Genomic DNA, 72,089 nt, shown 5'->3' on the forward strand with positions numbered 1-72,089 from the left:
GGTTTGCATGTGTATGGGTGCACTGGTATACATTCATGTCTATATAAGTAGAGGCATGAGGTTATGGTCCAGAGTTACCCTTAATATTTCTTCAATCTCTAGTTGGATTAGGGTTTCTCAGAGATCACTGGCATGGCTAGTGTTGTGAGCCAGCTTTTTCAGAGGATCTCTACTCTTTTAAAGCTGGAATACCAGGTGGCTGACATGGCCACCAAACTGACATGGGTTCTGCTGATCCGAGCTCCAGTCTTCATACGTACACAGCAGCCATGTGAACTGCTGGGCCATCCAAGCCTTCAGTGATTAGTTTTCTGTAACTGATGATATGTTGTTATTTTCTCTGAACTGAAACACTCTCTCATAGGGTGAGAATCAGAAGATTCTGCATGCCAACTAACTAAACCTAGAAGGCGCAGGAAGCTACAAAGCTCCTCCACGAGACTCCATAAACAGCAAACATCTGCTGCAAATCATAGTGAGCTCTAGGGGTGCCCACTCTGTCAATGGGTGCCCATTCTGTTGGTGGGTACCTACTCTGTCAATGGGTACCCATTCTGTTGGTGGGTACCTACTCTGTCAATGGGTGCCCACTCTGTCAATGGGTGCCCACTCTGTCAATGGGTACCCACTCTGTCAATGAGTTTCCTGCAGGAATTCATATATGTTCTGACTTTGAGATAGAATTGTCCATGTGATGTCCCAAAGACAGAATTCCACAACACACTCTACCTTCAGAACAAGACTGGACTTGGAAATGAAGCTGTCAGGGTGGGACCTAGTTCAACATAACTGATAGCCTTCAAAGTTTGTTTGCAGGTTCTAGCTTGGGAGCACAGCAGCTGCTCATATGCCCTTGACCTAAATATGGCCTTCCTCTATTGGGTAAGGTGTCTTTTTTCTACCAAGAGCATTGTTTTGATCTGAATACACATGGAGTTACCAGAATGGAGGAAATGGATAATAAAGTACCAAACTGGATCAGCCAAATAGATACTGTGATCAATGGAATGACAGATGTCATAGCTAAATTGCCTATATTCCCAAATTATGTCCTTATAAAAGAGGAATTTGGGGTGTGTGTGAACAGAAGAAAAACCATGTGAAAATATGACAAGAAGCTGTCCATCTTGCATGAAGCTTAAGAAGAGACCAACACTGTCAGTCTTTGGTCTTGGGCTTCTAGCCCAAGAACTATGAGAAAAATTACTTTCTGTTGTTTAAGTCCACGGTGTTCACTTATGGCAATCTGAGCAGAGTTTTGTAATTATACAATACATTAATACATGCACACATTCATGCAAACAGGCACACACAGCTCTCAAAAGCTGATAGAGTCAATAAAATGCTTTTCTGAAATTGCTTTTTTCCTTGTAAATATGTGTCAGTGAAGAACACAGGGAATATTATTAGAACATTGATGTAACTCCCTTGCCTCATGTTAAGGCATTTGATGTTTGACCCAACATTGCTTTTGCTCCGTCTGTGCAAATGTCAACATGGTGAGAGAAGAAACACTGTTTTGGCATTATGAAAATAGATCTGATTCTCATGGGTTCTCTGAGCAGGTCTTGGGGACCTGAGGCTTTCGACAGAGCCATATTTTGAAAAGCTTGCTCTAATTCTCTGTTGTTTGTGCTGTCAAAGCTGCAACAGCAGCAGGAGACTCCAGCTTTTCTCTACCGTTTCACCACACTGCCTGGTCACTAGAGGTTGTGGATTAGTCACAGCATGGATTTTGACAAATCAATGGTCAGAGACCATTTTGAGTGACAGCTTTCTATGTTTGTAGATGGAGTAGATTTGACCTGAACATGTTGGATGGGATCTCTAGAGTGAAGTACCATGAATCTTTATGTTGCGTTCTATTACTTTCTTCTTTCTGGTAGTACTCTGGAGATCAGATGCTGGGTCCACAGTGACTGTTTGGTAACACAGGAGGTCTCAGAATCTGACCACATTATATTCAATATACATCCTATGTTCATTAAATGTAAGTATCCACTTACTTAAGTGACAACTTTGTTGACATAGGAAGAAGGTTCAACAACTATCCAAGAGTTTGACTGCCTATCATTGATATACATAATGCATTTCTTGGGCAATAATTCAGTATTTTCATTAAAATAAGTGTTCATTTATTTACATAGTTGATACTTGGAATTGATAATGCAGTTGTGAAAAACCATGAAGGGGAAGGATGGACTGCCATGGCTTGTAGGGTCAGTTGGTCAATTTAGCAACTAGACAGGAATAAAAACAAACCAGGCCTTTGGACTGAGACTCATCTGTGGCCCTAAAATGTTTAAATTTTCCTGTCTTAGTTACTCGTATTGTTTATATGACAAAATAGCTGACTGGAGTGGGTTGAGAAAAGAAACAATAAGATTTTAAAATGGACACATAATTATTAATGACTTTCTTAGCTATTTGATATTTATATATCAAATATACAAATATATAGACAGGATTAATTGTTATGTGAGATATGCATTATGATTTTGTTTAACCTTCATCTGGGCATGGCATGGCCATTGTCATCTTGAATTGTTACTATTTGGAGGAGACCTGTACATTATTGGGGACATGGACTTGCCCTCATGGTGGACTTGCTCATGAAGCCACATAGCTCTCTAAGAGTGTACAGGTAGCTAACAGTTGCAAGGGGAAGGTCTCATGAGGTTCTGTCCATTCTCATGGATATGTAGATAGTTAACAGTTGTTGGAGAGACATTTTCTTTAGTGGTATAGTTGCCCATAACTTGCTAGTGGTCCCGTATTCAGTTGGTATCTTTGGCCTTGGTTAGTACCCTATAAATGGTAAATAGAAACTTATTCACTTTCAAAGGAAAAGTGAATTCACTAACACAGCATATTATGAGTACAAAGTCTTAATTGGTTCTGATCCCTATAGATTCAAGTAGAATTCCAAAAGAAATATGTGAATTTTCAAAACAACATCACATTTAACATATTTATTTGTGTAAATCTGCTGTAGATTTGTTGATCAATTTAAAAAAGACATCCTATTAAAAGTTTTTGAATATTCCAAAGAAGACAAGGAGAGAGCATCACAGATGTGTCACCTAGTCTTAGCAAGTATTAACACTGACTATATTTTCTACTACTTTTGTTCAAAAATTAAAAAAAAATCACAAGTGTGACAGACCATTACTGCATACTTCAACATACATTAACTTTCTTCATGTGGCTTTTTGAGATAAGGATTTATTCTGTAGCACAGACTGACATGGAATTTACTATGTAGGTTACTTTTATTTTTCAAAATGGCAGCAATCTGGGCAACTCGTCCTCTTCAGTTCAGGATTATGGGTGGAGCCATTTTCATTGTCTTTATTATAACATTAACCAAGAAGAATGTTTTTCTACACTATCACCATCCCATTCCCATCTACCAAAGTCAATAATAATTTCCTCAAATCATTTAATAACATCTCTGGTCAGATTTGTTCAATCCCCCCCCCCCCCTTTAACAGATTAAAAAGATGAAGATCTATTTAGAGGCACTATAGTTCACGTGGTCAAAGTGGTTATAGTTTCTATGTCCCATCTACCCCCTTTAAGTCCTGTGACAGACCTCACCCACAGTTTCCCTTTCCTGTGCCTTTCCCCTCCCCTTCCTCACACCATCCGTGGGAGTGAGTGGGCCTGCTCTTCCCCAGAATATCTCACCGTAGCAGTCCATTCTCCTTTACTTCAATGAAATACTCAGGCTGAGTACTTTGTAAAGTGAGAGGTTTATTTACTTACATCTTTGGAATCAAGAAGTTCAAATAGTAGTATACTGAGTCTATGGGTTCCCCATGTCACACCACAGCGAACACCATCAGGCAGCATCAGTAAACAGACCAGGCTCAGGAGACCCCAGGGGGACCTTGTTCTTTTGCAGGCTTAGTTCTCTTTCAGTGTCTATCAGTGCTTGCTGCTCTTGCAGAGGACACAGGTTTGGGTCCCAACACCCATATGAAAGCTCACAATCATCCCACAAGGTCAGTTCCAGGGATCTAACGTCCTCCTCTGGCCTCTATGGGCACCATCATGTATATACACAGTGCATAAATTGCAGGCATAAAATAAATAGAATAAAAACAAGTCTTTTTTTTAATTTTTATTTTTATTTTTATTTATTTATTTCTTTTTGGATTTGGTTTTTTCGAGACAGGGTTTCTCTGTGTAGCCCTGGCTGTCCTGGAACTCAGTCTGTAGACCAGACTGGCCTCGAACTCAGAAATCCGCCTGCCTCTGCCTCCCAGAGTGCTGGGATTACAGGCATGCGCCACCACCGCCTGCAAAGTCTTTTTTTTTTTTTTTTTAAACCAAACAATTCCTTCCAAGCGAAAGTGCTTCAGCAGCTTTCTTAACTTCCCTCTAGGCTCCACTTTTTGTAGACTCCACCCTGATTCTGAATAGCATGAATACCTGAGCCTTTAGGGATACACTCAGATCCAACCCAAACCATAACACTCACTATCTGGGTTTCCTTTGTGAAATCGTGTAGCTGGTTCCTTGTTTCTCATTAGAATGGAAGATTAGCTTGAACTTAACTTTTTAATTTCCATCAAGAACACTGTGAATTGTGCACTGGGTTTGGAATCATGCCAAGAGGGACATAGTGGCTTGATTGGGAGAACCCAGATAGCAGAGTAACAGGCAGATCTGCTATTCTATAAGGCTAACCATTCCCATTATAACCAGCAAGAGTCCTGAGACTGTCAATGTTTTGAACCTTCTATTTCTGCATGCCATATGCTTTCTGGCGCGGTTTGTCTGGGTGAGACAGAAAGCTGATCACATTTCTTTCTCTAACCATGAATGTCTACGGTCTGCTATAAGAAAGCAATTACAGACCATTACTGTCTTCAAAAGTTAATATCTATGAGTTTGCACTTTTATCAAGTAAGCAATCTATTTCTGTGTGAAAAAAATGATAATTTCATTATAAGTGTTATGACCGCGAATTGCTCATATTCCCCGACAATGAGCTTCTTTGATTTTGTTTTGATTGAGTTGCTATTTCTATCGCTGGAACCATACACCCTGTTATTTTCAACAGGAAAGAAAGGAGCCCTTGGCATAGTTTTCCCTTGTGCATAGAATTAGCTTTCCTAGATTGAAAAACTAGGAAACCAACATGGCATTCTAATTGGAGATTGTTGTCTTGTGATGAAGAGATTCATATTTGTGCCTCTGGACCTACTCATGCAGAATCAGGAAAAGGATGGAGAAGAGAGTCTAAGACTGGAAAACTCTCACATCTGTGGTCTTAACATTGGTGATTTTGAAGCGAACAGAAATATTGCTTAGTTCCCAGGAAGCATCTCACAAAAACCTAAGTTCAAGCGTGTGGAGAGGAATTGTGTCTTTACTATGCAAGGAGGGAAGTCTGCTGAATTCCTGAGAGGGGGAGATTTGACTTTGAAATCCTCAGTGATGCTGGGTCATGCTGTCTGCAAGGACCAATTAAGGTTCATCTTCAAAAGCTCCTCTAGCTGTCTTGACCCAACACAATATCCTTTCCATCACACGTTTCCTTATTTCCCAGTGACTCAGGTTTTCCCTAGGCAAGGTCTACATTTTTCATCATACAGGGCATTGGTTCTGTGCAACCTTCTTGCTCCATTATTTCTTCATTTGGCAGTTTCCTCATCAGAATGAGGCACATGCCTTGTTAGGATCTGGGAATTCAGTATGAGAATTTCTCTCAAGAGATTCATATGCAGTCCTGGGATTTGGAAATATATCATTGTAAAAAGCTGGGATTTAGCAAACATGCCTTACTCCAGTATAGAAATAATTTCACAACTGCTTTTCTGAGCTCTTGCTTTGTTATACACAAGGCTTGAGCTCTAGGGAAGAAGAAATTATGTAAATTATGTAGATTTGGATTCAGCCTTTTGGTTTCTTATATACACCATGTGACTTAGTCTACTGGGACTCAGTTACTGTCAGTCCGCTTGATAAATATTGAGGAATGTGGTTAGGATTTTTATCACTGAAGACTTTGGTGATATTCTTTTCTATTCTGAACTTCTTGCAGTAACAATACAGACTAAATACACAACAAAAAAAAAGAATCAAGGCAAGGGAACAATAAAGCTTAGATATTTCCCCATAGCATTCAATGGACTCTTTGCAGTGCTGAGACTTATACAGGGAGTCACAGCTGAGTGTTTCTGAACAGAGGTTTAATACAGTCCAACCTGCATGATATTTCAGTACAGTGAAACATAGCAGTACAAAACACCCTTTATTTCTTTCCTTGGCATTTTGCCATCAACACCCTCTGTCATCCCCACTGGCTTAGAATCTTCCTCCAAAGCGGTTGCAGTTTAGTTTCTTAAAACTCAGGTGTACAAAGTCATTACACTTGTAAGTTAAGTACTGAAAGCTTAAAAAGGGGGATGGACAGTAGAAAAATTATCAAAGTTACTTACTTGTTATCAAACTTGGGAAAATATTGTAGCCCGCTAGCAACGAACAAGTAAATAAGTCATTAACCAATCAGTGCTTTAGACTGAAAATTAACCAATGCTTTTTCTGGAAAAGGTGCTGCCTTTACATGTTAGGAAGATGCTGATGACAACATAAACTGTTCTGTTTTTTACTGGAAGGCAGCTATCAAAATTCGAAGAAGGAACTGCTTATATTTGATTCCTTCAAAGATAGCAAAACCAATAATACAATGTGTATACTCAATTTTTGTTCTTTCAACAGCGAAATAGAATTGGGTGTAGACATCTTAACAGTCAGTGCTTGTTCTTTGATGCTCATGGCCGCCAGCTGAGGGAGTTAGTAAAAAAAGGACACTAATGTACAAATTATTTGGTGTTTGATACTGCTTAAGTAAGTCTTTAAAAATGTTTTATTGTGGAGATCATGAATATTTGCTCATATGATCAATCTAAAAACAACAATGTTAATGTTATGGGGATAGTTATAAAGATAGGTATTGTCAATGAAGCTTTCTTCAGCTACAAAGGAACAAAATTATTCCATTTTCAGGGAGACGAATGGAACTGGAGATAATCATGTCAAGCAAAGCAAACCAGTTTTAGGAAGACATCTTTTGTCTCATATGTGGAATTTAGATTAAGGAACAGACAATGAGGAAGGGACAGGGGCATGGCTTCGTGTTCAACATTGTACACTGCTTTTGCAGAGGACCTGAGTCCAGTTCCCACCACCCTTCTCACCAACGCCTCTAACTCTAGCTCAGGGATCTGCTGCCCTCTTCTGGCCTCTGAGGTCACCTGCATCTACATGTTCATACTCCATCCCATATAGTTTAAAAAAAAGGCACTGGAATGGAAGGGGACTGTTTGGGAAGAGGAAGGGGACAACTGAGAGAGGGAAGGAAGGTCAGGCAAGGTAGATTTTATGAAGCACTTTAGGGAGGTAAAGAGCTCAGCCATTGAGTTTGGCTTTCAGCAAAGGGTGAGTGATACTTCCTGTGTGACCATTTATGGATCTCATAGACAAGGATGCTGCCCCGCTGGACGGTTACAGACTATTCCTGCTCCTGAAATGGAGTCTTTTCCTGGCACCTGTTTGCCTTCCCCGTTGACTCCAACTCTGCTCTCTGCTCCTTTGCTCCCCCCCCTTTGGTCAAGTCAGTTCTACATCTTTGGCTCGGTGCTCAATCTGGTCTTTTCTTGGACATAGGAAAGGAAGTCCACCCTCCTTTTTTTTTTACACAGAGACTCCAAAGACTGCAGTCTTCTGTCTTTCTTTTGGGGCAGTATTTCTCAGTCTGAAAATACTACCGGTTGTTCCAGTCTTTAGTTTATAAGCTCTTTTAAAATGAAATAGTTCCTTATTTCCCCACAAGTGTTAGAAAAGTTAAAACCTTTCTTTATTAAAAATTATTTATTTTTATGTGTATGAGTTTGTCTACGTAGATGTATATGTATGGGCAGTGCCTGCTGAAGCCAGAAGAGGAATCAAATTATCTAGAACTGGAGTTATAGTTTTAAGTTGCCTTTAGCTTCTGGGAACTGAACCCACATCCTTTGCAAGAGCAGCAAGCGTTCTTAATCATTGAGATGCGTTTCTACTCACTCACGATAATTTTTTCTTTGTTTTTATTAGTCAAGTATTAGTGTAAATCAGTTTTCAGACCCTTCTTGAAGTTGGATTTTAATGTGAATAAATTAAAAATACACAAGGGATATGGTGGGGGTGGGGGGAGGCCCAGGAAGAGGACACTGTTAAGGAAACCACAGGTGACAAGCTTTATCGCTCACAGGCACCAGCCCCGGCTAGCCTCTCCTAGCCAGTGCTAATCCTTTAGATTGTTTATATTACAACTAAGCATTCCACTCCATTACAGTTATTCTCTCCCTCTCTTCTCTCTTTCTTTCCTGCCTTCATTGGAGAGTAGTAGCACTCTTGGAAGTCTATATGGTTTTTTTTTCATAGCCCATAAGAAAATATACATTGTAATATGAACCTTGACATTTTCTGGGGAAGTCAGACTGTTGTTAACTCGAATGATAAATACTCTGAACAATAGCATTTCCTGGCATTAATATTTTTGTTTCTCCCTTTCTACCTTGTCCCTTTCCTCTTTATTGTCTTCATTTTTTCCTAAGTAGAATGTGCAATGAAGACTATTTTGGGGGTGGATGGGGGAGAAAGATATATTTTAAAAGACATACTGACCACCAGGGTATAGTTTCTTATAGACAACTGGAAGTCAAGGACACCCTTATAGACCTGGCACATGCAGAAGATATTACTTTGATCACCAGAATCCTTATCTTCATTGTACTGTATTCAGAGGGACAAAAACCTGGTGCTCATGGCTTTAAAGGTTCATCTAGTACATGGCCACTATATGGGACTCAAAAATTGAGGGGGCAATATCGGTGACATAGGGTAAATTTGCAGATTTCTAAGAAGTTCAAGTAAAAGTATAGTACCAACTTTCCAGTAACTTCCTCACCTCTGTCTAAGCCTTCTTAAGTCTCTGAAATATTTCAAGCGTCTTAATTCCCAACAGAATGAATTAAACATCAGGAGAAAGTCTACCAGGCACCCGTCTCTCTCTCTGAGCATGTATTAAATGATTGAAGGGACTATAATTATGAGAATTTCTGGGACGCTGATTCTCACGCCTGTCTCTGTGGACGCTTCTTGGGTAGTTGGTGGTTATGGCTCACATCTGCTGCTGATTGGCTTGATGCCAGCAGCTCTGGTTCTCTGAACTGGAAAGGAACTCAAATGTGGGCTTTTAGGGGTATGGGGAACCACAGGATGTGAGCATCCCAGGCCTCTAGTGCCTCGTAAGGAAGCTGTGTCTGCTGGATTAAGGAACTGGAGAGAAGACCAAGTCAGCAGCTGTTTCCCAGCACCAGGGCCCATGTGTCCCAGCACCTTCCACTTCTCCTGGAACATAGGCTTTCCCAGGTCTGTTAGCCAAGCTGCAGAGTCAGGTCTGACTAGTGGATTTAGGGTGATGACATTCACAATGCTGAACAAGGAGGTCCTTCTTCTAGATGTGATGGAGACCAGATGGCTTGGGGTGTGGAGGTTAAGGACTATAGAAGAACTATCCTCAATCCTGCTGGCAAGCAGCCTTGAGAGAAAGTAAGAGTAGGAAAAAAAAGCTTTTTTTTTTCCTTCAAGTTTTCCTTATCATGGTTTTAGTGTCCTTTGTTCTCAAAGCATTTCCCCTCTGTGTCAATCTATACTGACAGATGAGTTGATTAGACCATGGAGAAGAGAATCTCAGTTTTCATCACCATCTTGCAGAAATAATGTACAGGAACTGCAATAAATATATCTAGGTGGAAATATAGGGTGTTTAAAGATCTGCTTTGTATAGTATTCTTGGACTCTCTATATTAGAAAGAAATATTTTTCTCTGTGTCAGATTCACTTATTTTATACTGGGTCTGCATATCAACACAAGCTGGTGCTGACTTATTATACTAGGTTATTATCAACTACCTACTATCAATAAGTTTTAGAGGACCAGTGGTGTTAGAAAAGCAAACATGGAGTAAGGAGTTGGAGCTGTCTAAAGTATTAGTGTTTCTTCTGTCATTGAAGACCTGTGATCTGCCAGTCTTCCTAAAGTCCATAGAACAAGTACAGTAACTCTTTGCTCTGGAGTGTGGCAGAAACCATACAAGTTAAGATTCAACCATGATCCTTACAGTAGAGTTAGCTCAATGATGCAACTTTCCCTAAAGATACATTATAGTGATGGTAGCCAGACCTGTGAATTGTTAGAAGCTCTTGAATTTTTCTGAATCAGCATTTCCAAGGATTATAAGGTTGATGGAGTTCAAGCCAGTGCTGTGCTGTGGTCAGGTCAATGATGTGAAAAGATGGATGTTAACTTTCAGCTTATGAGATGGCTGAAAGATATCTCCCTTGAACCTCAGAGCAATGTGCCTTCAGCCAAAGCAAAGCAAACTAAAAACCCCACAAGAAGAAACTGTTTTGCAAATAATCTGAGATGATCATTGTTGGAAGACTGGGAGGCAGAACTGAGATGTGGAAATGTGGAGTATTGGCATCTCTGAGTAGAGTTTACTCAAGGGCTTAAATGTGAAAGGTAAAGGCATGGATCTCTCTCTCTCTCTCTCTCTCTCTCTCTCTCTCTCTCTCTCTCTCACACACACACACACACACACACACAGAGAGAGAGAGAGAGAGAGAGAGAGAGAGAGAGAGAGAGAGAATGTTGAAGGAGATACCAAAGAATGAGAATTTTTACTGTCATGGGTGGTTTTTGGTTGCCTAGAATGATAACAGAAAAATGAAAGAAGAAATCTCCCCACAGAGATTTCTGAAGAGCTTGTAAAAGTTGACTTATAATGGAATGGCCTTATAATGGAACTGAGAATGCATAAGAAGGTCCTGATGGGAGTTATCTTCAGAAGGAAAGTCCTGAGAAATACAAATAAGTCATAGCATTTGCAGAACTTAATATTGTTAGGGATGTGTAAATTAGCACTGGAATATTAGTGAGTTCTCTGTTCCATTGAAAAGCTGGGTCTGGATGCCTGTGTGTTCAATCAGGAGACATGGGATGATACATCCGGTGTCCTGTGTTTTCAGGGGAGATCACAGCAGCATACATCATCGGCACTCCCTGGGGGTGCACACAGGCTCCATCTGGTCCACAGACACAATCTGCGGCAAGGCCTCAGGCTGAAGCCCTCAGCTCTACTCCCTCCACTTCCGGATCCAGATCAGCCTGGGCGGCAGCACCACATCTCCAAGTCCTGCAAGTGGCTAGCTGGGCTTCCGGGAGGCCAGCTGGGAGAAGTCAGTGTGCTCCAGTGAATCCAGCGGGCCCCAGCGGGAGCCTTCGGGTGCCTGCTTTGGGATCTAAACAGCCTGGGCAGCAGCACCCTGTCTACAAGCAGTGCAGGAGGTAAGCTGTGCACCAGAGGCCAACTGGGAAGGGGCAGCTTACACTGGTGAGTCCAGCACTGACAAGACAAACCAACATCAGTGAGAACTAGATGGCAAAAGGCAAACACAGGAACGTCACTAACAGAAATCAAGGCAATATGGCAACATCTGAACCCAATTCTCCTCTACCAACATGTCCTGGATACCCCATCACACCAGTAAAACAAGATTTGGATTTAAAATCACTGGTCATGATGCTGGTACAGGAACACATGAAGGACATACTTAAAGAAATTCAGGAGAAAATGGATCAAAAGTTAGAAGCCCTTGCAAGGGAAACACAAAAATCGTTGAAAGAAATCCAGGAGAATACAAAAGCCAACAAGGAGGAAATGCAAAAAACACTTAAAGAAATACAGGAGAACTTTGGTCAACAGGCTGAGGTCATGAAAAACGAAACACAAAAATCTCTTAAAGAAATACAGGAGAACTTTGGTCAACAGGCTGAGGTCATGAAAAAGGAAACACAAAAATCTCTTAAAGAATTCCAGGAAAACACAAACATGCAAGTGAAGGAGCTAAGCAAAACCATCCAGGATCTAAAATCAGAAGTAGAAACAACTAAGAAAACTCAAAGGGAGACAACTTTGGAGATAGAAAGCCTTGGGAAGAAATCGGGGGACAGAGATGCAAATTTCAACAACAGAATACAAGAGATAGAAGAAAGAATCTCAGATGCTGAAGATTCCATAGAAACCATGGACTCAACAGTTAAAGAAAATGCAAAATGCAAAAAGCTTGTAACCCAAAATATCCAGGAAATCCAGGACACAATGAGAAGACCAAACCTAAGGATTATAGGCATAGATGAGAGTGAAGATTTACAACTTAAAGGGCCAGCAAATATCTTCAATAAAATTATGGAAGAAAACTTCCCTAACCTAAAGAGAGAGATGCCCATGAATATACAAGAAGCCTACAGAACTCCAAACAGACTGGACCAGAACAGAAATACTTCCCGTCACATAATAATCAAAACACCAAATGTTCTAAACAAAGAAAGAATACTAAAGGCAGTAAGAGAAAAAGGCCAAGTAACATATAAAGGAAGACCTATCAGAATCACAGCAGACTTTTCACCTGAGACTATGAAGGCTAGAAGGTCCTGGGCAGATCTCATGCAGACTCTAAGAGAACACAAATGCCAACCAAAACTATTATATCCAGCAAAACTCTCAATCACCATAGATGGAGAAACTAAGATATTTCATGACAAAACCAAGTTTACCCAATATCTATCCACAAACCCGGCCCTGAAAAGGATAATAGGAGGACAACACCAATACAAGGAGGGAAACTTCACCCTGGAAAAAGCAAGATAGTAACCTTTCATCAAACCCAAAAGAAGATAAGCATTCAAATTTAAAAAATAACGGCAAAAATGATAGGAAGTAACAATCACTATTCCTTAATATCTCTTAACATCAATGGACTTAATGCCCCAATAAAAAGACACAGACTAACTGACTGGATACGTAAACAGGACCCTACATTTTGCTGCTTACAGGAAACACACCTCAGGGTCAAAGACAAACACTACCTTAGAGTAAAAGGCTGGAAGACAATTTTACAAGCAAATGGTCTCAGGAAACAAGCTGGAGTAGCCATTTTAATATCAGATAAAATTGACTTTCAACCCAAAGTCATCAAAAGGGACCCTGAGGGACACTTCTTGCTGGTCAAAGGAAAAATACAAAAAGAAGAACTGTCAATCCTGAACATCTATGCCCCAAATGCAAGGGCACCCTCTTTCGTAAAAGAAACTTTATTAAAACTAAAAGCATACATTGCACCTAACACAATAATTGTGGGTGACTTCAACACTGCACTTTCCTCAATGGACCGATCAGGAAAACAGAAACTAAACAGGGACACAATGAAACTAATTGAAGCTTTGGACCAATTAGATTTAACAGATATATATAGAACATTCTATCCTAAAACAAAAGAATATACCTTTTTCTCAGCACCTCATGGTACCTTCTCCAAAATCGACCATATAATTGGTCACAAGACAGACCTCAACAAATATAAGAAGATAGAACTAATCCCATGCCTCCTATCTGATCACTATGGAGTAAAAGTGGTCTTCAATAGCAACAGAAACAACAGAAAACCCACATACACGTGGAAACTGAACAATACTCTACTCAATGATACCTTGGTCAAGGAAGAAATAAAGAAAGAAATTAAAGATTTTTTAGAACATAATGAAAATGAAAACACAACATACCCAAATCTATGGGACACAATGAAAGCAGTCTCAGACTTAATATCAGTACCTCAAGTGGTTTATAAGATTGAATTATAAGGTCCTAATATCTGAATATACGCTTTCTGGTTTTACTTACTATTCTCAAATATAACCAGATAATGCTTTGTCTGGTTACTTGGCTGCCAGCTGTGTATTGCATCCTTTCAGAGGCATTGCTAAAAGTCTCCTTTAGAAGACTCAGGAAAAGGTAAGACTAAAGACAAAGCACAGCCTGGAGCTCCAGCTGCTGATTGGGCAGAGAAGGGGAATAACAGCTGAGAAATATGAGGTCTTTGGCCCCTTTCCCAGAATTGCCAGGCTAAGACCTTGGCAGAGACTCAACAGGAAACTGAACTCTATTTGCATATCCTTTTATACTTGGGAGATTAAAAGCTTCAACCTTGAGTGATCACAGTTTTTGAGAATCATGACAAGGCATTAAAGAAGAGGTGGGGTGTCCCGAGGGAGATGAGCAGGAGGCCGCTGCGCGGAAGGTAGGTGCGAGGCTGGCAATGACTTTCAATTGCATTTGATTAATGAAGAGTGTGTTTCATTTAGTTCTTTTTAAAAAATATTCTTATTGGGTCACACAAAGGAATCAGCAGGGCAGGGATCTTTGCTTCCCAAAATCGTGGGACTCTGTCAAAAATCAACCCCGTTGTCCCATAAGCTAAATCTTGTTTCTGTGCAGATGCTGACATAGATTATCGCTGAAGGAGTCCTAGAGATAATCAACTATCAACTCAACTGGGTAGATGCCATCAGAGGCTCGAAGAGCTCAACTGACTTATTCAAAGTCACACAGAAAGTTCAAAGTGAATTCTGACTCCCCCAGGAGCTTTTAGCTGTCCTTTAGCAGGTGGAAATTTCCTCAGGTCTCAAGTGACTTCTCTCAGAGCCATGATTTGGCATAACGACTCTTCACTATTGTCTCCCATCAGAGCATGCATTTTTCTCTGGCAAGACAGTGACTCTAATTCCCTGGCTCTTTCCCCAGTTCTCCTGGACCAGTTCCCTGTGGTTCTTTAATGGAAGAATGAACATATTTATCCTTGAGATTCATTTAGGGGAACTTGGCTTTCTTGGCAAAGTAGTAGTATAAAAACTAACCTTCTGTAGGCAACATAGACAATACGAGGATGAGTACATGCCACCCTTCATATTAGTAATTAACTTAATAGATTTCAAGGACAGGAAAAGCTCTATTCTTAAAAAGGCACATTAACTAAAACCTGGGATGGTGGGGGGTGTCTCTGCAGGTGTCACAGGAACAGGGAAACGATCCTTAAGGAGAAGAGAATGAAAACTCAGTTCACCCTTACCTAGGCTAGATCAAACTTCTAGTTTAATATCAGGCAGTTATTGCCAGCATATTTAAACACAGTATAATTTGGGATAAATTTTCAAGAACACAATCATTCCCCTTCTAGAGATTACCAGGCAGCAATCATTCCAATTCCAGAAAAAAACTTAAGGTGTGACTACACAGAAATTTCCTTTCAAAGTCCATGTGACCATGAAGGTGGGTTTTATAGCTCAAAGACTAGAATCTAGCATGGTCTCTGACCTTCATAGCATAAAGGCCAGGAGGCCATAAGTAGAAGCAACATCCTCCTCCCCTCCCAGGATAGGTTTTTATTAACTGGGAGCTAAAGACAAAGGTCTTGGGAGGAGAGTCTGGGATAATCATTCTGGGGGTTTGGGTGAGGTCTGGTTCCACAGATAGCAAAAGGTCATCAGTTCATTAACAAATCCCACTCTCATTCTGGATGGAATGCAGGTATTTGATGTTATCTCCTCCACTGAGGAGACACCCTGCGAGTTAACATTCCTGGTTTCCCTAGCCACCTGTGGGTACAAAGACTTGTGCTAACTTCATTCCTAAAGCTGGGCAAGGCCGACCTTCGTAAAAATGTGGATTCTTTATGTTGCTTTTGTCCAGATGCCTGATCAACCTCTGCTGGAAGTTGCTTTCCATGAAAAATCTGTTGTTTCTGCTATTCTAGTAATCTAGAGACGTGTTCACTTGGCACAGACAAGGGACCTTAAGGAACATTGTTTATTAAGGTGACGTACTCACCCCTCCAGTGGTGGCATGGCTTTTAGAACTTCTACCCTAAATAGCACATGGAATTAAGTTAGATTAGTCTTTGGAAAGAAGATTCTTTTTTTTTTTATTCTTTTACTTATTCATTCTTTTTTTTTTATTAGAATTTGCTTTATTTACATTTCAAATGTTATCCCCTTTCCTTGTTACCTCTCCAAAAACCCCCATCCCATCTCCCCTCGCCTGGTTTACTAACCCCCTCCCCACTTTCCTGACCTGGCGTTCACATACACTGGGGCATCGATCCTTCACATGAACAATGGCCTCTTTTCTTGTTGATGTCTGAAAAGGCCATCCTCTACTACATATGTAGCCGGAGCCATGGGTTTTCTTTGGTTGGTGGTTTAGTTCCTGGGAGCTCTGGGGGCGCTGGTTCTGGGAAGAAGATTTTTGATACATCATCTTTATGAAAAAGAACGATGACAATACATTTGGAGTTGGAAAATGCTAATAGTTATTAGCAATGAGGCCCCTCCCAGGCTGGATCCTTTGGTGTTTTCTGTGTAAGATCTCCTTTACTGTGGGATGCTAATGTCGTTGAGCACCTCCGGGATGTGCATCACAGATGCTCCTTGTAATAATCCTGTGAACTTATTCTTCCTATTTTATGGGCAAAGGATAGAGTAAAGGCTTAGAGAATATGAACAATCTACTCTAAGATCCTGGAACTAGTGAGTAAGGAGTTGTGTTTATCACTTTTTAGACACACATGCAACTTATGAGCCAAATTCTTAAATATATTCATTTAAGATAAATAAAACAATTTTTCCAGTAATATTAATATTATGAAAAATTAATTTCAAGACATGGTAATATTTTTTGTGGATGTTTAACACATTTGTTTTTATATACACTTAGTTATCTGTACTATATTGGCATGTATTAGAAAACATGCTTTTTAAATTGTGACATGAGACTTTTTGTTAGGACAATAAAGAACTTTCATGGATATGCAAATATGGGAAGGCCCAGAGGTAATTGTCTGGGACTCAGGGAGAAACTTGTGTCTTTTGTCTTGACCTGATCACACCTTTGGCTCTTATTGATTTCTTCCAGTATCCTATAAGACTAGGGAAGACAATTGTAATGGGAAGTCAGCTCCATCCAAGAGGGAGGTATCAGACCTTCTGTCTACTGAGCAGTCATGGCCTTCTGCCAACAGAACTTCTGAAGGGGTAGAACCTTTATGTCTCATCCTGCTGCTCTTTCGCCTTTGGCCCAGGCAGCTTTGGAGACAGTTGTGAATAGGAGAAAAGACAAGAAAACTCAAAGGAGTAAAGTGGGCAGGTTGTGTCCTCAGAGAATAAGGAAGTTGTCTAAGTATATATGTAAGGGTCCAAAAATTGCTGAAGGGGGACTCCAACCTCAGATAGTATTAAAAAACAAAGATGGTTTATTCTGCAGAAGCAACCAGCAGGTGAGGGTCAACCATTCTTTGAAATGGAGAAAAAGGCATGCAGGCCTTCTTATAGGCAACCGGGGAACTCCCTAGAAGGATTAGGTAATCTAAAATTTCATTGGTGGGTGCTAGGTGGTCATAAGTGATCAGTGGTCTACAATCCTATGTCATGAACATTCAATCATGTGATGAAATAGGTCTGTCCAGTGCAGATGGCCCATTCTGAGATACGATATTTCTCCATTTTTGTGGTTATTTCCAGAGTGTTCTTTGGGAGAGGGTTTTATGATACTGTTCTGGATTTTATGCTCTGTTCCTAGAACTAGTGTATTATGACTAGTTTATAGGACTTATGGTCTATTACTGAAGCTTGTGCCTTATGGCCTTTTTTTCAAAAATCAGGCTTGGTCCTCAAAATGGAGACAAATGGGGTCCTTAAATGGGGACAAATGGGGTTTATATTGTCCTTTAATAGCCACGACAGAGATAGACTGAGGAGGAGGAGGTATCTCTGAATGTACTTGCAGATTTTACTTTGCTCTGCCTATTGGGGGAACTTCAACTCATATAGTTTCCCTGGATTCCCAGACATAAGAGTACATTACAGAGCTGAGTCTTCCTGTTCAGTTCCCTGATTTGTAAATACAAGAGATTGTCAACATTCTATAGGTGATAACAAATAACATCTCATCCTTTCATGAAAGATGTTCGGTGACTACTCCCAGTTTCTGTTAATTTTTCAATGTTGTGACAAAACACCATGACCAAGGCAACTTACAAAAGAAAGTATTTAATTTTGGGTTCACTGTTCCCAGAACACACACACACAGAATGATAAGTGTCTTTTGGAACCTCAAAGACTATCACTAGTGACACATCTCTTCTAACATGGCCACACCTCCTAATCCTTCCCAAACAGTTTTACCAACTGGGGACTAAACATTAAAATATATGCGCCTGTGAGGTCATTTTTAATCAAACTACCATACTTCCCAAAGGACTACATTTGCAAATGTGTTCATATAGACTTTCTAGAGATTGGTAACACTAGCTTATTCAGAAGAATCCAAAATTAAACCCATAAGAGCTTCCACTATTTCTCATGGTTACACCCCGAGAGATTTACTGAACATCTGGACAACCTCATGCCAATCATCTCAAGATGGCGACTACTGCATCACCACAGAGAAAAACCATAAAGCAGTAGGTTCAGGAAAATGCTAAGTGTTGGAGGCTGAGGGCACGAACATGCTACAGATACACAGGAGGCTGCCAGCATCACAGGGGCTAAACAGGAGGCATGTCTATCTTCCAAGCACAAGTTCCTTTGATAGAGTCTACTGAGTCCAAGAGGACTCTGGGAAAGTACCGAGTTCATATTAACAAGCCATATTTTGCTTCAAACCAAGAAAAGAAGACCTTTGGTTGTGTGGCACAGCAGTGTAGAGGGATACCAGTGGTCCTGGTTCAGCTGCTTTCAGGGGTGTGGCCTTTGGCATTCCCCAAACCTCCTCCTGCTTTGGTTTCTTCATCTGTGAAATAGAAATAACAACAGCAGCCGATTGCTGGGAGGACTTGTCAAATGGAGCACACAATGACTTCGTGCAGAAGTTTTCCAAGACTGCAGGCCAGCATTATTAACCTCATTACTGGCAACTCTGGAGTGACTAATGAATTTCCACTTCACAGGCCTTTTTATTTTTAGCTTCATACGGCTGAAAGTCAAAAAAATTTTTCCTTTTTCCAACTAATAGGAAATGAGGTTGACTGATCATAGACGGTGAGAACTGGGAGAGACCTTGGAGGTATCAGGTTCAGCTTCCTCATCTTACAAATGAGTGTGAGAGCAGAAGTGACAGGTTCAAGTTCTCATGGGAGAGAAGTAGGTCTGGAATAAGTCAAGTCATGGGTGGTTTCTTTCCTATCCTGCAACAACTCTTCCGGTGCAGCAGTTAAATCCTGTCTAATTCTTTGTCTCTCATTTGAGATAACTCAGAAATTGGCCAGGACTGTGTAGTTAGGGCAGGCTGACCAGCGCTGGGGAAAACGAACCATCATTCTTCTTAAAAATACTTTTAATAACCTGGCTTTTTCTTTACTGTATTGTCATCTGAGCAACGTTCTGGCTAGTGTGCTTGTGTCAACTTGACATAAACTAAAGTCATCTGAAATGAGGGAACCTTGATTGAGAAAAAAGCCTCCATAAGATCCAGCTGCCCAGCATTTTCTTAATTAGGGATTGATGGGGGAGGACCCAGCCCATTGCAAGTGGTACCATGCCTCAGCTGGGTCCTGGGTCCTATTAGAAAGCAAGCAAGCAAGCCATTAAGCAACACCCCTCAGTGGCCTTTATATCAGCTCCTGCCTCGGGTTCCTGCCCTGTTTGAGATCCTGTCCTGACCTCCTTCAGACCTCCTTCAATGATGTGGAAATATAAACCAAAGAAACCCTCTCCTCCCCAACTTGCTTTTGGGTCATAACGTTTCATGGCGGCGATAGAAACTAAGACAAGACATTTGCTTTTATTTTGAAAAAAGACAGAAATGGGAAATTCTTTGTCTCTAAGTGAAAGTGAGGGAAAAGCTACCTGGTAGGCTCTGGCCATTGATCTGTTTATTTCTCAGCAGAAGGAGTGAGAGGCCCTGCGGGGAGGGGCAGGGGTTACCCAGGTTGAGATGAGGAGCCAGGCTTTCTTCTTTCACCTTTGTGCTCAGTGTGATACTATCTAGTGCAGAGGAATTGGAGGGGGGATTAGGGCTTTGAGGTTCTTCAGAAAGAGTCAGAAGCCATAGACTGAGCTTACACAAGCAGTCTGACTTCATTGAGAGCTTTGTACTCTCACTACGGAGAGTAGAAGAAACTTCTCACTCTCCAAGCCTCGAAGGAGCTAGTTGTGGAGTTCAGCCGGGCTGGGTGAAGAATGGCTTTCTAGCTGACTGGCAAGGGGTTCCTCAGCAGGGATGTGGGTCAGAAGCATGGAGGGGGTCGGGGGTAACAGAGACTTTCTTGTGGTTCTCAGATGGCAGATCTGGTGGAGGAAGCTCTGAGCCAGAGCTTGGTCCTATTAGCGGATAGGAGGGAACAGGGAGGTCACTGGATTCTTCATTTTCCACTTTCTACAAGCTTAGTGAGGTAGGCTGGGCTAGGTGGTGATTAAACTTTCTTCACTTCTAACATTCTGTTTGGAGTCTAGGATGCTGAACTTGAGGGCTTTGGTTGACTCTTCCTTGACCCCGCCTGGGCTACCTCTTTGATTTCAGTGATACTCTGGCTGCCTTGTGGAGCATGGTGTCCTTACATATGATAACACTACATGAAGCCTCATTTACATTTATTTTAGAAGACTCAGACAGTTAACCCTTTACCAACTACTCAGGGTGAAACCCCAGATGTGATTTAAATATAGCTGAAGTCGTTATGCCAGGGGGATACCTTTGATGTGACAGAGCTGTGACCACATGCCAGGCCATGTGTCCTTGGCACTTCCCCTGTGGATGCTGACTTACCTGTGAGTGGTGCTTTGACAGATGACAGACAGATGGGAACAAATTCTGGGTTTTTCTCTGGGCCTGTGGTTTGAGAAGCGCTGGCATTTTAGGCTGGCTGGGGAGCATACAGGCATTGGAGCTTTCTCAGAGTTGTCCATTCCCCTGGTTCCTCTGTGCCTGGCTAAGGAGGAGGAAAAGTTAAGAGCTTCCCTGGGGTCAGCATGTTTGATTTCAGCTTCACTGTTTATTGAGGCAGTTGGGAAGGACACTGATCTGCAAATGAAGAAAATGAGGAGGCTGTGTCCCAGGGAGACTAGAGTCTGCTTGGGACTAGGGAGGGAAATACGTCATAGTCTCTGCTCTCTCCCCTTCTGTGGTGGGCAGGGTAAGCTAATTAGATCATAGAATATGGTCATGCAAGGAGGACGGGAGGAAGGAAGGGCTCTTGGCACACACCCCATGTACGTCCCACTTGTTAGCAGTGTAATTCTTCCTTCTCATGTCCTCACTTTTGACCTCTTCTGGACCGCTTCCATGCTGCCCCTCACACTTGTCCCCTGACGGTTTGCACCAATTAATCAGATCTTACCATCCTGTCTTACAGAGATGACAATGACTATGAAGGGATGCTTAGCAAGAAAAGGGAGAGCAGCCTTGCTCCCAGGACTTACAGGAAAGTGACTGTTTCAGCTTAAAACCTGACAAAAGGTTGTTGTTGACAGAGGCATTCAGAAAACAGACAAATGTCAGGCTGTCTGTGTGACTATGTGTAGGTGACCCTGCTGAGGGGTCATTGCTCTGTTACAGCCTTTTTGAGAAGTGGAAGAAAACTTCAGCCTTACCAGCCTGTTGGAGCATCTTCTCTGAGTCCCCCAGTCTTCTCTCTCTCTCTCTCTCTCTCTCTCTCTCTCTCTCTCTCTCTCTCTCTCTCTCCTTCCATTTGTCTTCTTTTTTCTTCCTGTCTGTCTGTCTTCCTTTCTTTCTGTCTGTCTCCCTTTCTTTCTTCCTTCCTTCCTTCCTTTTCTTTTCCTTCTCTCTGTCTCACTTTATTCTTCTGTATGGGCATTATCATCCTGTGACATACACTTTTAAATGTAATTCACCATTCATATCCATGAAAATATAAACTCCCTGAGAGTCTAAAAGCCATATGACCAGCACCTTTAAAGACATACTCAGCACACAGTAGGCACTTAATAAACTTTTACTGAATGAACCAATGAATGTTTGACCCGTCCAGCAGGTCCAGTTATTCCTGGGTCCCGAAGAGGCACTACCTGAGGGTCAAAAATGGGGGGGAGAGAAAAGGGAAGCCAAGCATGCTAAGAAAGACAGAGTCAGTCTGGGTTATGTCAAGGCTTCCTTTAATGTCGGGGAGGTAAGTGGGTTTTAAGGCTTACAGAGAAGGAAATAACCTTCACACCAGACAAAGGAGGGAAGGGCAGAGACACCCCTAGGGGTCGAAGCAAGTGAGGAGGTCATCTGGTCATCTGGAGAGGACACCCAGAGTTAACGCCAGCAGGTACATTCCGCGGTTAGGGCAGGAACATCTTGTGGTATTCTCGGGATCTTCTCACACTGGGCAGGAACATCTTGTGGTATTCTCGGGATCTTCTCACACGGATAGCTCAAGGAGAAGGCTCTAGTTAATTGTTCTTATATTTTAGCAGCCACCACCTTAGGGCCATGAGTAAGCATTAGTCCGAATAGCTCAGGATGGCTTCCCACATCTCCTCCTTTTTTCTTTCTTAAGTTGAGGGGTGGCTATGGAAAGAGGGTCGGTGGAGAGCCTGTTTTAGGCTATGTGGTTTTGCCCCCACGTCCAGCACCGCAGTAACTAGGCCTTTTTAGATCCTAGTAGGGCAGGGCCTCTGCCTTAGGCTATGTAAGTTGCATCCACTCCTGGCATCACATCCTACTCCAATGGCTTAATCAGGCCCTTGGTGGGTGTGATGGGCATCCAGGTAGAGGACTCACAATAATCCCGTCATGGAGTCACCCTGCAGCCAAGAGGCGGTGTGCATCTGGCTCGTGGCACCACAATATTTCCCGTCATTGGCTACTCCACAGCTTATGGCCCTCAGCCACTATTAGGAGCCGGAGGTCACCCTCCCTGGCATTTCTACTGCTTAGGGAACCAAGAAAGTTCTGTGCCTGCAGTAAGGGTGGAAAACTGAAGGCCGAAGGTTGCTACCTCCATGTCTGTCAAGGCAGAATCAATCTGTGATTTAACAAAACTGGTCAATCTGTTAAAAGCCCAGGGGCCAAATGACAAAAACAACAAAAGACCCAGGAGGGGCCCCAAAAGGCTGGAGAGCAAGGTGGAAAGCCAGGGTGAAATCTCAGCATCAGCATACTCTGGCAGCTAGCATGTTCCTTCAGCATCCTGTAGAAAGAACACAAACATGCCTCTTCTCTACACTTAGAGTTCCCTGGCATTAAAATTTTTAAATTTTTGTGGTATATAGAGATGTAATTCTCCCTTCTTTTATTATAAATATATTGTTGTAAAGTTCTATGGGCTTGTTCCATAATATCTTGCCTCTACGAATTATGAGGAATCTCAGTAATATGACTAATATTAAATTATTAATATAACATTTCAAATGACTGACTATAATAATCAGTTATAATATTTGTCTTAATTTGATTTGGAACATTCAGTATAAAAAATAACATGTAAAAACAGTTATAACTAGAAAGCTTGAAAAGCTGTCAATGGTCATATGCATATTTTGATTAATTTTTTTGAATTGCATTTGTATTGTAAAAGTTAAGAATTAGTAGCATTAAAAAAGAAACAATTTCAAGCAATAGTAAGCCATGAGTTATATATATTATTAATAAATAAATCAAAAGTTTGATTTTTAACATTTTAAGAAGAACAGCTACAGCACCCAATTCAATTATCTGTGCTGAAGCAAGGGGACACTCAAAAGAATAAACATGTGATCTAATTATATGAGCTTTACTCCCATAGTAGATGCATTTTTATAGGATGCATGTATAAATCTATAACAATAAAAATATGTATAGAGGTATATTTTTAACAATTTATCTTTTAGATAACAATTATTAATTTTGCCTAAAAATGGCTTGCCATGTAATAAATCAACCATCAATGTTTTGTAATAACCAATTTGATTGCTGTTTGTAACAAGGAACAAACGATTTTTACCTTGAAAACAGAGGTTTAGCTCTTCCACGGGCAAGCTTAAGATGAGGTTAATATAAGATAAAGCCAATTAATATATCCTAAATTCTTTAAAAATCATTTATGTAAAAATTCTAAAAGTTAGGAGAAAAGGCCTGTAATGAACATTCCATGAACATTATACACTGAAGAATTTAAGATCCTAGCTTCTTGAATTGAGATAGAGACAAAATATCTTTTCTCACTGAAGGTAAGGCTACTCGCCATTCCTTAAAGAAAAAACCTTCTAATGAAAGTGTTTTATTGCTTCTTTAAAGTTAGAAGCAAATGCTTTTATAATTGTCAGAATGTAAAGCAAAAAACACTCTATACATTTTGTATGGAGTAGACAGGCCAAATGTTAATGCCTTATTGAACTTTTATAGATTTTAACTGTATTTTAAACCACACCTGGATAAGGATGTAAGGAATGTCCTTTTAGCCAAACTTTCCCTAGTTGAGGCCTGTAAGGCAAAAATAGTTTTTCACAAGCTTCCACTGAGGCAGCCCCAAGCCTTGCATTAACTCAAATGTAAATTCCTCTTTTTTTTTTTTTTTCCAAGGACCCTCCTTGGGTCCTAGGCTAGGACATTACATGCGCTTCCTCAAACTTAACCACCTTCTAATCTGAGCTTTTTATCTAAGACCAGACCCAAACCCGCCTGTCCAGTCCAGCAAGGACACCTTGAGGATTGAATAACCAAAGGAACCTGCAATTCCAGGATTCCGGGAAAGATCCTAGTTTCATAGTAGTCAAAGGAGCCTGTTTGATATCAAATAAATTTCCACTGAGATCTCCCTTTTAATTTTGGAGGGTTAAATTTTGCTTCTACCATTGTAGCCTATAAACTTGTGGAAAAGTAGCAATGGGCCTAAAAATGGCCACAGCAGTATCATTCTTAAAATTATCTTAATTACAAAATATGTTAAGAATCATGAGCCTTTAGCCAGGCGCAAACTGCAGCCAATGGCACAGTGGCAATTTTTATTGTAACTCAATTTTTCCTTGCAATATTAGAGCACAACTGCAACTTTGGAAGCAAGTCCCAATTTTAAACAATCTATTTCCTTTAAAATCAATGGCAAACGTATTGTCTTTACAGTACATGGTTTGTCTGCCTGTTCTTATGTTCAAATGTATGACGGTGTAACTTATTAAAGAGGCATTATTTTAAATCATATTTCTTATAAGTCCAATCTCCAGGCCAAGATTCACACGAAACACCATGCCAATTTAGAAGCATCTTAGAGGCCTGTATTTCCTGGTTACGTCATGCCGCGTGTAGCTAGTTAAGATGGCTCTGACACTGAATCGCCAGTTTTAAACTAACCTTTTCTTAATAACACTATACCTTTTAAATCATAGCCAATTAATTTATAGCTCTATAGCCAAGATATGTAAAACATTTATACCTTTAAGACCTATTAAAAACAAGAATAAAGCGATTACACAAATTTTATGAGTTAAACCAGAGTTTTCCCAAACTGGAGGTTATTGGTTCTCTAAGAGAATTGTCCGCTGCTGCATATATATATATATTTTTTCTTTAGCTGTGTTTTACTCCTACTTATGAATGTGAGGCACCTCAAATTAGCCTCCTCTGTGTAAACTAGGCTGATAGGACTGCCAGCAAGATAAAGCTTTTTTACCATTTTTTTCTTTTTAACACAAAACATAAAAACGACCAATCATTCAGCCAAACAAAACAATAGACAACACAAATTGACACACATATAGACAAGTTTTGGTGCACCAAAAGACAAACAACAGACAACGAGGGGACTTGATGTCCCAAAAAGGTCCAAATATCTTAACCTGAACTAAAGAGATCTCCAGTAGGTTTCAGAGAGAAAACAGTACGTCTCCCGTTTTCCTGTCCTCAACAGGAGAGTTTTGAAATAGCTTCCAACCATTTTTTTTTTATACCGAGTCCTACACATGGAAGAACTGCTTTTCTGAAACCTGCTTTTTCTCTTGTTTAAGATTTAACAAGGGGGAAGGAGGATGCCTAGTCGAACACACACACCTGTGGAGAGGGAAGAAGAACCTAGGAATTTCTCTGCAGTCCAGGTCTCTGCTGCCCGTGAGAGGTTTTTCTCTGGTCGCCTCAGCAGCAGTCTCTGACTTCTACCTGCATGGGTCTCCCCTGTCCATTTCTGCCTAGTCCCTGTCCAGGGAGATAGCTCTGGGAGAGCATTTGTTGAGCAATAACCTCATTGAGACTACACATAAGGACTTTCATTTGAGAGAGAATGTCTCTTCCCCAGAGGTTAACAGGCAGACCAGGGACCACGAAGGGCTGAGTAGAGCCAGTATTTCCCTCACTATCCTCCCAAGTCAGCAACTGTGAGCTCTGGAGAGTATTTTTAGATTGTCCAATCCCCTGCAGATGGGTCAGAGAGGCTTGCAATGGCCAAGCAGGGAGCCAAGCACATTGCGAGATCACAGTAGAATCTAGGCATTTGACTTTGAAATAAATCTTGAAGTTAGAGTGACCATTTGTCCCTCGTAGCTCCTTTAAGAGGGCTACTTGCTCTCTGCAGCTTTTCTCCTCCAAGTTGGCTTTCTCCCCGAGGGGGTGGGGTGGGGGGTGTCTCTTAACTTAATGGCATATCAGCAAGGGATGGGTCCCTCGGGAGCGGAGGATAAAGAGAAGTTACAGGAGCAGATGGCGGGCACTCAGACCTGTCTATAACGACTGAGGAAGGTTTTGGAGAGTTCTTTTTAGAGGAAAGCAAGGTCACAGAAGCTGCCCGCGACAAAGGGCAGAGGCAATATTCAGCAGGGTCCTCATTCACACTCTGAATGAGCCCCCAGTAACTAAAGAATGTATCAGACATTGGTTCACCTGTACCTGTTTTCAAAATCTTATTAATTTCTTTACCAACCCTATTCCACGCTGGCGGGTAAATATCAGGTCCACTTAAAACCAACCAAGGACATTTATCATGACAAAACAAAAAGAACTTAATTAAATCTTTTTTCTTAACTCTTACTCCTCTCTCCCTGAATGATTGCTTGATTTCTCCTATAAATCAAGCCTCTTTAGCCTCTTTTCATAATTGTTTCCCCATGACAATCGGACGACAATTGTTCGGCCACTTATCTGCCCCTCCAGCGACGCACGAGCGATACGGTCTGTGGGGTCCTTCATTCCTTTTCCCGGGATTTCTCCTCCGTCGTCCAGTAGTTGACCGTACTTCGGGTCCCTGTTCGGGCGCCATTATGACCCGTCCAGCAGGTCCAGTTATTCCTGGGTCCCGAAGAGGCACTACCTGAGGGTCAAAAATGGGGGGGAGAGAAAAGGGAAGCCAAGCATGCTAAGAAAGACAGAGTCAGTCTGGGTTATGTCAAGGCTTCCTTTAATGTCGGGGAGGTAAGTGGGTTTTAAGGCTTACAGAGAAGGAAATAACCTTCACACCAGACAAAGGAGGGAAGGGCAGAGACACCCCTAGGGGTCGAAGCAAGTGAGGAGGTCATCTGGTCATCTGGAGAGGACACCCAGAGTTAACGCCAGCAGGTACATTCCGCGGTTAGGGCAGGAACATCTTGTGGTATTCTCGGGATCTTCTCACACTGGGCAGGAACATCTTGTGGTATTCTCGGGATCTTCTCACACGGATAGCTCAAGGAGAAGGCTCTAGTTAATTGTTCTTATATTTTAGCAGCCACCACCTTAGGGCCATGAGTAAGCATTAGTCCGAATAGCTCAGGATGGCTTCCCACAAATGTTGTTACATTCTGTGAAAGCAATTTTAATATCCAAAAGTCCATAGTTGAAATCGATTTTTCTCTCTTAATGATTTGTTGTCTTGGTGATATATTTACACTGACATTTCTGTTTCTGAGAGTTATAAATACTCATGAGGTTCTGCCCTTAAGCTGGGGAAGGATAATTCAAACCTCCTTGCTGTATCACATGCATGCAGGTAAGGAGGAAGTGTAAGACTGCTGGATTTATTAGTCAAACACAGCACTTGAGAATCTGACCTTATTTTAATTCATTCGGCTGTTGCATTTGGGTTAACTTTCCTTTGTCCTGTCACCAAGTATTTTCCCAATTGAGTGTGGCATGCTGGGCAAATGCACTGTCCCCAGTGACTGACTGATGGCTGCTTCGGTAGTACGTGAGTATCTCTAGGTCATGCCTTTATGATGCCTTTTCTATACTTTTTGCATGTTACACTGTTACCACTCCCAAATGCATGTGTATATTACTTAAAAAATTTAAAGACCCCCCCCAATAGATGCCATGTTCTTGAGGAGTGTCTACATTTTGTGATAGTGGTAGGTAGGTATGATGTGGGAGATAGGATGCAGGGCTGTTATGACTCATACACGTACTCCGTTCAGTACTGGGGATAGAATGGTCATTTTTTTTGAAAATGAGATATTATAAATTTTAATCATGCAATAGCAGGCTCTTGCAGGCCTGTTTGGGGAGAAAGTGCAGACTTCTTCATGAAGTAAAATAGAAACATTCAACTTTTTTCTGACAGCCTGATACAGGGTTTGGGCACTGGGATGTATCCATGAAAAGAGTTGGTAGGAAGGGGAGCCCTGCCACCTTCCCATTCCCCATGGCCATCAGCTGGTGTCGAAGCAACACGGGAGGACTAAGGGCTGGCCTCTCAGACCTGCGCACCTGTGTTTGAGAGTGTTGGGCTGTCAGCTCTTCAGAAAATCCTGTTGCAGTCAATAGCATTTTGTTAGTGGGCAGATCAGGCTGTGACAAAGCAGCTCACAGGACAAAGCAAATGCCAGTCTTGTGCCCCCAGCATCAACATAGGGTGGTGTGCATAGCTGGCATGAATTCATCCCTGCACTGAATGTCCAACATGTGCTAGACTTTTCCAAATGTTGGAGTTAAAGTAAGAACAAAACAGGAGAAAAAAAGCAAAATGAACCTTGCCACCGGTATCTGTATTCCACAACTAGGCAGAGATGAGTGACATTATTTGCTCTGCTAGGAACTGAGGTCACTTCAGATCTTTGTAATCATCTCATTTTAATTAATTCCAAGAGAAATGTATTCAACTGTAAAGGAAGAAAGAGGGTAGATTCTGGAGTTCACCTGGTCAGCCAGCATACAATGCCTGAGACGCCACAGTGTGCTTATGACCAGCCTCAGAGTAAGGGAGGACTGGTCAGAGATTTATTTCTCTTCTTTGCACAGTTTTTCCCACTACAGTACTTTTGAGCACATTACCTCGTCTCCGAGCCTGAGAGCTATTGCTAGGAGACCCTAAGCCCATTTGCTGCCTCTGTCTAAGTGATAAGTGGTTGAAAATAAAAAAAAGACAATCTGGACATTTTGCTTCAGTGTGTGTGTGTGTGTATATATATATATATATATACACATATGGTAAAGATAGCAATTCTGTGGACTTGAAAGAACCCACAGAATTCTACCTCAGTCATCACTACCATTCCAGCCCCCCCCGCCCCCCGAGGAGATGAAAACAAACAAATACAAACAAACACAAAACACAAAACACAATAAAACAACTCAATGAGTCCAAGAGTCCAGTACAATATTACCTTACAAGCATCAGTAGAAAGAGGCCCATGGGATCATTCCTCATGCTTTGGCCTGGGAGAAGAGCGGGACAGATGCAGGGGAGTGGTACTTGATGAGAATAGGGCATCCTGGAAGAATACCTTGTGTACTGAAATAGCAAATTTTCAGTTTTAAAGTAGGCAAGGAAGACGGAGCAGTAGCAAGCCTTAGATACTCATCTCCTACCGCTCTGGACCACTCCTACTGCCCATGGAATCTAATACAACCTTTGCATCAGCAGAGATGACAGGACTCCACACTAGATGTCAGCCATTCTTTAGGCAGCTAAGGAGTTCCTTTCATTTATCCCACAGCCCACAACCCAGGACAAGAGTTTCTGGGTCTGCTTCTGAGGTAAGGTGCCCAGTCTCTGTGAGGCTCAGTGGAGCCCACAGCTAAAGTGGAGCTGCTAATGACCTCATGGGGTTGTCACAAACCCAGGCGAGAAGTAAGGAGACAGGGATGGAAGGGAGAGCAAAGGCAAGAGTTGGTGGTCATCAAGTCATGCAGGGTGCTGAGATGGAGAGACCCTTGTTGTTAGACAAGATAAGAGTGCACACTAACTATTGGGAGCTGAGGGAACAGAGAGGCTCCGCCTCACTTGTCCAATCTCTCTCTCTCTTAGTACACTCAGAGTCGGGGTTAAATGGTGAGGAGAAACTGTATGCCATCCACAGTTGTACTTCAGGAAATGCCTTTGTGTATTACAACTGTGAATGCCTTTGTGTATTACAACTATAAATACAACTGTCATGTATTAGCCTTAGAATAGCCATAGCCCTAGAATTTTGGGTGTGTAGTTAAATGTTTTGTGAAACTCCAAGAACATTGTTAGAGTAAATTCCTCTCTCTGTCACGTGCTGAACTGAAACCCATGGACCTGGGGTGCCTGTCTGAGCAAATAGGAATGTACAGACAGGTTAAGGATGGCTGATCCCCAGGTAAACCATATGTTCAAGAAAGCCGAACTCTTATGGGACCACTGTTTACATAGGTCTCGGTGGTTCCTCAGCTGCTCAGAAGTTAACCCTGAAGCAGGCTGCAGTAAGATCCTTCTCATGCCTTAATACTATTGAGTGGAACCTGTCAGGGGAGGGGGGTCATCAATTTTACTTTGGAATTTGTCCTTGGAACCAGAGCCACAGGTGTATGAAAATCTGTGTTAATCTAGTCTTATCGTGCTAGTTAATGACAGTTTCCCCTTCTTTGGGGTATCTGAGGGCTCCCCAGGGTGCCTGACTGCCACTGCTTGCTCATGAGATGTCAGCACAGTTTCTTCTGTGACTCTTGAAAGACAACGTGCAGAGGGGCCCAGTGAAGACTGAGGCTGAGCTGACTGAGTGAAGACATTGGACGATCGATGCCTTTTGGTGGCAGAACCTTGCTTGGTTTTAAAGGTCTGGATCTGACCGATCTGAATAAGAAGCTGAGATGGACGAAGAAGGAGATTCTTTTCTGCACAGGGCTTGCTTAGTTTCCTGACTGCCCTCCCCTTCCACACCCTGCTTTTTCTGTGACACACTTGCATTGGAGAAAGTTGGCTCCTGTTTCCCACTGCCCCATCTCCCTTTCCATAGGAGCATCTCCCCTTCGACAGGCAAGCGTTGTGTAACCTGGATTGACGCTGAAGTTTTGTGTCTCCGGCCTCAGCTTCCCAAGGCTGGGATTACAGATGTGTCCCTCCACGCTCTGTCCCAGAGGACTCTGCTTCTATGCATGGGAGGCTTGCAGTGCCTGCCTCCTGTTAAGGAGATGATAAAACCAACGTCAAGGTTTACACTGGGATCTACTAAGGCCACTTGAGAGGTGCTCTCGAGGTGGTGTATGTGACTGATGAGTTGGTAGCAAGGTTTCCCTTTCCTTCCCGAGAAGTAGAACTTGATGCTGTTAGCCTGTTTTTTAATTAGATATACATGTCAGAGAGTCTGCTGTGATGCTAACAGCTAATATAAAGGAGAAGAATCATTGGCATTTCAGATGTAATCAAAAGAAACATCAAAGGAGGAAATCGATATCTGTGCACGGACTGGAGATGCTGCAATGATTATTGTGTTTGCTGCAGACTCCCTCTGGGCAAAGCCGGGCAAGGATGATTCACCTTTGTCTAAAAAAACAACCCGGTAAAGCATCAGCTTCCAATTTGAGCCATTTCCTGATCTTTATTAGGTCTATCTGTGCTCCTCCTCCTCCTTTTCCTCCTCCTCCTCTTCCTCCTCCTTTTCTTCCTCCTCCTGAAGAGTCACCTATGCTGAGTTAGGCAAAACACTGTAAAAATTTTAGATACACCAATTGGCTGACCAGTGCCAGACAGTCAGCCCTGTAAACATAATACAAGTAAAATTTCTGTGTATACAAATACATATGTAAATACAACATTAATGAATGGAAACAGAGGCTATGAGTTTGAAGGAAAGTGGGGAGGGAAGGGTGTATGGGAGGATTTGGAGAGAGGAAAGGGAAGGGAGAAATGTTGTAATTATAATACAATCTCAAATATAATTAGATACTGCCACTATATTCCAGTTTATGGCAGACTAAATTTATACTGATTTTAAAAGATGGGGACTGTTTGGCTTATCCTTAAGAAACTAGAAGCCATAACCTTTAACCCCTTTCTACCTTGGCTCCTGTTGCCTCTCTTGGCTTCCTTTCCATTTTACCCGCTGCCTCTCGAGTTCACACACATGTTTCTTCATATCTGAATCCCCCTCCCCTGAGATGTATGTATCTACCATTCCACCCTTAGATAAGAGTGGGAGGACCCGCTCTCGTGAGTGTGTTTTACACATGCCATCCCTTGGAGCCTGTCAGTGTTCTTCAGACACCTTCTTGCTTTTTCTCTTCGTTTCTATGATAGGAAACAGAGTGCAGGAGAAACTTGGAATCAAGTTCTGTGTGTGTGTGTGTGTGGGGGGGAAACAAGAATGCCACAATGTCTCGGGTGGATCCAGGACCTACATTCCCACCATGAAAACAACTTTTGTTAAGTGTCACAGGGGCTGCCTGTCCAGAGGACATTTACATTTTTGTTTCCATTTGCTTGTCCCTTGGGTAGTTGCTCATTTCATTCAGCTGTGTTGCCCTTCCCTTGACCCCAGTACTACTCTACCCACGAGTTCTGGAGAGGATACACAGGTGGACACATTATTTGTATTACAGATTATGCCATCAACATTCACACGAAGGGCATAATGGTGCTCACCGTCTATGGAGTTCTTTAGCAGTTGCCAAAGGTGACCTCTCTGGATTGAATCCTTGATCTTTTCACATCAGGTTGTCTAGTTCCTGGTATATGAGCCTAGGCATTCCACTACATATCATACCCTGAGGATTCACTAATGAATGACAGGTGTGGTCTCTTGTCTCACGGTGCTTATGTTTGAACAGCAGAACCAATCGTTACTCAAATATTTGCATAGTCAATTCCTTCATCGCAGCAGTGGTGACTATTCAGCAGACATGGAAAGGCCCTGAGAGCCTGGTGAGGAAGTCAGGGTCTGGCTAGGAGGGAGGGCAAGCGACTATGGTGCTGGCAACAAGTCTGTCAGCCACTCTTCTTAGCAGCACGCTGTCCTTACAGAATGACATGTCTGCTTCCTTTGCTTCATGGCATCCCTTCTGGTTTGGCCAGTGGGAGGCAGGAAGAAAGGACAGTGATGTCCAGATCCCTTCCTCTAGGATTGGCGTTGGCAGAGGCTGCCTTCCTCCACTGGACACTATGACCCTCTTACAGCTGCTGGTTTTGGAGATGGCTCCTTCCTGCTGCATTTCATACCCAGGGTGTTGTCAACCCAGGGTTATTTTACCATCTTTATTTTTTTTGTTTCATTCCTTTTAAATAGTTATTTTTTATTTGTGTGTTTTGCCAGCATGTACATCTATGCAGTACATAATGTCTCTGATGTCCATGGAGACCAGAGTTGGCACCGGATCTCCTGGAATTGTAGTGACAGGTGCTTGTGATCTGTCATGTAGGTGCTGGGAATTAAACCCAAGTCACCCAGAAGAGAAGCCAGTACTTTTGGCCACTGATCCATCTCATCAGCCTCTTTTGTTTGCTTCTTACACCCCCACTTACTTAGCCACTGTGCTATTGTTGTGAAGAGACATCATGACCATAGCAACTCTTATAATGAAAAATATTTAATTGGGACTGGCTTACAGGTCAGAGGTTTAGTTCATTATTATCATGGTGGGAGTGTAGGCAGAGACAGTACTAGAGAAAGAGATGAGAGTTCTACATCTTGATCTTCAGATGATAGGAAGAGACAGTGCCAAACTGGATCTAGTTTGAGCATATAAGACCTCAAAGCCCACCGCAGTGACATACCTACTCCAATAAGGCCACACCTCCCCATAGTGCCTGTGGATCTATGGGGGACATTTCTTTTAAACCACAACAGCTGCTGTGATAGTTTCTATAGTTAGATGGTTTAAAACAACAGAAAATGTTGTCTCACTTCTGGAGTCTAAATATCTGAAGTCAGGGTGTTAACAGGGTCATAATCCCTATGAAACTGGTAGGAATACTTTCTTGCCAAGCTTCACATGCTTTTTCAGAGTGTCATACAAATGGCTTCTAGTTCCTAGCAGGGCCCCCCTTTCCTTCAGAAACCCCAAGAGTCCAAGTTCCATTGCATGCACTCCTATCCTGTCCTTTGAACCTAACTAGACTTTCCCATTCAGCTCTGTTGACGGGACTCTAAAGCATCTCCAAAGTCTTTCATATTTTTCCTGGAAATGAGTTTCAAAGGCATATGAACTACATGGACAGGATAAACAGCAGTGAATAATGTCACCACATTATGGTACTGATCTCTGTATAGGTTGATTGTCTTACTGATCTGACGAAAAACCAAACCAAGCCAAATACCTGACAGGAAGCATCTTAGGGAAGAATGATTTGTTTTGGCTTCTAGTTTGAGGGAACAGCTCGTCATAGTTGGGAAGGCATGGCAGCAGGAACTCCCTCATATCTGGGATGCAGAGACAAGAGGGTAGGTTTAGAAAGTGTTCAACTGGCTTTTTAGTGTGGGACCTTAACCCATATGATGGTACTACCCATATTCAGAGTGAATTTCCCTTTTCCAGTTAAAGCTCTCTGGAAATGGCTTCAGAGAACCCAGGTATGTGTCTCCTAGGTGACTCAAAAACAATGTCAAGTTGTCAGTCTCAACTGACAAGTGTCAAGCCTTCCTTCCACAGGCTTCCAGCAGAATGTGTGTCCAAGATTAGAGGTGGGTTTTCCAAGCTTTAATGATCTGTATTTAAAATATGCTTTCCCAACTCAAGATCCAGACTAAAGGTGAGCCTTTCCCCAGCTCAAGAGATGTAGATTAAAGGCGTGTCTTCCTACCCTAAAGATACAGAGGAGAACTCAATCTTTCTTCTTTAATTTAAGCAAAAATACCCTCCATATTCAGATCTTATTTAATTTTAGATGTAGTCAAGTTGACAACCAAGAATAGCCATCACAAAAATGACATAAAGAACAGAAAACAGCCTTAATCAGCAGGTACTCTGTGCCCAGAAGTAACCTCACTGACATTTTTTTCTTTCTGGTGTAAATTGTAGCATCTCTTTCATAGAGCAAGGCTGAATTTGTTAGAGGAGATGTTGGTATTTAGTTTCTGACTGCTATTACTGCTGTTTTGATCTCTATTTTTGTGAGCTTCTTTTATATTTTTTTTTTGCAATCTATCTATTTATTTTGGATTTATTATTTATACACCAAGGCAGCTGTTTCCTTGGAAGAAAGATAGATTTTTGCCAACATGCCAATTGTTCGCCAGACATTAATCCATAACTGTAGCAAGGAATTTAACAGAGAACATTATTAGATTAGATTTGTTTTTAGCAGCAGCTAAGTGCTTACTACAGTATTCTGTCCACATCAAGTGCCCTATAAATGTGGTTATGGACTAAAGAAAGAAAATACAAAACCAAAGAAACATAATGGAAAGATGAATCAGCAGAACAGGCAGATTAAAGGGGGGAAATCAAACCTAAAACACAAGAAGATTTAGCAGAGTGCTACAGAGTTATCCTTTAAAGGCAAAGCAGAACAAACTAGACCCGGGAGGGACTGGGAGCAGAATGGACAATAGTAGGAAAGCGGGAGAAGCTGATGAGGCAGCTAGCACACACTGTGCATGCTTTGTGCTCTCACCGGGATACCTGGGGATTTAAACAACAACAACAACAACAACAACAACAACAACAACAGCCTGAGAGTTACTTTTCTAGAATCTCCTTAGTCAGTCAGGGATAGGTTCTGGAAATAAAAATTAAATACAATTCTTTCCAGGGGGCAGACGAGATGGTTCTGTGGTTAGAGCATTTTCTGTTCTTCCAAAAGACCTGAGTTCAGTTCTCAGCATCCACCTTGGGCCTCTCACAATTATTTGAATCTCCAGTTCCAGGGGATCTGAGTCTCTCTTCTGGCCTTGGTGGAAATTGTAATACCTGGTATATTCTCTTTAAAAATAAAAATACATATTTAAGAAACACCTTCCCAAGTTGTGCTCATGAAATATAAATGATGAACAACAAAACAAGACCAGTTGACACTCCAATGTGTGTGGGGAAAATTTCACAAGGTCCCATTCCTAGAAGAAGAGATGCAGCCAGGCAATGGTTGCTGAGGGAGGGGAATCAGCTTTCTCCAGGGAAAAGTTCTCTGATAGGTTATTCAGTCCCAAGTGTTTAATCCTAAACACATGTACATATGAATGACAGTAAATATACACTAAATGTACTCAGTTATGGAGTTTCTGACCCCTGGGGGAAAACCATAAACTCAATCCAATTATAATTAAAGGATTTATTGATTTCTTCTAGCAAGATAGCAATCTCCAAGCCAACTTGAAACTGCCGTGAGAAGAGGGTCGGAGAAGAAATTTTAGAGGTGAAAAGCCACAATAAGACCTCTTGGATGTGCACAAGCAAGCCAAGGCTACTCTGCTCTGCAAAGATTAGGTAGTCAGGACGACTAGAAGGTCTATATAAGCAGGTTACAGACACTAAAAGACAACTAGTCACATCATGAGAAGTAGGTGGTCACCGCTGTACATTTCTGGGTGGGGATCACTGAGTCAGGGTTACTGGGAACTGACTGGGGCCAGAGACAAATGCCTAGTGGGTACCAAGATGGATGCCAAGCATAAAATAGAGGGTGTGTGTGTGTGTGTGTGTGTGTGTATGCACATGTGTATGAACATACATTCACGCATATGTAACAAAAGTAAAGAAGAGTTCATGGATTTGAGAAGGAATGAGAAGAAGACAGGTTGGTTTAGAGGTGGAGAGGGTAGGGTAGGAATGATATAAATACAGTAATCACACAGAAATTCTAAAAACAATGTAAATAAAAAATAACTCCAGGTAATTCCAGTGTAATTTAAGCCAAGGCTGAACTGCAGACAGTAAGTGCTTAATTACACTGTTGAGCCCAGGGGATAAGGCAAAAGTGACCAGGCAGGCCACTGTGGGGATGGCAGACTGTCAGGTTCTGTTCTTTGTCCTCTCTCCAGAACAATATGGATCCCCAGTAAGGCATCTGCTTGCTGGTGGCTCACTGCTGACCTCCTACAAACAGAAGGCGTGAGGCGAGTGTTTAGGTCAGCACCAGTCTGTCTTCCTGAGCTTCCACAATAGTGCTGGACAGTCGCGGTTCCTTGGTATTTCTCAAGTAACTGGGTATATCCAGGCCTTACCAGGTAAGTGCATGTTCTTAGTTCTTTCTCACAATCCTGCTCTGGCCTTCCATATCTAAATTTTGTCCTACCACATTATTTTCCGAGCATTAGAATTCAGTCAGGAAAGTCCATTTGTCCTTTAGCTGATACTTGCCACTGGATGACAAACTGTGAGAGATGAAACGCAGCCCAGAGCCCAGCAGACCCAGCCAGAGAAGTAGTCAACTTTCAACTTTGTATCCCACATCCTCCTCCACTGTATCCCTCTCTCCTCGCTCCTCCCTTCCCTTCCTTTTTCTGCCTTGTAATCACTTTCAGGCCTGTAGCTGTCCATTGTTATCCAAGAAAATTTGCCATAAAGAACGACATGTTTGGTGTTTAGAGTGTGATGGCGATTCTTGGTTGTCAACTTGATTCTATCTGGAATGGACTACAATCCAGAAACGGGGAGGGCCCGGATGTGGTCCAGATCTGGAGGTGGAAAGACACCGGTTTAACCTGGGCTGCATCTTCTGCTGGAAGCCTATATAAGGACAGTAGAAGAGGGAAGGATTTTGTTCTTTGCCTGATTGCCCTCGCCTTGCTAGCATCTGTTTCTTCATTGGCATTGGAGCATGTTTCTTCCGGATTCCAGAAGACCAGCTAAGACAGTCTTGGATTTCCTGTTCATAGCCATTGCTAATTTACTTGAACTGCAGCCTGTAAATCATTCAACTAATTTCATATCTCTACCTCTATCTCTATCTCTATCTCAATCTCTATCATCTATCATCTACATCTACATCTATCTATATCTATATCTATCTACATTTACATCTATATCTATAGTATTTTATGTATATCATATATGCCACATATAATACACACACACACACACACATATATATATATATAAAACAAATATATTTATTCCATAAGTTCTGTGACTCTAGAGAACCCTCACTAATACATGGAAGTAACTACTTCCTTTAAGAGGCTGGCAGATTACTTTCTACTTTCCTAGGATTTATTTCACAGAGAAGATTTTATGTCATAGGATGTGAATTTTATGCTGTTTGAATAGAATGTGCAATTCTTTTTAAAAAATGTTTATTTTCACCTTATGTGGGTGTTTTGCCTATAGGTATGTCTATGCACTATGTGTGTGCTGTGCCCATGGAAGTCCAAAGAGGCCGCTGGATCACTTTGAACTGGAGTTACAGTTGACTGCGAGTGGTGGATGCTGGAACTTGAGCTTGGGTCTTCTGCAAGAGCGGCCAGTGCTCTTAGCAGCTGAACTGGAATGAAAAATTGCCCAGCCTAGAATGAGAAGCTCTTTCTGACCCTGGAAATCTTTGTTTTCCCTGCTTGCTGGAAGTCTGAGGAACCTCGTAAACTTCAGACAGAACCCAGAGAAACAACAATAAAAATGTTCATGTTGTTAGTAGATGAAAAAATACATTTTTTATTGATTGAAGATCAGTTATTAAAAACAAACAAAGCATGTTATTTTGTAATTCTGTCTAATAATATCCTAAAACAGAGTTACAAACTGGAAAAACTTGGATTAAAAGCATGTGACTAATTATATTTAAAGAATCTGAATGAAGTATTCTCTTTGAAGTATTCTCTGCATATGAGGAAAAGCTCGGGGCTCAAGGTTGAGAAGTTAAGGCAGCAGGAGCTTGAAACAGCTGGTCACATTCCCATCCACAGGCAGGAAGCAGAGAATGATGAATGTATATGTGATGCTGCTCAGTTCTCTTTCTCTGTTTTATACAGTCTAGGACCTCCTGCCCAGGAAATGGTGCCACCCATAGTGCATGCGTCTTCCCATTTTAATAAGTGCAATCAAGCTAAGTCCTCTATAACAAATGCAGAGGCCACATTCCCAGACCATTCTAGACTCTGTCAAGTTGACAACCAACACTAGCCATCATAGCAATGAATGCTTTCCCCCTCTGTTGATGGTGAGATTTGAATAATAGAAGAACATGGCTGCTTTAGGACTTGCAGAAGCTCACATTCTGTGGATAGAATTGCACTGCCGTGGCATTGAGATCTCGCTGTGTAGATCTTGTACCCTTCACCCCTAGTTATCCTGTCCATCATAGGCCATGACACTGCTGTGCTCTCTCAAAAACCCAAGAACAACCACCCACCTCAACTTCATTTTCCATGGGAAAACAAGTAACTATTTTTCAATGGAAAAGGAGAAAGCTATGGGAGTCCCTTTGGGAGCAAGACCTTCCACAATTTGCCACAAATGGGAGAGAGTGGGGTAGGGGAGCCTGCCTTCCGGGTAGGGCTTCAGATGTCAGACTGGGAAGACAGATGTGGAAAGGACTTGTCCCCCTTTCCTGGGAACAGGTGTTGGTATTTCTGACCCCTCATGCTAGTGGCTCCCAAAGCCACCAAGAGACATTTGTATTGCTCATGGCTCCACCGTGTGCCCTGTTCTTAGGTCCTGTCTGAGCTAAATAGACCTAGTATTTTTCAATTAGTTTTATTACAGATTGGAAGGAAAAGAGGAATGAGATGGAAAGAATGGCAAAATAGAGTTAGAGTTAACTGAGAGAATCAGGAAATCCCTTCAGGGACTTTCATGGAGGCAGATGTGCAGTGTAATAAAATGGTGCCTTTGGGGTAGCCTTGGAGCGGGAGGAAGAGCTTCAAAACCAAGCAAGTGGGGCATTTGGTATTCAGATGGCAACTTGTCTTGCAGCTTAGATCATCACAACCCAGTGTCCTTGTCATGTCCCAAAAGCCTCACTCACTCTGCACCTGCCGCTGACCCATTGCCATGACCTGTGTACCCCAGGCACTCTGGCAGAGTCTGTGGGGTTGTCAGGGAATTTTGATGGTAGGCAGAGACAAGTACAGGGACAATGACAGGTGTATACAATTTTTGGTAACATTCAACACAATTAGAGGCACCATCTCTAAGTGTGGTTGTTTAGTAATTATGACTGTACTGCTGTGCTAGCACCTAGTTTTGAATGCATGTGCTGCTACATACATCATGTATATGACAAGTTAAAGGGCTTTTAACATTGAGCTGTGTAATGAATGCTCAGTATGAGTGAATGAAAAGATTGGATGGGAATGCAAACTGTCCTTCAGGCAGGGCTTTAATTGCAAAGGAGTCCGAGAGTTGGTGTATGTGCTTGACTGAGTAGTATCTGTGTTTGGGAAGCTAACAGAAGAAGGCAAAGGACATACCTCACGACTGCCTTCCATGATGAACAAGCCTGGCATGTGGCAGCATCATGAGAGGAGTCACAGTCCATGACAAAGCACACAGCAACAGTCTACCCACCCATCGGCAGATGCCAGGCTGCAGCGGCCAGGCTGCAGTGGGAGTGGGGACTGCACAGGAGATGGCACATGCTAAGGACACAGGCCAGAAGAGCCCAGAGAAACAGGCCTTTTGTAAGATTCAAATGAGAACGGTTCCTTTCTGAATACCTTACCTTAAAACTTGTCAACTTGATTTCTACATTCGTGATTCAGAGGGTGAACTGAGAATCCAAGTTCTAGTATGCTGGTGTTACTATTGCATTGATTCATGTCCTGTGTCTGAGCTGACCTCAATATAGCCGGGGACGTCTTCTGAGCAGCATACCAAAGGCCCATCACAGCACCACTGTTAGCCTAGAGGACTCCTTATAAATACTTATTTATATAAGTATAAATAAAAAATAAATATTATAGCATAAACTGTTATCTAGGGATAGGTACAGAAAGGCCAGAAGAGGAAAAAGAAAGTAAAATTCAAAATGCTACTTCAGCTGAGAAATATTTATTTTTGCAGTAGAGATGCAATCAGACAAACGGCCTCTACACTGATAGAGATTAAATCCTGAGCTTTAAATACATGGAGGCTTATGGTAAATTTTCTTTATGGTAACAAAGGGGGAAGAACTAGCGTTTGCACATAGCGTGGTAGCTGTTCAAAGGGATACAGGAACCAGGGCTTTCCCAGTTGACAATCAGGGACCTCGGTTCACACAGGAAGATCAAGTGCAAAGATGTTCTCGGTTTATATCTAGACAATCCCATAGAAATTGGCTTTTGGGGTACAGAAGAACTAACTGATTAGCTAGTAGCAGTGGGCATGAGTCAGATGGGGATCAGAATTCAGAGCAAGTGAGGTTGCCATGTGTTGTTATTAGAAGACATCATCCCTGGTCCAGAGAGTGTTTCTTTTTATTTTTTTATTTTTATTTTATTTTTTTTTTTTGTGGTCCCGGGTCTGAAGCAAGGAGCAGCATTGTGCAGTTGAGTTGAATCGCTGCTCTGCTGAGGCAGGAGGGTCTTAAAGCCTGCTGCTGTTTCCTTTTGTCTTTTCACTTTGGAGTAGAGTAGATCTGAGTGGACGGTTGTAAGAAATGAGTCATGTTTGCCGTGGCATACTGGATCACCAGCTGGGGTGCAGGGACGTAGGTGGTTTATAAAAGCTTTGCAGCACTCTCCACACCTACAAGGGATGATACTAGCTCAGTTTAGCATTTTAAACTCAACCACTCAGCCCGTGCCAATGTGTTCTCTCATTTGAGATTGTTCATTTAGAAAAACACAGGGACGGGCCATAATTTCTTTAAATAAAACATCCTTATGCGTGTTGCCTGAGCCTCAAGTGATCCCTAAAGCAGAAATTCAGTTCAGACAGTGAACTCAATACTCATATATCATGGGTTTACTAGTGATGCATGATAGAAACTGAAGATGGACCATGGCAGCCTGCCCAGAGGGGTTTATAAATCGGGGAGGGGGAGGGCAGATGAAGGAAATAGCTAAACAATCATGGCACGACAGAAAACACCTGAAATAACTCAAGGCAGGCAGGTACTAATGTGGGGCTGCTGGATAACACTATCCTTGGAAGAGAGTTTTACACTGGAAATATAAGTTCATGAGCCATGAACACATCTGTGAAATTTAATGCTGCAAGAATGAATGAGATCACTCAGGAAGAATCAGAGGAGTCCAGTAGGAGCCCTGGGCACTGTGGAAGTGCCACAGTGGAGTGGAAGCCATGGAAGGAAATCGACAAGGAGGGGCCTCTGGAGGCCGGCAAAGCGTGACTGAAGTCTCAGAAGCTAAACATGGGAAGAAGTGGAGGAGGACCTCTTCCACAGCTGGAAGAGGTGTGACATGGTGACTACCCATGAACTTGCCTTGGGACTGGTTTCTTTTATTTTAAACAAAGCTATGAGGGCGGAGTTGTGTCTGTTTTGCTCCTGTTATATACCTAGTGTCTGAGACCACATTTGGCACAAAACAGAATGCAAAGTACAACTGTTAGAAAAAAAACAGAGAAAAGAAAAGCCAGTTTCAGGCATTTGTAACATATCCACTAGCATTTGCAGGCTCCTGCATGAGTGGAGTCTCACAAAGAATGAATACTTCATTTAGCCCTGTATAGACCTGTTGACCCCATGTGTAACTCTTTTCAACATCATTAGATGTTCTTCAGTCTAGATGCACAGAAATGAACAAACACTAGTAATTTGTCTGATTGATTTTCCTTCAATCCTTTGAGAATTTAGTCCTCGCCACTTAGGTCTCAGGAAACATTAGTTGTTGGGTTCACTACAAAAATATAATAGGTTCTGTGATGCCAATCTTGGCTGAAATAGGTACCAGCAGTAGTGGTTTTCAGAACATTTGATATGACAGGAGAAATTATGAGTGTTCAGGGACATTGTTAATGCTCATTCTTTGCCAAAATAATTCAACCAAAGAATTATTTTTAATTGTGCAACTACTGTCGCCATCTGGAGGGATGGTGGCACATGAAGAAGAACTTGCTAATGGTTGCTTAGAGTGTTCCAAGAATTCTAAGAAAACCAAAATCCTACCAAGCCTTTTACCAGTTAACATCGGGACAAAACACCAGTGTGGAGTCAGAGGCACAGTGGTCTATCGTTGTTTCCTTCCCTGCATGAAGAAGGCCTCCCATGCTCTGCATCTTGCTGTACCTCCTGTGGGAAGGGTCTTGGTCTCTAACCAACTGCTTTTGAGTTTGCCAGTGAGTGTGAGTGGCTGTGGTTGATGTGTCAGCGAGGAAGCCTGTCCAGTTCTTGTTGACTCTTCCCTTGCTCTCTCGACCACCAGGAGAGCAGCACACCCCGAGCAGCACCTTACCTCTCCACCTGGGTTTTGAAATATGCAGGGAAGGGGCCTTAATGTCTAGCCCCCAATTTGTGGGAAAATCAAACGGGGAATGTTCGATACAGACTGCTGAGGTTGAGGCATTGGTAACATATCAGAGTTTTCTAAGGCAGAGAGGGACACGGAAAGGCTGAGTGGCAGATATGAATGCTGTTTCCTTCAGAGCCCTTACAGACAGCTTCAGGGAAGCGGGAAGTGGGACCCAGGTGACTCGGTTTGTAGCTGAGTATTTTCATAGCTCGCAGGGAAACACTTTGTTCTGATTGAACGCAACTCTGGGAGTATAAACAATTCAACCTAGGTTGGATGAGGACTTGTAGAGCTAAGGTAGGCTGTGAGGGGCCTGCGTATTTGAGAAGAGTGAGCTCTCACTATTTCACACAGCATGAAATCAAAGTGGGAACTCACGGCTAGCCTGATGGCATTATCTGTTTCTCCCAACACATCCTTCTTCTCCACTGGCTTCTCTGCGTTCTCTTATGGTCCCTACTTGTGAGAAGGAAGGCCTCTGTGCCCCGGAAGCATCTAGGTCTGGAAAAATCCCAGAAGTTTTGGATAGCTCTTTAATAAGAGTAATAATTAAAAGGAGTTACTGTTACAGAAAGAGAGAACCTTCCTTCCCTCTTTGCTCTCCTTAATTTTTTATTTTCTCAAAGAATATCATCACTACCATGTTAGGTGATATGTCTTGAGATGAGGATGATAGCTGAATTTACAAAACCTCTAAGCTGCTGGGTGTGATAGGCCACACCTTTGATCCCAGGATTGGGAACCAGAAGCAGGTGAATTTCCATGAATTTGAGGCCAGGCTGTTCTACAAATACAGTTTCCAACCAGCTGGGACTGCACTGTGAGACCCTGTCTCAAAAACAAAACAAATTAAAGCAAAACAAAAAAAACCCAAAAACCCTCTAAATTTTTCTTGACAGGGAACTAGCTGCATCCGTGGTTACAGAGTCCCAGGAAATCCTGATGAACTATCCCTTCCAACACAAAGAAACTGGTTATATATAGTTACATAACAAAGGGACACTTGTGTGATGTGTCACTGTCGTGAATGATCATCTTCCTTCCTTCCTGAACCATCTTAAGGAATCCTTAAGAATACCTTGCTGGAGGAAAGTAGCATTTTCCTGTTATAAAACATGTGTAACCTTTATAACGGGAAGCTGGCTCTGAGCTGTTGCCTCATTCTCTGTAACCGTTCATTACTCTTGGGAAGAGCTAAAGCCTTAGAAACCTCCAAGACCCCTCCCTGGACAGCTGTCCTCTGGCCTCCCTCAACTTCCATGCTTCGGTCGGTCAGATGTGTCTTCTTGCTGTTGCTTGAGGGTCCAGGCAGGTGCTCCCCTACCCAGGACTCTCCCAGCCGTTGTTACTAAGGCTGTAGTTTCATTTTTCACCCTGAGGACAGGAATCCAGTTCCAGCTGTTTTGTAGCTCAGTGTGTGATACAGCATCAGGAGCACTGTGCTTGCTCAGTAAATATTTGAGGGATGAGGCGATGCCTCTCTATAATTACAGGCATTTTACTAATATAGGTTCTGAAAATAGTCAAGTGGAAAAAACATAGCCAAAAGGTTCATGTTTATTTCAGTTGGGGGGGGTCACTGAAAAAATATCAATCATATAAGGCTCCTATGATTTCATCAAAGCGTCTGGACTTTCTGGGAAGGATTTACTCACCAGTCAGCATCCCTGTATGAGGACATCTTAGATCTGTCTTGCTGTTGATCTATGTGCCTCATAATGTGCTCTTGAGGATGCCACTTTTGATTCCATCTCAGGATCTCTAAGATCACTGAACGAATAAAAACAGAGCAAAGCAGGTCCTTACTGTATCCCAGGGTCTGCAATGAAGGCCAAATTCTGAAAGATGCATCCTTTTTTTTTTTATGCTGATACATTTATGTAATTTTCAGGTCCAATAAAAAGCAAAATCAAATTTGGTCCTTATTTTCTCAGAGCATACAAACCTGAGAAAATAGGAAGAACGAAATTAATGAAGTACCATCTCAAGAGGCCTCTGAGAAGGAAGAGCCAGACAACAGAGAGAGAGAGAGAGGGAGAGAGAGAGAGAGAGATAGAGAGAGAGAGAGAGAGAGAGAGAGAGAGAGAGAGAGAGAGAGAGAGAGAGAGAGAGAGAGAGAGAGAGAGAGAAATCCCACAGGAAACAGTATGTGGGGAAGCCCTGGGTGGGTGAGTACCAGCTTGGATATGCTGACAATGGCAGGATGGCGTAGTTGGCTGAAGCCCAGAAAATGAGAGAAGATGCGGCACAGCTGCGTAGTGTAGGGGATCAGGTCTTCAACTGGAGGTCAGCATGCAGAAGAATGCGAATTGATCCATCCTTGTCTCCTTGTACTAAGCTCAACTCCAAATGGATCAAGGACCTCCACATAAAGCCAGATACTCTGAAGCTAATAGAAAAGAAACTGGGGAAGACCCTTGAGGACATCAGTACAGGGGGAAAGTTCCTGAACAGAACACCAATAGCGTATGCTCTAAGATCAAGAATTGACAAATGGGACCTCATAAAATTACAAAGTTTCTGTAAAGCAAAGGACACCATCAAAAGGACAAATCGGCAACCAACAAATTGGGAAAAGATCTTAACCAACCCTACATCAGATAGAGGGCTAATATCCAATATATACAAAGAACTCAAGAAGTTAGACTCCAGAAAACCAAATAACCCTATTAAAAAATGGAGTACAGAGTTAAACAAAGAATTTTCACCTGAAGAACTTCGGATGGCGGAGAAGCATCTTAAAAAATGCTCAACTTCATTAGTCATTAGGGAAATACAAATCAAAACAACCCTGAGATTTCACCTTACACCAGTCAGAATGGCTAAGATTAAAAATTCAGGAGACAGCAGATGTTGGCGAGGATGTGGAGAAAGAGGAACACTTCTCCACTGCTGGTGGGGTTGCAAATTGGTACAACCACTCTGGAAATCAGTCTGGCGGTTCCTCAGAAAACTGGGCACCTCACTTCCAGAAGATCCTGCTATACCACTCCTGGGCATATATCCAGAAGATTCCCCAGCATGTAATAAGGATACATGTTCCACTATGTTCATAGCAGCCCTATTTATAATTGCCAGAAGCTGGAAAGAACCCAGGTATCCCTCAACAGAAGAGTGGATGCAAAAAATGTGGTATATATACACAATGGAGTACTATTCAGCCATTAGAAACAATGAATTCATGAAATTCTTAGGCAAATGGATGGAGCTGGAGAACATCATACTAAGTGAGGTAACCCAGACTCAAAAGCTGAATCATGGTATGCACTCACTAATAAGTGGATATTAACCTAGAAAACTGGAATACCCAAAACATAATCCACATATCAAATGAGGTACAAGAAGAACGGAGGAGTGGCCCCTTGTTCTGGAAAGACTCAGTGAAGCAGTATAAGGCAAAACCAGAACAAGGAAGTGGGAAGGGTTGGGTGGGAAAACAGGGGGGAGGGAAGGGTGCTGATGGAACTTTTGGGGAGTGGGGGGTCTAGAAAAGGGGAAATCATTTGAAATGTAAATAAAAAATATATCGAATAAAAAATTTGTTGGCTGTCAAAAAAAAAAAAGAGTTTGCAGGACTCATATCTTCCTGCAAATAATGAGAACTTACAGGGGAATTTCTAAGGAGAGGCATGGCATGATCACATTTTTACTGAAGAGATCACTCTGGTACTAGAGGCTGGATCGTTTTGTCAAAGGCTGCCTAAACGTGGTCTGAGCAGGGATGACACTAACAGAAATGCCAAGGGAAGTTGGAGAAAGCCCACAGGCCTCAACCCTGCACAAAGAACGACTATAGGTAACTCAGGCATTCCACGAATGGGAGAACCAGTCTTCTCCAGGGACAAGCACACCAATTGGTTATCCAATACCAGACGGTCAGCTCTGAAAATGTACACATGAGTAACTTTATATAGGCTGAGCAGGTTGTATTTAGGAATATATGTGTATATGTGCATACATAGATAGATGTAATAGAAACTAATGGGAAAAAAAAGACCAAAATTTGAAGAACAAGGAGCATACAGGAGGGTTTGGAGGGAAGAAAGGAAAGGGGGACATGATGTAATTATATTATCTCAAAAATAAATAAATAAATAAATAAATAAAAGAAGTAACTAAAAACTAGATTTATTTTTTCCCCTCTTCCTGACCTCCCAGAGAAAGTTTATTATTTTGAAAATCAGAATTGTTATTGAAAATATTTGAATGGACAATGGGTTATCATTTATTCAATCAATATTTGATGAGCATGCGTATTAATGGAAGACTTCCTGTGACCTTTTAGATTCCTCCAGGCTTTCAAATTCAATGATTTTAATTTCCCATTTAAAACCTTAATTGTTCTAAATGAAGGTCACAGCTTGGGTTCGTTCAAGTTGATTCCTTTATTTGTACTATAGATGTACCCCTCCTTAGCATTTAAAAAGGCCACAACCAGTGCCTTCTTCAGGGTTGTAACACCTTTGGAACAGGCAACGTGTTGTATGATAGAAGCATTATTTTTCCTTCTTTCTTGGCTGCCAGAGCCTCGGCCCCCTCTGAGGAAGAGGAAGAAACTGGCACAGGTGGTTTCTGTCTCCCTCTTTGCTGTTGCCCTTCATTTGTTAACAGTGGCTCTGCTGTGGTGGGTGATCTGTCCATCACTGTAGCCAGTTAATGGCACTGTTTCTGGGTTTAGGACACTTTCTGTCTGCCCTTGAGTCTTTAATTTCCAACCACACAGCATACCTGCATAGGACCCTGCTTGGGAGTCTGGAGGAAGTAGAGTCTATTCCAGTTCCTATGGATCGATTGCTCTTTCTGTGCCAAGGAGTTGGTGTAGACTTTTCCATTTTTTTATTTTTAAGAAAGATTTCCTTTCACTTTTATGAACACTGTTCAACCAAACCCTCTTCTTAATGGATAGAAATTATAGACAGCAGAATGGAAGCAACAATTACATGAACTAGTTTGATATCAGTTGCCTTTATCAATCATCTTTATTGGAAGGGCTGGGAAATGCATGGACAATATAGAAATAATAGCCAATTTTTGTGCTATTCATTTGGCTTCAGAATTTTTGCAGAGATATTTTGGTCCATGAACACACTAGGTAAGACCTTCAGCAGGACAGTCTCCACCCAAGTATGAGGCTTTGGGTATCATTCAAAAGGCTTCCCTAGTTACCCCTAGTAAGCTTAGAATTACTCTAGGCCTTCATCTTTAATTCTTTTCTGTCTTTTTAATTTCCCCTCCCTCATCCTTCCCTTCTTCTCCTCTCCCCCTCCCTGCGCTCTCTTTTTCTCTTGTGTATGGATTCTCTCAGTCACTGGGGACATAGTGGTTGCCTTTTTCCTAGGATGTCTCTCTCCCTTGGCTCCAGGCTGTCCCTTGCCTGCCTTCTCCATGCCTGTCTTATGTCCTGAAATTTCCCACCTAAACATGTCCCATGCACCCTGTAAGGGGAATGCATGAGCACTATTCTCTTATTTCCTACTCTTCTTGTTTTGAAGGAGACTTAACTGTGCACTAAAGAGTCATGTTTTGTTTGTTTGTTTGTTTTTCTGTCTTGATCTTGAACTGGTGGAAGAAGATCCTGGATTTCATCAGATAATTTATGAAGATGTGGTACAAAGTATGGATTCAATAAATATTAATTTATTTCTTCTTTTGTTTGTAAATGAATGAGACATAGGCATACACAAAACTAACACAATGCACTCTTCCAGTGAGCATATAATATATAATATTACCTCAGTAAGAATAGTTATTATACCAATAATGTAAATCATCTGTTTTCTGATTTTGGAATGAGCAACTGTTTATTAGTAAGGCTCACATCTGTCTGTATATCATAATCACTTCAGGAAATTTTGACAAATAAAACTCTCCCATGGCAATGGGAAAAACTTATTTATATTTTTCTACCTCAATAGAATGTTTCAATAATGATGGTTGTTTGTATGAAAATAGAACCATAGGCTCACAGGGACTGACGCTATTGGGAGGTATGACCTTGTTGGAGGAAGTCTGTCTCTAGAGGTGAGATTTGCAGTCTCAGAAGCTCAAGGTTCTAACAAACATAGTGTGTCTTGTTCCTTTTCATACTGTCTGCTGATCTGGATGTAGAAATCTCAATTACCTTTCCAGCACCATGTCTGCCTGCGTCCTGCCATGTTTCCTTCCTGCTATGATGACAATGACAACTCAACCTCTGAATGGTAAGCCAGCCCCAATTAAATGTGTTCCTTTTTAAGAGTTTGATGTGGTCGCGGTGTCTCTTCACAGTAATAGAAACCCTAAGAGAATGACTTAAATGTATTTCCCCAATTCATGCTTTAGTAACTTGAACCTCAATGCAACAATGGTGAGAGGTGTGACCTTTAAGAGGCACTTGTGTATTGCCTTCAGGAAATGATGAATGCTGTTAGTTTTCACAGGAGTGGGTTTCTGACAAAACAGCCAGTGTAGTACTCTTCCCTCTTGTTCCTTACCCTTCTGCCTGCTGCCCTGGGCTAGCAGACCTTTGTTAGATGTGAGCCTCTGGTTCTTGAGCTTCTTGGCCTCCACAGCTATGATAAATAAATTTATTTTCTATATAAATCGTCAAGTCTGTGGTATTTTGTTACAGTCACACAAAGTGGCCTAGGACAACGGAGCTCCTAGACCAGGGCTTCTTAAACCTTAGTGCAGATGTAACTTGCCCCAGGACGTTGTTCAGATACAGATTCTGATTCTGATTTAGTAGACACTGAGTGAGATGTAGGACTCATGTGGAGAAATGGCCATCTGGATTACAACCTAGAATGGTTTGCTTAGACCAGTGGTCTTCAATCTTATAGGGCAGGAAGAAGACAGAAAGCAAAGGGTTATTTATCTGAGTTATCTGGGAAGCCAGAACTCCAAGCCATGTTAAATCTAAATCTCTGGAAATGCCTTTCAGATTCAGACACTGAAGTTTTTAAAGAATCCCCCAGGGGATTCAAATATTAAAATGGAATTGACTGAGAACCATTGCTCTAGAGATAAAATGACCATATTTAATGGTGGTTTCTCTGACACCAGGGCAAGAGATAGGAAGCAAGATCCTGGGTTCAAGTCCTGGCTTGACGGACTTTCCCAAACAAACCAAACCCCAGATCTTCCTTGTCTACTCATAAAAGAAGCTCTCAAAGCAAGTCTTTAGATTACCTGCACTAAAGCTGCCTTGGGCACTTGCTGAAAAAGCTTATTCTGTCAAGCATAGTAAGTGATACACGTTGATATTCCCAGCACTTGAGAAATTAAGACAGGAGCATCCTATTAGTTCAAGGCCAGACAAGACTACATATAGGTAACTTGTCTCAAAAACATAATTAGTTAATTAACTAACAAGTTAATTCTGTGCTTGCCAATAGGCAGATAGAATCTTTACATTAAGCTTAGAACATGTATTTGAAAGTATCTCCAGGTTTTTTATATGTGCAATCATCTGTTGTCCTAAAAGATAAAAATAAAATCTTAGCTTCATAGTCAGAGATTTTTAAATGAGTTGGTTATAACCAACTTTTGACTTTTCTTTCAATACTTTCTATGCCAATCTGGTGCACTAGATAGCTCCTAAGGTGGGCTGCTTCTGGACTCATACTCACATGTAATCCTTCCTCTTCAGTACTTCACTTACTGACTCACTGATATTAACAGGATTGTGAGATATTGCTTCCAAGAAAGATTGCATAAGGGCTGTGGCTTCTGCCTCATACACCTCTTTTCCTCAGAGTCCTAGCACCATGTTAAGGATAACTCTACGGAGAGACACTTGTTGAGGATTGTTGTGTGATGATTTGGATGAGAATAGCCCTTAGAGGCTCTTATATTTGAATATTTTGTCCCCAGTTGTTGTCAAGGATTAGGAGGTATGACCTTGATATGTCACCAAGGGAGGGATTTGAGGATTCAAAAGTCTTGTGCAATTCCTAGTTCTCTCTCCCTCTCCCTTTCTCTCTTTCTCTCCCTTCCTTTTCTCCCCTTCTCCCTCAGTTCCTGCCTTTGTCCTTCCCTCTCTCCCTCCCTCCCTTTATTCTCCTCCCATACTCCACTTGTGGTTGTGGATAAAGATGTGAGCTCTCAGCTTTTCTTTTGATCCACCATTATGGAGTCTAATCCTCTGAAATCATGAGCCAAATTAAACGCTTCTTTTTATAAGTTGTCTTGGTCTTGGTGTCTTATCACTGCAATAGAAAAGTAACTAAGACAGGATATCAATACCCATGTGGGTGAGCTTAAAGTAGATCTTTTCCCAATCAAGCCCTGGGATGCCTACAGCCTTTGCTAATACGCCAAGTTCAGCCTCATGAGAATTCTGGAACCAGCTAAGCCATACAGAAATCTGTGGGATTTCTGACCTACAGAGTGTGGCACAACAAAACAACATTTTTGTTGTTGCCGAACCTTTAGATTTTGAGGTAATTTATAATAATAAATAACTTGTATGCCTACTGGAAAAATCCTTTTTCATTTATTCAAATCTTAACTCTTTCAAGCCTAGAAAGTTCTATGAAAAAAATTTTTTTTCATATAGATTGGGCTTTTCATGTCCTCGTAGGGCACTGCATATAAAGTCAATAATATTGATTGTTGTGTAGCATGTGTTCTATATTTTTTAATTTTTCTATTTCTAATTTTAAATTAGTGTACTAAAATGGGCTTCAAATGACATTTTCATACATTTCATTATGTATTCACATTTATTCCTTGCATTTTTGTATTCTCTTGTAATCTTTAATTATAATTGTTGATGATAGGTCTTCTAAAGAAAAACTGTAAGCACATTGATAAGAATCCCCACCCCCTTTTAATTATCATGACTTTTCCTAATACCACTAATGACATCAGTGGCTTTAAATAGTGTGTGGTGAAGGTGGCATTATAAGGAAAGTTGATTGGAAGCCTCTGGAGGGTCTGATGTTTAGTTCCTACAGTCATTTCTGCTACATATGGTAAGGTTTAGATTTGCATGAGGAGGAGATTCCAAATAACTATCTGAGCAGAAGAAAAGCTGGCTGCTAAACTACTTTCTGGTGATTCCTAAAGAGTGTCATCTTTAAAGATGAACCTTCCCACTAGTCTGATTCCTGGGCTCCTCTAGACCTTATGTCCTGTGGACTCAGCCCTTCTTAGGTGCTAATCTAAGTATTTGATTCACTTGATTCATGGTCGACCTAGTCCATATTACCATGACTATTATCTGTTTACAAGATTCTTCTCATAACCAGTGAGAAGGAAACTTTCATATGACCCTTCTCTGCCTATGCCTGTAGGGCTTCAGAACTTGTCTCTAGCTAAGATATAAAGCCTTTTACCTGAAATAGTCATGAAAATATTTCAGACAACATCTCTCCTTAGTATTCAGAGTAAGAGTTAAAGCTATTGCTAATAGCACTGGAAACTTTGATTAAAATGCTAATGGAAAACCATCTTCATTTCATCTAATTTCTGAACAAGAAAACTTCCACCATAAAGATTGCAATGAGCTACAACACTCATGATGGAAGACATTCTGCTCATCAGCTTGTTGTTTTAATCTGAGGACTCTGTGGGTAGAGAAGGTTGAGGTCCTGTTGGTCTCTCCACACAAATTCAGGTAACCTTATCTTCTCTCCTCAACTGGTACAGAAACTTCAAAGGATGGCCTTGCCTCAACTCAGCTCCAGCCTCTCTTATCAGAGGTGACTGTTAATGTAATCAGGAGGTTTCATCTCAGATGTGCTGCGTAGCTCAGCCAGAGATGATCTCTCATTGGGTCTGCCACCATGGTTTGACCCTAACCTTTCTTGAAGGGATCAGAAGCAGAACTGTAGCACCGTGGATATCTGACCCACAGTAGTACGTACCAGCGTCTTTCATTGTTGCCTTCTGAATATCAAGTATAAACTGATTTTTTGAAGTGTTAATTTTCCCTTTGAAGTTGCCCATTATATCATCAGTAGAATTGTTATTTAGCTTGTATACTAAAAACAGAGCATTATTTCCACTCTTCTTATACCAGCTCATTTGATAATTCTTCAAGTCCCCTCCTGTTACAGTGCAGTAGAAGGTGGCAGGATTCCCAGCTACGACAGTAAAAGTTTTGACAACTGGTTCCAAAATTACATCCAAAGAGGTCCCTGAAGGGAAGAAGCTAAAGTCAGAGAGGTTGCAAAGGAATTCCTCCACCCCAAGGGGATGGAGTTTGGGGACATGCTGGGCATCAGGTCACCATGTTAAGTCCCCAGAGAATTGTTCTAGAGCTACACTTCTCAATGAATAAAAGGCCCAGGTACCTGGCCTTACCTGTACTGAAGAGGAAAATGCAGAAGACTGGACATTTCCAAAGCATGGCTTCACTGAGGGTGAGTTTGCAGTAGGCTGGTGCTTTCCTGGGCTGCCCGGCTGAAACTCACCTCTGTCTCTGTCCCCGTGAGAATCCTTATCTACAGTAAAGGTGGTTTGATATTAGTCACTTCCTCAGAGAGGCATGTGGCAAGCTAGTGAGGTTATGGGCTGGTAGGATGTTAACTCCATAACCCCAGACTAGACCCTATTACAGGCCAGAGAGTATTTGGGAGATGTAAAGGTAAAAACAACCAACCAAACAAACAAACAAAACCAAAAAACAAAACAAAAAAATATGGCTCTGGGCTCTGGATTCAAAGAATTTAGGGAGATGTAAAGGTAAAAACAAACAAACAAACAACAAACAAAACCAAAAAACAAAACAAAAACATATGGCTCTGGGCTCTGGATTCAAAGAATTTAGGGAGATGTAAAGGTAAAAACAAACAAACAAACAACAAACAAAACCAAAAAAACAAAACAAAAACATATGGCTCTGGGCTCTGGATTCAAAGAATTTAGGGTTCTTTGTGTTTGCAAGGAAGTGGAGAAAAAGACACACAGCAGTTACAGGAGACTTAGGTCCTACAAAAGAGGTGGCCCCAGTGTTCCAAGAGCACCAGGAATTGCTCAGAGCAGGCAATCCTGGATTGAGCCCCGAGACCTGAGGAAGGCATGCATGGCAGATTTTGCATCTAGAGAGCTATGGAATGAAGTGGTCCAGCCTGTGGGTGCCAGCTAGCTCTTCCATCTCCAGATAACCTCGTGTGCAGTCCTTTATACCTGCCTTGCTGCCTCCTCCGGTCTTAAGCCCTTCCCTACCTGTACTTGGCACCTACAGGAAAGTACTTGCAAATTCAAAAGTGTGTTATAAAATCTTGATCTGGTTCTGCTGTTTCTTCTTCCTGGAATGACAATAGCTTCCTTCCTCCTTTCCCACTTTCCATAAGGGAGGCATGCCCCTGGATTCCCTGAAATGTTAGGGCATGACATGAACCAACTTTATTCTAATGGTCTGAGGATTGATTTCCTGCACGGGGCTTTAAGATTATTTTATTTGCATTTGTGATGCTATTACCAGACATAGATTATGTCAATATTAGTAGCTTGGCAGATATTTACTGGCCAAGTAGGATTTTGTTTGAAGCATTTGACTCCTAAGGAGCCTAGATGGCTGGTTGCTTGCTCTAGTGAAGGCTGAGATTAGAGAAAGATTTACCAGCAAACAGGTTAAAACCCAGGGTATCTACGTTTTCTGCTCGCTTTTGTGGGTGTCTTGGGCAACAAGGTCACACCTATGTGAGCAAAAGTTGCTTGTAATAGCATGAGGCTCACTACTTAGGTGCGGCCACTGACCACCATTTTGTAAAAGAACACCGATTTTGCAGGTCTGACAATCTGTGGCTTGAGTCTTACTTTGGAACTTGCCAATACCAGGTGATTTACATCTTGAAGCTTTAATTTGCTCATTTGTCAATAGAAATTTTAGTTACTTTGCAGGAATGCTGCGAGATGGACGTGAAAGGGCACAGAGAAGCAGAGACTCCTTTGTCTGGTGGATATTCGTAGGCCCGCTGGAGATGTTGCTTTCTTCGTTGCCTCTTCTTTCTTGACACCGTAGGTTAGTGACCTGGTCATAGCTCCTAGTCATCGTAGGTTAGTGATCTGGTCATAGCCCCTTGTCACCGTAGGTTAGTGACCTGGTCATAGCTCCTTGCCTGAATCATAGTCACCAGGGAAGACACAACTTGCAATGTCAAGTCTGACATAGAACAAACCTCTGAGGAAGGGAGGTTTCTCCTTGAATATGTGAATTTGCCTGCAGGAGTCTGGGCCTAGAAGAGGTTACGCTGAATGGAGCCACGCCAAGAGATGTGTTGCTGTCTTCTGTACCTTTAGGCAAAGGACCTAAGAGCAGAGAACCACAGTTGTTTCAGCTTATATGGGATGAGCAGGGTTTTTAAGAGGCAAAAGGAGTTCAAATAAAAACAGCTCCTATTCCTTGTACACCCACCCTGCTAGCTTTCTTTCTGATGTTCTCTTCTGCTCTGCATTGTGGTACCATCTGCTAGTCTCCTGGGGCACTCAAGCATCCATAAAAGAGAGCCGGGAGATGCTCTCTATTAACCAGAACTTTAGGATTTACTTTGCCTTTAGCGTGAGAACATACCCATTCTTTCCACCTTCATAGATTCTTTGGGTGAGGAAATGGGGTAAATAGAATGAGGAAAAGCTCTTCCTTTGGTTTATCTTTTTGCAAACTACCCCCAGACTTCTCACATAAAGGTTTAGTAACAGCCACATGGGATGTGATGGATTTCTGTTTGGGGATGGCCTTTATCAGCTGTCACCCTGCTTCTAATCTGTCTCTAGTGTCTCTGCTGTCATTGGCTTGCTGGATCAAAGAGCAGAAACAGAGGTGACAGAAAAAAGCAGTGGCATTTACATTTCTCCAGACAGACATAGGACCTCAGCTGCTGAGCATCCCAGGACTGCCTTCCCTAAAAAAGCAATTCTTCTCCTACGTCTGTTTTGGGCTTAGAATGGGCAGGCTGCTGGGATTTATTTCTATGATTTGTTTTTCTGCAGCGTCTGTGCTTCATTGGTTATTTTAAAGCAAACGTGAGAGATTTAGAGAAGTTCGTGAGGCATTTCTATGGGCGTCAAGGAAAATCACGGTCTTGTTTGTGTCTATAAAGATTTCGGCTGCCAATATTCCATCTGCAATTCACTTACCCAGCTGTGTAGCAACGACTGAAGCAGCTGCCAATGAAAACAGCACAGAGGTGAGCTGAGACTCCTTAGAGTTGTAACTCCCGTGCTGCTGCTGCGTCAGACTTGGGACCTTGGGATGTAACTGAAAAAACATTTTCATATTTCATTGCAACTCAAGGTTTGATCCCACTCAGATGTTGTCTTGGTTCCCACCAGCAGCAGCTCATCCTGGGATCTAGACTTCACAGTTGCAATCTCGGCTTCATGCTAGTCCAGCTTCCGCAGTCACTGCCAAGATTCAGCTTCTTGTTCCCATACGAGTCTGGACCAGCTCCTCTGCTGCACTGTGTGCTCCACTACTGTGTGAACCCCACAGTCAGTGGGGGGTCTGTGCTCCTTCCCCTGACCAGTCAATTCACACTGTTGAATGAAAAATTAAATGATTCAGCTATATGCTGAAACTTGTGGATACTCAACTACTTAATTACTTTGATGTTCCTAGTCATTTTTTTCTTCAATATTTGCCCTTCATAGATCAGAGATGGAGATTTAGAGAGCATGCTGTAGAGGATAAGGTGGTTAGGGCATACTGAAAGTTTCCATCAGCTCCAACATGAGATTTTCATTTTGTTCCCACAAATCAATACCCAGAAATGTACCCCTGTGCAGTACTTGCCTGCCAACATATATCTCACCATGGCACTGTCCTTCTTTATTCAAACTTTCCTTTACGGTTGTGGTAGCTTGTCATGGAAAAGAAGAGAGTTGATTGCTATACTACACACTCAGCATTGGATAGTAGAGAGAAGATTGGAAATCTGGCACAGAGTCACAGTTCCTTCTTGTGTGCAGCAGTAGAGTTCTTTACGGGTAGACAATGCATTGCTGCAAAGAGTGTGAACCCTAAATTTCATTCAGCAATTCTGATGACATGTCCTCACTGACTTTAAGTGTTTTGAAGGGAAAGTGAGCCCAGGAGACATATCCAAAAACTTATGGAGTTGGTCCAGCAAAACTAAGCCTTTGAAATTGGATCTCAACACCAAATTCAACAAAGAATTATTTCCAACTTCTCATCCCAATAAAAACCCATTTTGTGCTACCTTGTCCCTTGGAAGAGCTGTTTTCAGAGGGCACAATATCAGTGCTGATGAACCTGTATGCTGCAAATGAGAAAGCCAGAAACATGGCAGGGGATGAAGCCCTGGAAAACATTTGTCCTTAGAAGAGATGTGTGTGTGTGTGTGTACTTGTTTCTGTGCACATGGATTGTGTGTGCATGTGGATACATATGGAGACTAGAGGTTGATATTGGATGTCTTCTTCTTTTGCTCTTTACTCTAGAGAAGACAGTTTTTTTTTTAACCTACTCTAAGCTCCCAGCTCAGCAGTTCATAGCCAGGAATCCCCATGGTGGTTTCTGCAATAGGCTAAGCTGATGTGGAAGTGTCTTTGGGCAGCCTGGAGCCTTGAGTTGAGCTTGCCATTCATTCTTTCTGTCTCTGTTTCTGTCTCTTCTGTCCCTTCTGTCTTTCTCTCTCTCTGTCTCTCTGTCTTTCTTTTATTTTCAGGATGCTGTAAGGTCAGTCATATCTAGACTTTTTTTGTTGGAAGTGGGATCTTTTCAGGTCATCTGGTATGCTGGTACTTTGATAGAACTAATTATATATATATATATATATATATATATATATATATATATATATATATTCATACACACACAAATAGCCTTAATTTTATTGCTGGATGTATGTTTGTAAGTTATTCCATTATTCTACCCACTTAACGAGTGGAAGCATTGTATTTTAATATCTCACAAAGTCCATGCTTGCTTATTTTATGAGGGTCAAACAAAATTACCTTCTTGTTTGCTTTTTCCTATGTAGTATGTCCTTAATAATTTATCAGCATATTTTGCAACATCCTCTGAAAAAGAATTTGAAGGTCTTTTCAATTGTATTTCTCTAAACTCCCATTGATATTTAGTTCTTACTAGATGGGGTGTTAACATAGAAGAATGCTTAAGTTTTCAAGAGACTGACTTAATTCTGTCTGTTTGTATGTGATTATAGTATATGCATGTGTGTGTGCATGTGTGCATGTGGGTACCTATGGAGAGCACAGGCTGATGTTTCGTGTCTTTCTTTCTTTCTTTCTACCTTATTTTATTGAAACCGAATCTTTGGCTGAACTTGGAACTCAGCAATTCAGATGGCCAGTGAGCTCCAGTAACCCTCCTGTCCCTGACCTTCAGGTGTTAGGACTACAGCTGGGTATCACTATATTCAATTTTCTTATATGTGTTTTGGAGATATGAACTGAGATTCTTATGTGTGCAGGAAAGATAAGTTATTGAGTGATCCATATACCTAGGCCAGAGAGTGGATTAATTTTTGTAAACAACTTGCTAAAGGCTCAACCCAATCAGCTACAGGAAAATGTAGTAATTATCACCATGTTAACTCTTAAAAACTACAGGTACTTGATATGTGTTTCCTGTGCTGGGTAGTTCACTTAATTTTAGGAATAATTCTCTCATAAAAGTTTTGTTGAGAAAAGCAAAGCACAAAGCAACTTGCCCAGCATCATGTGGTTAGTGAGCTAATAAGAGAAGACCTAGACTTCATACCTGGAGGAATCTAGCTTTCAATCTGAACTTGAACTCAGCCACTTTACTATGCTATCTACCATCCACCCACCCATCCATCCACCCATTCATCCACTCACCCACCTACCCACCCACCCATCCATCCACCCATCCATCCATCCACCCATCCATCCACCCATCCATCCATCCACCCATCCATCCATCCACCCATCCATCCATCCCTTTATCCATCCATCCCTCTATCTATCCATCTCTCCATCCATCCATCCATCCATCCATCCATCCATCCATCCATCCATGTATCCATGTATCCATGTATCCATGCATCCTCCATCTGCTGATATATTCATACATCTTTAATCTATCTACTACATCAATGTATATAAATATTTACCATTTTTCAGACTTATAGAAACGTTGGTAGGCTATCGAGGATCCGTGATTAAGATGTTAATTGCTGGCCGTGGTTTTGCATGTGTGTAATTCATTTGTCCTTCAGGGAATCGGGGACCGTGCTTTTATTTTCAGGTGGAAAATTGATGTAATTCAATAGGATTTAATTTTCACCTCTCATGGTTTAAAAGGATAAAAGTGAGGCACTGGTACCTGCTGAGCGTAGTTTATATTTGACAAGTACTCATTTTTAATTTGTATTTCCACAGCATTTAGTGTATTGATTTGCAAGGCTTCTTGGTTTCAAATGAATGTATGATAAATAAATGAGGCTAGTTGAGGATAACACTAAATGCTTGTGTCTTGTTGGCAGACTCTCTGGATTTTGTGCATTGTGTTTGCTTGGGGCTTATAGTCTTTCATTCATAATGATATCCAATGGACATAACAGTGCCTTTAGTGCACAGTAGTGCAATAAAGTAACAGCCTTGTCTCTTGGCTTTACATATTTGTAGGTAGGGTATTGGAGAATGCCATTCTGTCCACAAACAAATGGCCATGCTCTGATTCCACTGTGCTTCCGAGGCATCATACAAATGAGTGAGCCTTTGGTTAGCTTTTTGCAGATACAAGAACATGGAGCCATGACTCCCATCAGCATATTTATTCTAACTCTGGAGCAGCCTCCATTCTAGCCCTGGCAGCCATGTTGGATGATTCTGTGATTTTGGTTCTGAAGGAGACGTATGGTATAAAGAATAGGAAGTGAAAAATGGGAAGTTTTGGGAAACACACACCCTTGCACCAGGAGGAAGCCAATACGGGATGCTTTGCAGTTCTCAGAGCTGTGCCACATAGCCTACTTTGCATGCACAATACACTTGGGCCACCTTATCTACAACTGCCATGTGGCTGCTTCATTGCAGCAGCAATAAAAGAAAGAGGTCCTTGGGGGTGGTTGGTGCCTGTGCTATTGAAAAGCACACTCAGGCTTTTCAGAGGCAGCAATCCAACAGGCTCCTTTAGAGGGGGCTTGGGTCCCCCTTCACTACACCAGGCTTGTGTTCTCGGCATATGGTACATTTGCTTATCAGTCCCGGGAGGCTTATTTTCTGAAAGGAAACAACTAGGGAGATAATCTTTTCTGAAAGACACTTGGTGGGCCATGATCTCTTGGGTCCTTGTTCCTAGATTTCAGGGAGCTAAGGTGCACAAAAAGGTGAATGGAGGTAGCAACAACCATTTTTCTAAATGTATCCAGCTTCAGTTGCCCTACTGGAAATTCCTGGTTCAGAGAGTTGCCCTTCAGAAGCCACATCGGGAGGAAGCGGCTTGTTCATTTGTAATGAGACAATCGATCAACCACCTATTCAGCAAGTGTTTCTGGAGAGACATCTGAATATAAGCCTTTCGCTGAATGCTTTAGATACAGTGGAAGCAAAGCCACCTAGCATTTCTAACCATCATGGAATTTAAAATCTGCTGATAGCATTTAACTCCAGGCATGGGGAAAAGACCATGTATGTGTAACAGTGAATATGTACAAGATTGGGCAGGGGCAGGGGCAGGGGCAGGGGCAGGGGCAGGGGGAGGGGCAGGGGCAGGGGCAGGGGGAGGGGCAGGGGCGGGGGCGGGGGAGAGGCAGGGACAGGTAAGGGTGTTCCTTGAGTCTGTGTCTATCCAGGCAGGGAATTGTCCCAGCCCATACGGCTGGTCATGAGCTCACTGTAGAGGAGACAAGTCTGGAACTTTCTCTGACAGTTCATGTTTCCGTCCAGCATCAGAAGACTGTCTTCCCACCTTCCTTTGTAGCTATTCTCCCATCAGGAAATGACCCTGTCTGTTAAAGTTCTGTGGTGCCTGACTAAGCACAGCCATTCTATTCTTGGAGCAGAATCAGCTTGCCGACGGCTCCCACTGTGAGGACAGCAGAGTCCTTATGAGATGACTTCTTTTTCATTGTGTACACAATGAAAGACTGCGGAGCTAAGACATTTAAATTTAGGATAAACACTAGGCTATCTTTAGGGCAGATCTTATTTTGGAAGTTGAGGTCAGGGACTTTTTTTATTATTGCTTTTCTTCGCCTTTCCTCCTACCTCTGCTATAGATTTACCGCATTTCTCCTTTCTCTTCCCATGCCACCTGTCTTTTTGGAAAAAAAATTCTCATGAACAACTTAAAGAGGATGATGAGACAACAAATAGATGCAAGGAGACACTCGCACCAGGGGGGTCTGAATTTAGTGTAACACCAGAGAGGGTTGTGGGTGACGAAGCTGTGACATACTGCATCGGAATGGGGAGGATGACACTGAGGGCCTGGGCTCCTCCACAGCAGTGGTTCTCAATCTGTGGCTTGTAACCCCCTTGGGGGGTGTCTCATATCATATATTTACATTACAATTAATAACAGCAACAAACTTATAATTATGAAGTAGCGATGGAATAACTTTATGGTTGGGAGGTGGTCACAAGAGCATGAAGAACTGTTTTAGAGAGTTGAAGTATTAGGAAGATTGAGAACCAATGGCCTAGAGGCTTGGCCAAATGGTCCTGCTGGTGTTTGGCACAGCGGAGCTGGTTAGGAAGATGCATGTGTGTGTTGTGTGGTGGCCCTGGGAAGGTCCATTCAGTATCCTAGGGAAGGCTGTCACTTGGGCCCAGGTGATTAAGATGATGCCGAGAGAAAGCGAACAGAAGGCATGATGACAGATTCTCTTGGATCTAAGTTCCCCTTTTTCCAATGCCAGAAGAGAGGAGGAAAGAGAATTTTTAGGATGCTCCATATGGACTTATTATTCAAACATTATGAATTAGTTAAGAACACTAGTTGTAGTTGGTTGAATATTTATGCAATTGGCTTCATAAATAATAATTAATCAACAATGTAATGACTGGGGCTTCCAAGAAGACTCTGGGTTCCCAAATCTTCTCTGCTGGTGCCTAGAATTGTGCCTTTGGAAAATAATCCTTTGGATTACAGAAATAGAAAAATGGCCTTAGAAGAATCAGCACTTTAAATCTAATGTGCTGAAAATAAATGAGAATGAATTTTGAATGATAAGACCTTAGGAGACTCCTCCAGCTTACAAGTACCACGTCAGGAAAAGACTGCCTTTCCTTCCTCTGTAATATCCCTCATGTATCTCCCACCCACTTTTAGGCTCTTCCTTGAACATGACCTTGAATGCCCACCTCAGGTTTTACATCACCCAGGTGGCTAATCTTCTTTCTTCTGTCCCTGACCAATCTCCATGTTGACAGCAATCTTTCTAACACTTTCCGGGTACGTTTCCTGTATGTGCTTCTGATCCATTTTCCATAGAACAGAATCCACTTGCCTCAGCCAGGTTCCCAAGACATTTATCAGCAAGTTCACAACCCCCACCCCAGCTGCTTGTCTGCTCTGGCTAATGTGGGCTTCATTTCTACCTAGCTCCCAAACATGGCTTGTATTATACTACCCATGTTTAGCCTTGACATCAAACAACTCACCCACCAGGGATTTAGACCTGGAAATCCAAGCCCCATGATAGCGTTGTATTTGAAAACAATGAGCTAACCCTGGAGACATCCCTTTTCTCTTGAGTCTCATCTGTTAGTTGCCAGTCTTCTCTCATATGGAAATTTCCATACATTTTTGTTTTTAAGGTAGAGAACAGAGAAGTTACCCTAAAGACCTTTCCTTTAACCACACCAAGGCATCCTGAGAAAGTCATAGTGTAGGACACACTTAATATATGATCACCTTGACTTCCATGAATAGTGAGAGAAAAAATACTATTTTAGAATTTTTGTTCAGTTTGTTTGTTTCCAGGTAAGACATCAAAGAACAACTTTGAAAGTTTTTTCAAGATTATAGTTAGGGGCCTGTACTCTGAGGCCCTAGGTGTAGACTGTAAGAGTGGGTTTAAGTCAGAAATTTGTATAAATGGCATACATTATAAAATAAGTCCCCACCCCGTTCTGGCTCCCTTAAATAGAACTGATCCGGAAAGACTGCAGTTACTCTTGGGTTTCTGTGGTTGGGGCAAAGACCCTGAATGAGATTTTGAGCACTCGTCTTTTGTTGAGAATGAGTTTATTTATACTTAGAAATTATTCACGGATTGTTTTGGAGATTGAGAAGTGATCTCAGCACTGAGTTAGGTGTGCCAAGGCAGTGCTTCACTAAGGAAACCTAAGAAGGTGACTTTTGGTTAGAATGAAGGACATGTTTTCTCATTTGTGGGTTTAGTTGGGATGCCTGTGCTCCCTGGTTAGATCAAATAACACAGATGAAATCCATGTTTGCAGTGTCAGAGCTCGGAAGGTAAGGCCCCTCTTGAGGTAGTAGAGGGGAAAGTGCAAGATTTCCCCAGAAGAAACATTTTCTTCATCCTGTCAATCATTCAGGACAGGAAGCGATAGTCTTATATTGAGAAGAAATGAGAAATGACATCTTCTGGTCTAGGCACGTGGGGATGTCACAGTGCCCATAACATTTTTATTTGGAGGCACTGAACTGGCTGCCACCGTGAGAAGTCAGTCAGCCAGATGACTGGGAGAGTCTCAGGTAGAGAAAAGAGTGCTCTAAATCTCATTCAGAGTCTTTACTCTAACCACAGAAACCCACAGTGTCTGCAGTCTTCACTGAACTGTTGAAGGGAGCCAGGTAAGGGTGGGACTTCTTTTGCAACACATCCCAGTTACAAATGGTTCTGGGTTTCAAAACAAGCGTGACTTTCTCTCCTTGAGCATTCGGCTGGTGTGGTGTTCTGAGTAGATCCCAGGGGCCAAGACATCCATTGGAATGGAAGTAGAAGGAAGTGCAGACTGGAGAGGTGTCTCCTGGGAGCTCAGGCACCTGAAGAAGAACACAGAAGAGCCCACTGAGTGTGGTGGAGACCCACCGAGAGCCATGGAATTCCCACTCATTACTTAGGAATGTGATAGGTGCTATGTTTTCTATGTAAAGGGCCTTTGTACATGGCTAGTAATGGAACAGTGTCTGTTTGTGTTAACTTGCAGTCCAGCAAGGTCCATGCACTTTGGGGCAGTGTTAGGAAAGAGCTCCTGTAAAGAAGAGATCTGAACATTGACTTTCCTCTTGAAACGGCATTCGCACCACAGCGGTCACTGGCTTAGCTTCGCAGTCTGAGCATCCTCTGTCATCTGCAAAGTTGCATGCTCAGCAACTGCGCGTTAGGTGTGCAGACAGCTGGAAGAGGGTAACTAATCTGGAACTAGTAAACTCCAGTTTCTACATTTGTGTCCACCCACCCATCCAACAAGTATATGCTGATAAATATTACACTGATCCCTGGAATTTAAATAAGTCACTCCCAAGGGCTTACATCTGCATGGGTGGTGACAAGCGCAGCAGCAAAGATACAGATTGCTCCTGGTGGTTGACAGGATTAGATGAGCTCTCAGTCTGTTTTGGGAGGGGTGGGGGGATAGTCACCTACAGGGCTGGATCTGTTTGCCAGTGAGCTGCGTTTTATATCTATGATCCCAGCTATGAGAAAGGCATTGCAAGGAGCCTGAGCATGCTGTTGATTGAGGAGTGCTCTGAGGGTGGGTCCTGTCTTTGCCTTCCAACAAGAAGCTTGTATCCCAAAATGATACTGCAAGGTAGGGATAAAACTAAATGGACCATCTGGCATTTTGGCTGATCCAGCATTGCCCCCTAGTGTCCAAAAGCAGAGATAACAGGGAATGACGAATTGCAGGAGGTGGATGTGTGCGGATTACTGAAGGGAAGCAGGAGCAGCTGCCTCAGATGCAGGTTGGGAAGATTGGAAGCAGGCCTGTGAGAGATGAAATTGAAGATTACTGTTCACTTACAGCCAGGTTCTTTAGTATCTATTCTTAGAAAGAATCAGAAACAAAGCCAATTTATTTTCCTAATCTAGATTTTGCCAGAAGAAACTGGTTGGCAAAATGGCCAAGCTGCCTCAGAATTCAGACAGTGTTATGCTGATGGGACTGGGGTGGGGGTATGGAGTGTGTCTACTTAGAGCTGATCTGGTCTCCCAGTCTCTCAGGGTCCTGGGGAGATTTTGACTGACAACTGCTACCTTGACACTCTCTGGCTGCGACCAGCACAAATCTGCTAAAATGAAGTAGGAAGCAGACTCCTGTAGGTACGGGAGATTGTTAGGTTTGCAAAGGAGTCTAGTCCATGTCTGGGTAAGCTTGTGTTTCCTCGGGGCTTAAATGGTTTAAGATTCATTAACCAGACGTTGAAGGGAAGATTCTTGTAACAGGAAGAAGCTAGCCTTCCCCTTGGGGGTTTGTGGAAAGAGGCTACAATTGTGTCAAGGTCACCAGGAGGTGCTCACAACAGAAGGCTAGTCCGCCTCTGAGATCTTGGATGTAGGCATTAAGCCTGAAGTTGTCTTGGCAGCTGCTCGGCTCCTGGCAAGATCTGCAACCAGTGCAATGTTTGCTTCTTGTCTTCTGCTTCGCCTCAATACACAGTGTCCGCTAGATACATCATTGCTTGCCTTCCGAGGTCATGAAAGCAGAGGCGCTACACTCTCATACCTTGGGTCTTCTGCTGCCTTATTTCTTCAGTTGACTTATAATTTGGTTCTCTGGACCTCCAAGTTTGAAATCTTCAAGACGCCCTCAGATCTCTTGTACTATGCCCCTGAAAAAATAGTGAAATGGGCAAGAGGAACTTGCTGAATTTAAAAATGAAACAGGAGAGTGGCTGTTTCAGTAGCTGGGTAACTATAACACAGTGCATTTGCTGAAGGTTGGATTGCTCATGTGGTCGCTATCAAGTTCATGTCCCTGAGGTCCCTCTACAGAAGACCTTAGCAAAGGAGCAGCAGAGGAAGTGAGTGCGGCACAGGACAGTTGAGACAGAGGGACACTGGGGATGGATAGACAAGGGCATTTTGCTTGTCTTGGGAGAAGAGGCCATGAGTTATGCCAAGTCAACAGGACTCCAACCACAGCCACAATGGTATACATAGAGAGCTGTCTGTGTTCTAGTGTGTAGTTAAGGAGCTTTGCGAATTCTTTCCTGCTAAGCCTTATTAAAACTCCAGTGCCTCACATTTAATAAGCCCTTGATAATGAGAATATAGCTCATGGCACAGTGGTTAGAACTAATGCTTTGGAATCTAACAATCTGGAATCCAAGTTCTTCTTTGAGAGTTTAGCTGTTGAATCTCAAGGGAGTTTCAGCCTTTCTGAGCCTTTGGTTTGCTCTCTGTCTAGTGGAGACACCGTACCTTCTCCAGCTCCCACACATTGACCCAGAAAGCAAGTAACGTTTGGGAGGAAGATGTCCGTGAGGCCCTAAGCGGTGTGTCTGGCAAGTGGTTAGTACTCCCTGAAAACGAGCTGCCTTCTTTGTTTCCATGTTTAGGGCACACAGATCTCTGTGGATTCATAAGAAATTTTCACTTAGAGCACCACTTAACTGCAATGTAAACATCATTTCAGAAAAGGAAAATAAGCAAGCACAGGATCAAATCAATTATCTCCCTAAATGCCCCTTGACAATTGCTTTTTTGTTTTTTTTTTAAATGTATTTTACCTGATATCCATACATGCACATAATGTGTTAGATCAAATTTACGTATTAACTGCTCTTCAGTTCCTCTGACATCTTTCTCTGCCACTTTTCCTTCAAATTTCATGCTCTCCCTCCCTGTTTCTCCCCCTCCCTCCTTCTCTTTGTCCCTCTCAAAAATACCCATTGAATCTACTTAGTGCTGCCAACAGGGTAGGACCATCTACTGGAGCACAGTAGTATTATTTGCTTCTATGACTTTAAAGACTGCCCAAGTCTCCAGAGACTATATGCTATTGAACATGGCCTAAGATGGGAGAAACCCTTGCATGCATTCATTTCCCCCAGAAACAGATGTGAAGGGGTAGTGGCTCACCTACCCATTTGCTACAAGCTGGGATGCTATGGCCACAGCTCTGTCTTCTATTATAGATAAGTGTGATTGACCCAGTCTCATGAGCTGCCAACAGGGGAAGGACTTGGAGGCACTGCAGTTAATCACCATTGAGAGCCTATTAGAAGAACAAGGTACCATGCAGCTGCTTGAAAGGCTAAGAGTGTGGAAATGGCCATTACAGAGGAAACTCCTTCCGCTTGACTGACTGGGGCAGGGTCTATGGCTTTACAGCAATTGGTACAGATGCTGGGTGAGGAGGCGCATTCATTTTGTGCTCAGTGAAACAACTTTTATTCATGGATGTGAATTGTTATCCCCTCGGGAGAGATGAAGGTATAGAAACAGGTTGTAGTTTCTAGGAGAATCTAATTCTCCTACTCTCTCTCTTTCTCTCTCTCTCTCTCTCTCTCTCTCTCTCTCTCTCTCTCTCTGTGCACGCACGCATGTGTGTGTGTATGTGTGTGTGTGTGTGTGTGAGAGAGAGAGAGAGACAGAGAGACAGAGAGACAGAGACACAGAGACACAGAGAGAACATAATGATGAAACAGAGCTGTGTTATCCTAGGAAGTCCTAGGTAATTACCCAGCCTGAATTTCTCCTGGAGCTTCTGGGTAGTGCCAGATGTGCTCAGGCCTCTGTGTACCACCCCACAGAGCAGGCATCCAGAGCCAGCCTCCTCTTCCTGGCTGTTCCTCACGTCTGGGAACACATCAAAGGAGGCTTGATATTCATAACCGCTGTGAGTCATTTTCACATAGAGCTGCAGGGAGCTGCCTGCACGGCTGCTAGCTGTATCCAGCCCTTTGTAGGAGCAGCTGAGCTAAACCAATCCCCTATTATGGGCGAGAGTAGAGCCCTCCTGGGAGACCTGATTTACCCCCCACACCCCTGTGCTGAATATAAAAGCTCTTTTTTAAATTTGAGAAATAGTTATTAAAACATCCTCAGTCTTGGACTAGGCATCTTCAGCACCTGTGGGGACAGCTCAGCGGGTTCCTTCCACAAGGGTGTGACCACCCCAGGCCCTGTTGTTGGTGTCAATGACATCTGAAGCCTCCCGGGTTTGTTTCCTTCAGAGGACAAAGAATGTCAACAAGAGTCCAACTGCAGCCACAATTCTTCTCTCCTGGAAGACAAATGTTGCTGGGCCTCGCTGAGTCGGTCTGTTGTTGGAAACAGTATCCTGTGTGCCATCCTTTGAGGAGAGGATGCGCTGACAGAAGCTTGGGGGAAGTAAAGCCTCAAGATGGCAGAGCTGGAAGAAGACTCAGTCATCATCTGATTCCAGGACCTCAAGTTGCACATCACAGATGAGGAATGAACAGAATGCAGACTGTTTAAGGTCACACACACCGGCAGAGTTTCTGGCACATGGAGTCATTCTAAGGGCATTGACAAACAGTGGCAGGTCACCTTGGTGTCCATGGAGGGCCAAAGAGAGGAAAGGGATGCAGATCAGGAGAAGCGAAGCTATTCCTCAGCTCCATGCCCACATTTCTCTGTGTGGAAAGCGAATGAATTATTTACCTTAATATTAGGATTTTAATGAAGGATGCTGAGAAGTCCTGGTAACAGTGGGCTTTGTGGTTAATGGACGAGAGTCCAGTTTCTTAACACGCCAAAGAAGGATTTGTAACCTGTTCTCACAAATCACCCAAGGCTTCTGAATACCCTGGGTTAGAAGAAATCAATATTGTTGTACCAGGTAAGTGGTGAAAAAAAAAAAAAGAATTACAGAACTACAGAAATGAAGCAGCCAAATTGACTGGCTTCAGACCTGGGACATACTGTATAACATCATCTTTCAGGCTGTGTTATTTCTGCAGCTAGCAGGAGTGGACCCCCCCACTTTCATTTTGGGCAGTTTAGAAAGCAAGCCCCCAGACTTAGGTGCACCCTAGTGCGTTCTGGTTGTGTGATATCTTTTTTTCAGTCTGCTACAACAGCAAGTGCAGTTTGCTCTTTAAAATGCCCAGAGCTCCCTTTCCCATTTGGGGTTTGTGGTGAAATGTCAGACCACTGAGCTTGTCTAGTGGTAATAGGGGTTCGAGACAAATGAACCCCCAAGGTCTACCAAGGAGATGAGAGAGCAGCAGACGCCCCAGGGGAAGAAGGTGGCAGCATAAAGCTACACAGGATCTCTAGCCTTTTGACAGTAATTTGCCCTGTGCCTCAACTTGTTGATGCCTTGTAATCTCGGAGTCCACACCTCTATGTCTTTCTGTTTAACCCCCTTTCTCTTGTTATTACCTTGTCAACAACAGTAGCCGGCGACTTAAAGGACGACTGCAGCAGGATGCAGCGAGTGACTGGGTAGCTGCCTCCTGTTTAATAAACAGAGAAAGATTGCTGTGCATCCTCTCTCCATATGCTGTGGCATCTGTAACTGGCATGTAAGGGACTCATTTTCCTCACATATCTCATTAAAGATGCAAAGCAAAATGGAGGACTTAAAGCCTGGCTCTCCGGGAGCCTGCCGGTACTTCATATTTCTTACCATCTGCTGCCATCTAGTGGCCCCATGACTCTGCTTCAATGCATGATCAGAATCAGATGCAGCCTTAGCTCTGGCGAAACAGGCATGAAGACAGTTCCATTAAGAACAATGAAGTAGAACAAAATGATAATCATGGTCTTCTTAGATCTCTTGTTATCAACTGATGCCCACCTGGGCCACCCTGGGACTGCCTCCTGGAGCTGGAGAGTCCCCTCCCAATAGAGTCCCTCACTGAACTGATTCTAAATGTAAATTATAAAAATGTAGCACACATACTTGGAAGATCTTGTGAGCTTCAAGGCAAATTCTTTGACCAAGACCCTGAATCCCCTCCACTCTATGCTAAATTCCTTATATATTGAAAACCCTTCAAAAGTTGGGCAGAAAAAGGCTTAGAACAGCAAGGGAACCCCCTGTGTCTTTCCTGCAGTCCATCCACTTACTTTCACACAGAATCCCTGGAGGCTTATGTTAGTCCAAGAACCGCATTTCCTGAGTCCGACCTTGTCTGCTCCCTTGTCTGTGTTGGCATCAGAATGTGTCCTCAGCCTTGATCCATCTGCTTGAGGCTCAGGGTAGCTAGGAAATACCCCCTAGGAAGGCATAATGCAACATGGAGAGCCGAACTTATTGCAGCTCATGAGCGGGGCAAGCAGCAAGCAGGCAGGGCGCACAGCAGCTGTGGGTTTATGCACAGGGCGCAGGTGCTTCTGTACCACTGTGTGCTCATAACAGAAAAGGATGGAAGCTACTCCTGGGCTGGGGACCTAGACACAAAGAACGAGGTTGTTTTTTCTTGGTCCTTAAACCAAGCAGTTAATGTCTTTTTCCACAAGCCTTGACATGTGCTCATTAATTTCATTAATTGATTCATTCTTTCAAATATACTCGACATTTCAATATTCAGCAAACTAGACACAAAAACTAGCGCATGACACAGTCTGAATCCTTAAGGATATTATTGTTAGAGCAGGGAGAGGGAGAGAGAGAAGGATGACAGTCAAGGTGGCATTAATTCTCCAAATGGAAAAAACATCTACCCAGAAAATTGGGTCTCACTAAAGACCGGGTCACAGGAGTAGACAAGTCAAACTGCCCAGGGAATCAAGATGGTAAAATGTTCTCTAAAATGTATGGGCTCTTAAAGTCCCAGTGTCTTCTAGCTTATTCTCTAGCTGTCAGCTATCTGTCCCAGGGAAGAAAGACATTGAGTGACACAGGGGCAGGGGCAGGGGTGGGCATGGGGACTGGGACAGGGACAGGGAGGGGCAGGGGGGGGCAGGGGCAGGGGCGGGGTGGGTTACTCTAGAGCCCAAATACATTGATCTACAACAGATTCCTCCCCTTCTCGATATTAGTGTTTATGCATTGATTGTCATGTTCATTCATCATTCATTCAAGAATCCATACTGTCCCAGCACTGACATTACAGACACAACAACAAAAGCTTCCCAGGTTTTCACACCAGCTGACAGAGAAGGCCAATTCCTTGCCGTTGCTTGCCTCCACCTTCTGGTACTTTATTAGTTAAGTATATGTCTGCCTTTTGATGCTTGTGGGTGTCTGCTCATGCGGTCCCCACTTATCCCCGATGCACATAGTGCTCTGCTGGTTTTTCTTCACAAGTCCATCCATCTTTGTCCTTAGGGTGACTGTGTAGGCTCCCAACACCCTGCCATCTGGCAGGGGGTGGCCATAGAGAACATTGCATTTGTTATATAGAAATAGTCTTCAGATAAGCAAAGGAAAGAACCTCTTGGTTAAAAGCAAATTAGACTCCATTCTACAGTGTTGTTTGATATGCCTTGGGAGGAGGAAATTCGATTATGCCAAAATTTCAAAAGCCTGGGCTCCTATGATAAAGGCGTTTATATTCCCTGGCGATAACGCCCAGGGAAAGGGGGGCTATTCTGAGAGCAGGCAGTTGAGGAAGAGCTTTTATGTAATTTAAATTTACACAGATTTAGCCTCTTAAATTTACAGACAGGCAGCGAGAAGCTCTGATACCAGCTCTCCAGGGATATAACCTTTAACAGAAAAATGTTGGTCAGAAAGAGCTCGAAAGAGTGTATGTAATACTGTTCCTTTAGTCTTCAGAATACATATGTGGGAAAATAATTTGTTCAGTCGAGGTTGGACATTAGCTCATGCCTTTCATTCCCTTGTCTTTTTCTCTCACTCTTGTGCAGTCTTTGCCTCCACTCAGAACAACTTTAGGTTTGCCTTTCGCCTTGCCTTTGCCTCAGTGCCTAGTGTCCTTCGTAGCAGACCATATGGAACCAGGGACTGAAATGAAACA

The 72,089-nt window shown here is 42.4% G+C and overlaps 1 long non-coding RNA gene across 3 annotated transcripts; it reads left to right on the plus strand.

The window, feature by feature from the left end:
* Window positions 1-14,101: 14,101 nt before the first annotated feature.
* LOC127691599 (uncharacterized) lies at window positions 14,102-38,686 on the plus strand. Of its 3 annotated transcripts, XR_007979306.1 has the most exons (5): window positions 14,102-14,196; window positions 14,394-14,517; window positions 36,291-36,428; window positions 36,983-37,168; window positions 38,271-38,686. It is a non-coding gene; the product is annotated as an uncharacterized LOC127691599 (long non-coding RNA). The 3 variants fall into 3 exon arrangements; XR_007979305.1 differs by lacking the exon at window positions 36,291-36,428; XR_007979307.1 differs by lacking the exons at window positions 14,394-14,517; window positions 36,291-36,428.
* Window positions 38,687-72,089: the final 33,403 nt, after the last annotated feature.

This window comes from Apodemus sylvaticus, chromosome 8, assembly GCF_947179515.1.
Source record: "Apodemus sylvaticus chromosome 8, mApoSyl1.1, whole genome shotgun sequence".
Taxonomy (NCBI): domain Eukaryota; kingdom Metazoa; phylum Chordata; class Mammalia; order Rodentia; family Muridae; genus Apodemus; species Apodemus sylvaticus.